Raw genomic sequence first — 53,718 nt, 5'->3', positions numbered from 1 at the left:
GAGTTCACTTTGGGGTTATAAAGACAGGTATTCTGGGTGACTTGCTACTCCAGTGAGCTATTGGGAGGAGACAGCATCTCTGAATCTTTTTCTCTCACCCCTCAGGTGTGACTTGGTATCATTTTTCAAAACTATCATGTAAGATAAACTGTGAGGATGAGGACTTCATAGGGACAACAAGGAGGACTGAACTCATCTGCTGCAATGACAGAGATAATTGCAACATCCCTAATGAGTCCTTATAAGAGCCAGGACCCTGGAAAGAACCTCCTCCAGAGCTTTGTATCCTGCTCTCTTCTTCTCCAAACTAAAGGATTCTTTATTTTGAACCTGCTTTGAATAGATATGGGAGCTGATATCTTGATATCTCCATTCCACCCAGGCTAGTAAGTGATTAAAATCACTGTTGTCTTTAACACATTCCCATTCCCTGACCTCTTAGATCCTGACCCCTTTCAAGGGTTTCTTCTTACCTGGTGGGACACATGCCACCCTCTACTGATCACTCAGGGAGACCAAGCTCACAGTTCTTTGAAAATAGAAGCAAAATTCTCTTGTAAAGGGTATAACATAGATCAACCTGCTTACCAATTTAGGAAGGAGGGAAGAATGGGAAAGAGAAGGAGAATTTTGACCTCAAACTTTTAGAAAATGAATGTTAAAATTGTTACATGTCATTGGGAAAAAACTGATTAGATATGTATACTTTTTTAAAATAAAGAATACAATGGAACTAATGATATGGGCACTGTACCACCAGAAACCCAGGAACTGTTATCAGGAAAACTCCTTTGCCCTTGTATCCTTGTGAATCTTAACCTAGAAACACCCAATGACCCCACCCAGGGTCCTAAGATGTTTACCCTCTTTTGTCCTATAGATTTAAGGTGGACAAAGAAATGAATCTTTATACCTCCAGGCAGGCCCCAGTCAGATAACCACCTCACCCCACCAAATGCCTGAGGGACCAACACTCTCCAAGTCATGTCCACACCAGGACATAGCATCTAAAGAGTATATAAACCCCAGAACTGATGTTGTCTGGGGGACAGCCTCTCCATCCATGCTGTCCTCATGGAGGAACAGCCTCTCCATTCATGCTGTCCTCCCAAGGAACTGCTCCCCATCTTGCTGTTCCACCTTGCTATCCTCCTGGCCACTCTGAACATTACTTTATAAATTAATAAATCTCTTTTTTGTTTTTAAGCTAAGTCTTGGAGTCATTGCATGCTTGCAAAAGGTATCCTTCCCAAACCCCAAGGGTATCCTTCCTGCCCATATTACTAAGATCAGATACAAATAAAAATTTACTTAGAACAAGACATCACAAAAATCACAAAATCTTAATGAGAGGAGAACTCAGAGGTCATCTAAAACCAACTTATATCTGAACAAGAGTCCCTCCTACCACACTTTTAATAAATGGTTACCTAGATTTTCTTGAAGACTTCCAATGAAGGGAGTTAATTACCTACTGAAATAGCTCATCCTACTTTTCTATGGCTCTAATCATAAAGAAATTTTTCCTCATAGAATTGTTGACTGGGAAAAAACACAGAACTATTAAATAGTCAAAATCACTCTTTAATCAAAGGAAAAGAGGCTCAATGCAATAATAGGCCTTGACACAGAGGTACACACCACATGACAGCACAGAGTCTGAGGAGTGAACTCTGGCCACTCTGGACACTGACCCCTGGGGGTGGCATGACACTTGATGATGAACTCTGAGGAGCCATTTAAGTTGGGGAGCTTAAATACCTTTTGTGAAACTTGGTGGTTTAGGATGAGAGGGACAGTTGATTGACCTTACAATGTTCAGAAAGGAAAAGGAGGAGTTCCAGACAGGAATAACAGTGAGGTGATGATGCTTTTCAATGGATACAAGAGGGAAAGATCCAGCCCAGAACTGGGCCACCTTGGTAAAGGACTTTGGCCTAAAGGGGAGAAACCATTGAGGCAAAAGAGATACTTAACTTCTTAAAGTCTATTGTTAGTCTAAGATCAGTGAAGTAGGATTTTCCCTCTGGGAGGAACTCTCATGTGACAAGGTCAAACCTAGGGTTTCTACCTCCAAACTAAATAATCTGGGGGTCACCAAATCCCTCTAAGCTACAAGTTTGGGGGCTTCTAGATTCCACATTGACAGAATCTAAACCTGTCTCTCTGCCATCTGTATCCACTGCTCTTAGAGTGTGTGTGATTATTAGGAGAAGAAGGGGAGAGTGAGCAGAATCTGATGACTACAAAAGGACATTATTTAAGAGGAAAATGGTTGTGTTAGGGTCCAGGTTGTCACCACGGAAGACCAATAGACAATGCAATCAAGCAAAGGGTTGTTTACTAGTTTGGTACATACCAGGGGACTCTATAGAGCTCCCCCTGTAGCCCGTGAGTCCAGAGGTTTATATCCCTACTGCCCACCAGCATGTCTGGCCCTTAAGTCCTTATCTGGTACACACTATTGTTGGAACCTTGACATGTTTATGTTTTCTGCCGGGGGTCTGCTTGGCCCCTAAGTTCTTATCTGGTACATACGGCTATTGGGACCTTGATATGGTTATGTCTGCTTACGGAAGTTCTGAACTTTCATGGCTGGGCAGTTTCCTGCTCAGGCCTCCCTCCGTTGTGATAGAGGGTGTCAACATGGAAATCTAGAGATCCCCAGTTTATTTAGTTTGAGGGTAGAAACCCCAGGTTTTGACCTTGTCACAGGAAAGGTTTCCCCCTGAGGGAAGGTCCCTCTTCACCAGACAATAGACATCCTGGTAGTTTTGGGTGGGAACAGCTAATCCCATCCAATGCTATGGTTTCTCCCCCTAGGCTAAGGTCCATTACCAAGGCAGCCCAGTCCTGAGCTGAGTCTTTCCCCTTTGTGTCCATTGTAGAGCATCAGCCCCTCACTGTTATTCCTGTCTGGAACTCCTGTAAAGTCAGTCAACAGTCCCTCTCACTCCAAGCTCCTAGGTCATCTAGAGTGGTATATAGGCTCCCCAAATTCTTTTGTTCCTCCAGTCCATCCTGAGTCAGTGGCACTCCCAGGGGTCAGTGACCAGGGTGTCCAGACTCTGCAGTCTTGGGGAGCAGCTCTGTTGTAGTAGCTTGGTAGCGCTGAACCCCTTTTTCCTTTGATTAAAGAGTGATTTTGACTATTTAATAGTTCTGCGTTTTTTCTATTTGACAAGGGGAATTAGAAAATCAGACCTAAATAAAGCAAAGGAAAGGTTGATGAAAAGTAAATGCTTTGAAATGTTATAGTTTAAAAGTTTTTGTACTTATTAAGAACATCTTAATGAATTTCTAGAGGGTTTTGTCCCATGAACTTTTTCAGTATATTGAGAATAGGACTGGACAGTGGGGGTCTCTCTCCCCTTTTGGGAGAATAGGAAAGATATGAGATGCTTTTATCTCCTAGAGAATACTAGAATTGCAACTAATCAAGCAATAATTCAACAGTGTTATTGTTATAAATAAATTAGTAAATTAGTTATTATAAATAAATTAGTAAAAAGGTCACCTGAATTGAAATAAACTATGCAAGTTGAGAAGTAAGTCATTGGTTTTAAATAACAACTTTTTCTGCTAAGGGAAATTCAGTTCTATAGATAGTTTGGGATATTCTTGAAACATAGATAGGAATTAAGGAAGTAAAGGAAAGTTTAGGAGAAGAATATGAAAGAAATAAGAAAGGTGTGGCTTTGAAAGTCACTGAAGGGACGTTTTTGAAAAAAGAAGGAAACACTATAGTTTAAACTTGTTTTAAAAAAGGTATTTAGGGGGGCAGGTGAATAGCTCAGTGGATTGAGAGCCAAGCCTAGAGATGGGAGGTCCTAGGTTCAAATCTGGCCTCAGCCACTTCCTAGCTGTGTGACCCTGAGCAAGTCACTTGACCCCCATTGCCTAGCCCTTACCACTCTTCTGCCTTGGAACCAATACACAGTACTGACTTCAAGACAGAAGGTAAGGGTTTAAAAAAAATTTTTTAAAAAGGTATTTAGTTTCAAAGGACTAATAAGGACATGGTAAATTTCATGTGCTTATTTTTTTTTTCCTATAGAACACTATAGTATTAAGATTCAAATAAAATTTGGTAACTGGTTCTAGAGTTGAGAATAGGAAATGGAAGCTACTGTAAGGGAGGGAAATGGGTTATTTTTTAAAGGGTTTGACTTGATTATTTAAGAGTTTGGTCACCAAGAATTTAATTAATTTCAAAGAGATTTTTATTTACAATTTATTTACAAAAATGTAGAAAGAGTGAAGCAAGAAATCAGAGAGAAGATAAGGTAAGATATCTAACCTGAGCACTAAGTAATTTATCTCTGGCCTCTGGCTCAAAAACTAGGCAGGGGAATTTAGTCCTCAACCAGATAGGTCTCAGCCCTTGTAACCAAGACCTGGGGAAGTCTCTTCAGAAAAATCTAGCAGTTAAAGGTCAGCTTTCACTCACCATGTGTCAGTCTAGTCAACAGATCCTTTTGTTGTGGGTGTAGAGGTATACCTCTGGGGTTTGGGAAGGATACCTTTTGCAAGAATGCAAGATGCCAAACTTAACTTAAAAGTAAAAAGAGAGATTTATTAGTAATATTGAATTCTCAGCCAGCAAGACAGCATGAGTGGAGCAACCTAGAAAGTTGCTCCCCAAATGTCTCAATTCTGGGAGGTTTGTATTCTTTTACATGACTCTGAGGCAAGGGGTTGGGGAAGAGTTTTCTCTGAAGGCCTGGGGTTGGTTCTCATGATTTGGAGGACAGATGGATGAGGTATGTCTCTTTGTCCATCTCAAATCAATGGGATAATCAAAGGAGGATAATCCTGTCAGGGTCAGATGTTTTGGGTTGGGAGTCAGAGGGTGTAAGGGAGCAAAGGAATTTCCCTGATAGTAGTTTGCCTGAGTTTCTAGGGGTACAGTGCCCATGCCACTTTTGCCCCTCCTCACCAGCCTCAACTTGAAAGCATGAAGGATTTCTCTGGTCTCCACTTCCAAAAAATGAAGAACTCCAGCAGAACTCTCATAGGAGGTTCCACTCCAAGTTGAACTCCGCTCCAAGGATCCCAAACTCTGTGTAGAGCTCTCTCTTTTAAAAGCATTTTCTCTTGCATCACTTCCCCTAATTCCATGTCTATCAATCACAGCTGATGCTCTGCTGTAGGACTGCCCAGAAGGCAGTTAGTCGATTCTGATTTATTACCCACTATCAGACACGTGGGTCACAGACCTCCCCACTTCATGATTAAGTGGGACATTTGTACTTTTGGTGATTAGATATAAATGGGAAGATCTTCATACTTAACTTTTAAGTAGGATGTTTACACTTATGGGGATTAAAATCTAAAAATAGGCATTAGTTACAATTTAAATCTTCACAATCAGGGAAGAGCTAAGTACCTTCATTGTTACAATGGGGGGAGAGCCAAATCTAATCTTCACACTACCTTCTATGGCCTCTCCCCTATCTCTCACCAGTAGGACCACTAAGAGAGTAGAGACAAGGATTTGATCAGGCCCATTAGGTAATAAGAAAGTTATATGGAGCTGGAAATGCCACCATGGGTCTTTCAAAATGAACTTTGATAACAATTTCTCTCTTTTTTTTTAACACATATCTTCCATCTGTGAATTTCAAAACTACTCCACCCTATTCAGACCATTCTTTAGAAGATGGGATTTAGCTATTTCCTGATCAATAACAATAGAGATACTTGGAATAACAGAATCAGGTCTTCGAATCTACATTCTTCACCCTACTCAGTGTAACAAGCTTAGGAAGGGCTGCAGCAAACACAAGATTTAATTATTTGAGAATATGGCCTTCAACAGACATGTGCAAAAAAAGGACAGGCCTCTGGGAGTTCCTAAGTCAAGCTTGAGCCAGCATTGGCACATGTGAGACACAGGAAGTGAGGTAGAGAACAGCCTCTGGAGTTCTCAGGACTTCCTGGTAGAAGGGCTAGAGGGGAGTTTAAGACTGGAGCTTGAGGTTGGAGGAGCCCCGCAGACTGATTTCCTTCAAATTGGTCACGTGAGTGATAAGGACTGACTCCTTTCCCTGCCTTGGCTCTCCAAGGCCTTAACACCCACGTTGGCTCAGCCTGAGCCAGAGTGGTTCTGAGTTAAACTCTTTTCCTTCTCTCCCTCTTTCCTTCTTTCCCTCTCTCTCTCCCTCTAATATTTTCTTCCTCCTGTTGTAATTAAATCACCATAAAAATTTGGCAGCTGATTTGGGTATTTTAGTATTTTGGTATTTACCTAGGTGACCATTTAAATTTAGATTTTTATTAGTCTCAACTATTATTTTAACTGTTACACATCTTATAATCAATACTAAGTATTGGTTCCAAGGCAGAAGCTTGGTAACAGCTAGGTAATTGGGGTTAAGTGACTTTCCCAGGGTCACATATTTAAGGAAAAAATTCTCAATCTTGAAGTGCTGCCAGAAATTTTTGAGATTTTATTTTACCATTAGTAGTTATAAAACCAAATTTTAGTTTGTTTAAATTTGGTCCTGAAAGTAAATCTGAATGTGTGTGCTTCCCTATTAGGACAATTGTAGTAGATTAGAACTTAATAGAAGACTTCCACTTATAAATTTGGGCAGAAGGACAGGTGATGACAGAAATGTCCTCAGGTGAATGTGGAGAGGGGGAAAGGAGAAGCCCCCTCCAGCACTCATGCCATAGGTTCACAAACACAGATCTAATTCAACTTCCTCATTTTGCAGATTAGATAACAAAGGCCTAGAAAAATTAACTGGGAAATGCATCCTTTCACACATGTGTATTGATTTAGAATCTTGGACCCTAAAAAAGGGAAATGGATGCGGACTCTCAGACTCCTGTTGAACTTACCATGGAGGAGTTGTGTCAGCCACCGCTTGAGGCCAAATCTGAAGTCACTAACAAGCTTCTAGATCTTCAGTGGAAAGTGAGTATGGCAGTGAGCTCAGACAATTGCAGATCTCTTAAGTCTCCTTATGCTGCATTGATGCTAAAAGTGGCAGATCAGTCAGGCCAGATAACAAACAAGTCCTTTGAAATGACAATTCCACAATTTCAGCATTTCTTCAAACAGTTTAAAGAAATGGCTGCTGTTATTGAAACTGTGTAAAAACTACTCGCCTTGTTACCTTTGTAAAATAATGTATATCATTTGATGTAAACACAATTCCATAAAGATTGAATGCTATTTCTTAAATGTAGATGTAATTTCTTTGTCATTTTCATAGGGTAAGATAGTACTGTTTTAGGCTTTATTCATGTGTTACAACATCTCAGAATCTCATATTTAAATAAGTATTGTATTGACAATTACAAATAAACTTGACAAAACAAAGATGCTTAAATAAGGTAACTTGAAAGAACATGCAATAATTTGTAGGATTAGTAAAATGGGGGTATAAGAGAGAAAAGAAAATTTTAACTTATTTGAGTTCAGGTTCAAAAAGTGGCTTGATCAAATATAAATCTATGAAACTATCAACATTAGAAACTGGACAAAGCTATCCTTGAATGCCAACACAAACAGAGAGTAGATGAATTCCTCTATCCAGATGAATCTATACAAAGCATACTAAGTTCTTCACTTTGGAGATGGAAAAAGATTTTAATGCATTATCTTACTAACTAATGTAATTAGAGCAAAGATATGGCATTGAAAAATTACATAGAAATAATTGCCAGTGAGTTTTATAGGAATGTTAGGAAGTATTTGTGCAAGAGTTCATAGTTAAGTAAAATGTATAATGTTAATGAAACAGTATTGTTTTGCAGAGGTTACCCAGCAAAGGTTATTTGTGTTCAAAATGCTCACAAATCTTTCTTTATGCTTTAATTACAGGATTATAGATTTAGAAATGGGGGGAATTTTTGAGGTCATCAAATAGTTTAATCACCATTCGAGGCCCAGAGAGTTTATAATTTGCACAGAGTCATACTGACAAAAATAAATGAAAACCAAAATTTGAATCTTTGTCTTCTGACTCTAAATCCAGGACTCTTTCCACTGGACTACCATTGTTCATATACCTCAAAGATATGTGAACTGAGACTTGGGAGACTTGAATTTTGGTCTCCATTCTGCCACTAAATTACTTCTGTACTTTGGATAAGTCATTTAACACCTCTGTTTATCTTTCTTTATTTGTAAAATGAGAGGGTTGGACCAAATCTTTAAGTTTCCTTATACCGCTAAAATTTCAGAATCAGAGGAAAATCTGAATTATTATTATGTCAAGGAATAGTTTTTCTAAACTGAAATTTTATGTAATAGATAAAGCAAAGAAAACAAATTTATTTCTAGTAACTGGAACTTCAAATCTATTAGTGTTTTCAAACAAGAAGTGTGGCTGGATCATTCTATTTTTAGGTGATAGCACAGAAAATATTTTGTGCCACAGATTTTAAAATATTTGAAATTTAGAGACCTGACCAAAAAAAAGAAAAAACTGTGTTTTTTAATGTAATTATCCTTGCCTTAATTGATAGCAAAATAATTGGCCCTTCTACCTGAAAAGTAATTTTTCTTAGAATCTAGTCAGATACCATTCTGCTCCACATTTTTCACATCCATGGGATTGGTGACATTTGAGTTAGGTCTTGAAGGGAGACAATAATTAGGTAGAAGTTTGAGGTGGGAAACACTGTATACAAGTATGCTGAGGTAGGAGAACTTTATATGACTCTGGGAATTATGAATAATTCTAGTTTAATTGGAACAAAGAGTGTGTGTACAGGGAAGTAGAGTGAAATACTACTTAGACACTGATTGATTTGAAGAAAGCCTTGAATACCAAGTCAAACTGTCTGTATTTTATTTGGTAGGTGATGAGGAGCCTTTTAGGATCTTTGAATCAGAGAATGATGTAATCAAACTTAGACATTAGAGTTATTTGAATCATCAAGCCTCTGAATCAAATATTTCTGTGGTCAAAATACAGTGGGTTGAAGATGAGACGAGACAGGGAGAGCATTTAGGAGACAAAACATTAATCCAAGCAAGAGATAATGCGATCCTGGTCTAGAGTGTTGGAATAGGAGTTGTAGAAAGTAATTAGATGCAAGAATGAACTGTAAAAAGCCACAAGAATGCAGTTTCAAAACCAACTTTGCACATCAGTCTGCATGGTACAATACTGCAGAAATTTAGCACTTGGAATTCATTAAGAAATTTTAATAAAAGATTTGACAAACATGAGATCCAAATCCAACTCTGGCCTCCAACACTTCATACCTGTGTGATCCTGCTCAAGGGCAAGGTTAAATGTTAACCCCCATTGCCTACCTTCACCGATCATCTGCCTTTTGGAACCAATACTTGGTATTAATTCTAAGGCAGAAGGTAAGGGTTTAAAAAAAAAAAAGATTTGACCAAGAAAGATATTTTTACAAATCATATCGAAGAAAAATACTGTCATTAGATAATGAGTTTTTTTGGTGTTTCATCTGTCACTCTTTAAAGCTTATATAGTTATGTACCAGTTAATGACTTTAGGCAAGATTACAGAGGCAATTAAGTCTATAAGATCAATATTTAAAAATTTTCATTTTCTGACTGTGACAAATGCCAACAAACATAAACACTGTCATATACAAAGAACAAAAATGAAAATTGTATATCAAACCATGAAAAAAAAAAAAAAGAATCTTGGACCCTAGAGACTACATTTCCCACAATTCCCTTTTCCTTTTCCTGTTTGTGCATCTCCTTAGGTGGGAGGAGTTTTGAGTTTCTGTTTCCACCCACATGGGCTCTCTGGTTCCATGGTGAAGGAGAGAGGAGCAGCTTTTTGTTTTTTGCTAGCCTTACTTCCTTATACTTCAAGATAAATATTTAATAAATATTATTAAATATAATACTTGGAATACTGGATATTAATTTTAATCTTTACACATGGAGATGCTATATAGATTGCTACTGGACCCCAGTTTCCTTGGAAGCATCATCAAAGCTGGTACCCCTCTCTTTCTACCACTTACCCTCCAGAACCAAACACCTTTATCTTCATCAGCTGGTCAAGCAAGAATTGTCTCCTGAGAGTTTTCATCCCTAGGTTCAGCACGTCATACTTCATAAACATTTTTTTAATGGGTAGATTTGGGGAAGATGTCCTCACCACTCAGGCATTTCCCTTGTCTATAAGATTACATTTGTGACAAATCATTTGTTCAGTTGAAAACTTTAAAAAAAAGAGGTGAGGTTCACTACTAGATAATCTGTGCAGACTGAGAACATGTACAGTTTAAATGAAGCTTTTCTTTTAATACCTATGGAATTTAATATAATCATAAGATTTAGAGCAGAAATGGACATTAGAGACCATTTCGTTCAATCTTCTCATTTCATAGACAAGAAAAGTGAGACCCGACCTCTCATACAAGCTCATAAACCAGAGATGACCAGTTATTCTGTCCCCTCTGAAAACCAAAAAGCTTCAGGTATTATACTTTTTCACCTTGAAAAGACTAGGAAGCCATAGTGTGCTCAGCATTGTGAAGATTGGATTTGGCTCTCCCCTGATGGTAACAATGAATGTACTTAGCTCTTCCTTAATTGTGAATATTAAATTGTAATACCCTGTCTATTTTTAGATTTAACGCCCAAAATGAAAGCACAGTACTTAAAGTTGAGTATAAAGATCTGTCTATTTTTAGATTTTAATCCCCAAAATCATAAGCACAGTACTTAAAGTTGAGCATGGAGATCTACCCATACTGGATTTAATCTAAAAGGTATGAACACCCATCTCACACACTGAGTGGGAGGTCTGTGACCCACATGTGAAAGAGTGGGTGATGAATCAGAATCAACTGACTGCCTTCTGGGCAGTCCTAGAGTGGAGCATCGGCTGTGATTGGTAGACGTAAAGATTAAGGGAAGTGATGCAAGAAAAAAGGTCTTTAAAAGAAAGTGACAAGAGCCTGTTATTCTGTTATTCTGGGAGTTCAAGACTTGGAACTCTAGAGTTCTGCTGGAGTGGAAAAATTTCTTCATTCAGAAGAGTGCTGGCTAGACCTATTTCCTGGTGACTTCTTTTTCCTTGGATTTCTGGTGGGTACAAGACTGACTCCCTTTCCCTTGGCCTTTCCAGAGGGACTAGCCTCTGGAAAGGCCCATCATCTTGAGACTCCTTTCCCTTGGCAGAGACCTCTGAACTCCTGCCTGACTCAAGAGGAGGCCAGAGCAGTTCTCTCTCTTTTTCTTTTCTTTCTTAATATCTTCCCTCTTTATTGTAAAATAAACTACTATAAAATCCATTCTGACTTTAGTAATTCATTTGGGATTTAGTAATTAAATTCCTGGTAACCAACTAAAATATTATTCAGTCCAACCATACATTTAAGAGCATGGAGTTTTTAAATTAATGTCCAACACTCCAAAAATTATATTATATTTTATAGAATTTATTAATAATCACTTGAATTAGAAGGAATAAAAAGGAAATAGAAGTAAAAAAGCCTAATTATCTACCAAAATTAAAACCACATGAGCAAATTTTCCTGCCTCTCCCTCCACAGAGTATTATCATTGAAAGAAAGAGTGAGAGGTGGGACTACACTAAATTTATATCCTCCCTATGTCAGCACATAATGTGAGAAGAAATGTAGGATGCTGGGAACTGGAGTTCTAGGGTACAAAAATTAATTACACAATCCCTCCTGTGATTCCCATGGGAAATAAGATTTACATTGCTAGTTTTCCCATGGGATCAATACACACAACCATAACTAGAGGTACATACAATATTGCACTTTCTTTTTTTTTTGAAAATTTTATTTAGTCAATTTAGAACATTATTCCTTGATTACAAGAATCATTTTCTTTCCCTCTGTCCCCTCCCCCCACCATTTCCCATAGCCAACGCATAATTCCACTGGTTTTTACATATGTCCTTGATCAGAACCTATTTCCATGTTGTTGATGTCTGCACTAGGATAATAATTTAAGAGCCTACATCCCCAATCATATCCCCCTTGACCCATGTAATCAAGCAGTTGTTTTTCTCCTGTATTTCTACTCCCATAGTTTTTCCTCTGAATGTGGATAGAGTGGAAAGGAAACTAGAACAAGTTTTGGACTTTCTGCCACTGTGTTGGAACAGGCAACAATGGGAATATTAGAGAGAGAAGAAATTGTCAAGACTGACAGTTGGTGGGGGAAGGGGAAACTGGGAGTGGCAATGAATCTTGTGACTAGCACTTCCTTCCTGGCATGGGTAGGAGGAGGAGCTTTGGCTTCCCAATCTGGTTAGGAGTGCCTCAATTTCTTCAGCCTGAAGAGACAAACCCAACCAGATCTGAAGGTCAGAACTTTTCTTGTTGCTTGCTGTCTACTGCTAAGATTTTGAAATTAAGAAAACTACCACAGATATAATGTAGACAGGAATAAGAGAAACCCTCCACCAGCCTGTGAGGCCTGGCCTCAGCTCCAAAGCTGAGAAAGACTCCAACCTTATTTTGGGACATCCCTCTTCCCTTTTTCCCTGATACCTCTCCAATCCGAACTAGTTATTAAAATTTATCATATTTGAATAATGCAATCAGATAAGTGGACTATCTTTTCTGGGGCATAGGGGGAGCTGAACCTCAGTTCAGTCATCCAACTACAAACAGTCATTATCATACCCCTGCTGGGCAGCCAAATTCTGGGGAAAGGCTTGTCCTTCAGGAAAGTCCATGTTTACCTGCTCTGGGGCATCTTTGGCATAGATCCATAGAGAAGACATCCCCAAAAGCTGTCATAAGTGGCTCATTTCTTGGACACCCCATTTTGTTCAAAAACAGCCTCTCAGCAGGGGGCATCTCTCTCCTTTGCCTCACCAGCAGCCATATTCCCTCTCTCCCTTCAACTCCTCCATTCCCTGCTACAAACTTTCCATATCCCTTGTTCTCCATATCCACTGCATTCTTTCCCTATAAATATTATAACAGTGTTCTTCCTCATAGATCCCTCTGAGTTGTTCATGATCACTTCATTGCCACTAATGGAGAAGTCCATTACATTTGATTGTACCACATTGTATCAGTCTCTGTGTATAATGTTCTCCTGGTTCTGCTCCTCTCACTCTGCATCAATTCCTGAAGGTCATTCCAGTTCACATGGAATTCCTCCAGTTTATTATTCATTTGAGCACAATAGTATTCCATCATGTAAAAATTAAATTTATATTTCTGATGAGAAAAATATTATATTTTATGAGGTTCGTTAAGGATCATTAGAAATCAAGGAATAAAGAGGATGCAAAATAAAAACCACATGCCCATGACTGATTAGCTCATTTAAAATCCCCAGACTTAGCTTACCACCATATTTGCTGCGTCAAGGCAAAGGAAGAGAGCACATGGAAGGCATTACTGCCAGTTAAATACCAATCATGATCTCAGCAATGTGGATACACAGGAGAGATTATAGGGAATTCTGGGAAATACCAAGGACTTTTGGGAAATGAAATCTAGGGTTCAAAATCTTTGTTTATACATCCCCCCCCCAGACCTGCGGAAGATTAGTCTCTCCAGTGGGTCTTGTAAACATACCAGCTATGAAATTACAATAATTTGAGGATAAGAGGAAAAAAGAACAAAACCAATGATTGCTAGGTGCATTGAAAAAATCCAATTAAGGGCCGGTCCCCTTTGGCATAAGAGTATACATACAAAACAAACACGTTCAAAGCCAAACAGTTCAAATCACCACATCCCAAAGTTCACTCTGGATCTTCTCATGTAGGGTGTTGTCTGTGGAGGCATCTTCATAGTACCTTCTCCAAACAGTTCACTTTCTGGATTGGAAGAGGTAGCATGTTTCTTAACCTAAAATTATTCTCAAAAGGAATGTAAACTTTGCAATTTAAAATAATAATAATTGTATATTCCCCCCCTGAAGAGGGTGATTGAAAAACACAGGAATAACTTAGGGATACATGACTGAGTTATGAGGTAAATGAATCAATTGGCAAGAGAAAGAAAAAATATTTTTTTTAAATCCAAATAAAATAATAACTTCTGGATGAAATATATACTATCAAAGTCTTTTGTGTAAAAATTCTAAGTAAAGGAAAAACAAATTTATAACAGGTCCTTGAATCAGGGCCCAATTAAAATGATTTAAGCAATTATTCATTTATCCAGTCAGTAACCAGGACTATAGAAAGTTTGCCACACCTTGAAAGACAAAAAAGGGACTCAATTATAGGAGCCAAATTTGAGATACTTTGTAGAATGTGGGACAAGCAAGACCTGCTTTTAACACATGTTAAGTAGCCATAACCTTGAACCTGTAAAAAATATCATCATTTAAATTGCAAAGTTTAAATTCCTTTTAAGAAGAATTCTAGGTAAAGAAAGATGCTACTTCCCTGAATCCAGAAACTGAACTGTTGGAGAAGACACCATGAAGATGCCTCCAGATCACAAGCTGCACAAAAAAATTCCAAATTGAACTTTGGGTGTAGTTGACTGAACATTTATTTGTATGTATACTTTCATGCCAAAGGGTACTGCCCCCTAACTGGCTTTTTGTCAATGCATCCAGCAATTATTGGTTTTGGATTTTTTGCTCTTATCCTCAAATTATTGTAATCTTTAAATTGATTGTTTTTATGATCCTTTGGGGAAGTCCTTCTTCCCAGAGGATCAAACGGGGGATATAAAATTGAGATTTGAACTCTGGACTCCATTCCCCAGGAGTCCTTGCTAGCTCTCAGAATGCCCTCTAATCACACTGAATTCTCACCTGGGTGAGATCACAAAACTTTATTTAAAGGAGTTCTCCTCCTACTGAGGGCCCTTTCGACTTCCGTTTTGGAGCAAACGCAGCTCTTTCATGATGTGAGGTTGTCTTGTACTGTAGGATCTTCCATAGCAAGGGAGAACATGGGTTTTAAAAATCTCAAAGTGGGCAGGCCCAAATGACAAAGAGTTGCAGGGAGATGAATTTCTCCCCTGAATCTCAGGTAAGATAAGTAAAAGGATCAGTATACTCATGAAAAAATATCCTAAAGCCGGAAGCTGTTTGAAATAGGTAATGCACTGCTCTTTCATAGAATACACCATGATTGTAATCAATTTCCTCTTTGGAAATGACTTCCTTCTCCTCATCCACCCTGAGGTAAAATGCTAGTTTCCCCAGAGGGAATTAGGAGGCTAATTGTTGTCTAAGGAAAGAACACCTCAGTTTTTACCAGTTGGGTTATGATTCCAAAGACACAGTGGCAGCTAACAGCAGCCAACAACCTGGGCCTGGAGTTGAATGAGTGATCTGGGTCAGAGGCAGGCGATAAGGAGTAGAGTTGCTGGAGCCTGAAGCTGGGGCTGGGGCCCAGGCCAGGTGAGAGATCTGGGTGAAGAAGATCAGGAGTGGATGGCTGGAGGCAAGAGCGGGCAGCAGTAGCAGGAGCAGGAGTAAGAGTAGAAGCAAGCTGCTGGGATTTAGCAGCAGGAGCAAGCTGAATCAGGAGAAGTGGCTTTGTGAGGGTGTGTGGGGCGGGTGAAAAGCCTTGTCAGGAGAAACATGGCTTAAAAAAATTATCTAGGCTATCTTTAAAAAGTTGAGAGGTTCTTCTCCAACTAGTGGTTGCCATCAACTATAAAAACTAAATTTAGATCTCTAATAATAAAAATATTATATTTTATGAAGTTTACTAAGGATCATTAGAAATCAAGGAATAAAGAAGATACAAAATAAAAACCATGTACCCATGGTTGATTAGCCCATTTAAAACTCTCCATGCTTAGCTTGCCACCATACTTGCTGCATCATTGCAAAGGAAGAGAGCACATGAGAGGCTTTACTGCCAGTTAAATACCAATCATGATCTTGCCAATGTGGATACACCAGAGAGATTATAGGGAATTCTGGGAAATACCAAGGACTTCTGGGGAATTAAGTCTAGGGTTCAAAATTTGCATTTGTACAATCACCAACAGATACCAAAATTTGTTCAGCCATTCCCCAATTGACTCCTCATTTTCCAATTTTTTGCCACCACAAAGAGGGCAGCTATGAATATTCTTGTACAATTCTTTTTCTTTGTTATCTCTTTAGGGTATAAACCCAGCAGTGCTTTAGTGCCCTTTGGGCATAGTTCCAAATTGCCCTCCAGAATGGTTGGATCAATTCACAACTCCACCAGCAATGCATTAATGTCCCAACTTTGTCACATCCCCTCCAGCATTCATTACTTTCCTTTGCTGTCATGTTTGCCAGTCTGCTAGGTATGAGGTGATACCTCAGAGTTGTTTTGATTTGCATTTCTCTGATTATTGTGAACCTTAAAAAATTCTCAGACCCTACTTAATAAGGTTTGGTTAAGACCATTCCCCATTTAAACAATGAAGGGACTTAGATCAGGAATATGAGACCTCTACTCCACCCCTACTTAAGCATACTTTAAGGGAAGAAACTCCTTGCTGAACAATGAAAAATACTTAAACCCATACTTATAGTAAGGCAAAAGTTCTTAAGCTGTGCCTATTTTTAGATCTAATACAAAAGGGTGCTAAGTACCTATAAAGGTCAGGCAACTTGTGAATTTACAAGGAGCAAAGAGGTGAGAACTTACTCAGAGGTTTTTTCAGGTGTGAATTACTCAAAAGTTTAAGCCTTCTTAGGTGTGAATTAAGAATGGTCTGTCATTTGGAAAATGTCTACTGTGATTGGTAGATGTGAGAACTTAGGGGAGGTGACATGGGAGAAAATTCCCTTTAAAAGGAGATGAAAAGCTGAGAGAAGGGACTGGCTCAGAAGTACTCTCTCTGGAGAGGCAGCTGGCCAAAGCTGAACTGGTGTCTCTCTGAACACTAGAATCTGGCTTGGACAAATGTTGTAGTGAGTTGATAAAAGATTGACTGATCCCTCTCTTAGGGTTTTCAGCCTAGGCTGGCTCATGCTGGCCTAGGCTGGTATAACCCTTTTTTTCATTATTTCATTTTTTCTCTCTCTCTCTTTCTTTAATTCCTCATTTGTATTAATTAAAATCTCTATAAAACCCAGTTGGCTTGGCTTCATATTTGGGAATTTTTCCCTGGCGACCACTTTATATTTGGATTTAAACAAGACACTGTCTTGAAAACATATTCCTGCAGTCACAATTTAAGCAAAACACTCTTTTATCTGCCACAGTTTATGACTCCACTGTTTTAAATGTAACATTATAAGAGATTTAGAACACTTTTTCATGTGCTTATTAATAGTTTTGATTTCTTTATCGGAAAATTACCTATTCATGTCCCTTTTCCATTTATCAATTGGAGAATGGCTTAATTTTTTGTATAATTGATTTAGCTCTTTATAAATTTGAGTAATTAAACCTTTGTCAGAGGTTTTTGTTATGAAGATTTTTTCCCAATTTTTTTCTTCCATCTAATTTTGGTTGCATTGGTTTTGTTCATACAAAACCTTTTTAATTTAATGAAATCAAAATTATTTATCTTATATTTTTGTGACTTTTTTCTAACTCTTGCTTGTTTTTAAAATCTTTTCTATCCCAAAGTTCTGACATGTATACTATTCTGTGTTCACCTAATTTACTTATAGTTTCCATCTTTATATTCATTATTCATCCATTTTGAGTTTATCTTGGTGTAGGGTGTGAGATGTTGATCCAAACCTAATTTCTCCCAAACTGTCTTCCAATTTTCCCAGCAGTTTTTATCAAATAGTGAATTTTGGTCTCAAAAGCTTGGATCTTTGGGATTATCATAGACAATCTTGCTAAAGTTACTTACCCCATGTCTATTCCATTGATCCTCCCGCCTGTCTCTTAGCCAGTATCATATTGTTTTGATGAACACTGCTTTATAGTATGGTTTGAGATCTGGGACTGCAAGGCCACCTTCCTTCACGTTTTTTTTTTCATTATTTCCCTGGATATCTTTGATCTTTTGTTCTTCCAAATGAACTTTGTTATGATTTTTTTTTTTCTAATTGAGTAAAAAAGTTTTTTGGTAGTTCAATGGGTATGGCACTGAATAAGTAAATTAATGTGGGTATGATTGTCATTTTTATTATGTTAGCTCATCCTACCCATGAGCAATTGATGTTTTTCCAATTGTTTAGATCTAGTTTTAATTGTGTGGAGAGTGTTTTGTATATTGCACTTTCTAAGGTGAAATTACAATAATTTGGGGAGAAAAGGGAAATGAAAGAGAACAAAATTAATGATTGCGAGGTGCATTAACAAAAAGCCAATTGGGGGAAAGTCCCCTTTGGCATAAGAATGTATGTTCAAAATAAATGTATTCAACCCACACAGTTCAATTTCACTATATCCCAAAGTTCATTCTGGACATTTTGGTGCAGTGTGAGGTTTCTGCAGGCATCTCTATGACACCTTCTCCAAATAATTCACTTTCTTAATTAGGGAAGATAGAAGGTTTCTTATCCTAAAATTACTATCAAACAAAAAAAAACATTTATTAATCTAGAATTTACGATAATTACACAATCCTCCCTGAGGAATATGTTGACAAACACATGGATCACCCTGAGATCCATGGCTGAGTTATGAGGTATGTGAATCACTTGTTAAAAGGAAGTAAAAAACATAAAGAAAAACAAATAGAATAAAATTTAAAAATCAAAATTAAATAGAATATAAAAATTCTGAGTAAGCAAGAATAAGCCCATAACATGTCCTATAATCAGGGCCAAATAAAGTGATTTATGTCCCACAAGTCTGTAGGACCTTTGCAGCAATATGCCCTTACCCAATCAGCAGCCAAGACAACAGAAAATTGCCACATTATGAAGCACAGAAGAAGGACTATATTTTTGCAGCAAATGAGAAATATCATTCCTGGTCTGATTTTACCTTCACTCTCAGGTATGGGGGGGGGGGGAGGGGAGTCAGAAATTATAGCCAAATCAAGATACTTTGTCTGAACCTGGCAAGAGGAAATCTTGTATATGATGTCAAACAGCCGCTTCCTTGAACCCCAAAACAAAGCCTCTGTCTTGGTGAAGATTCTCATCAATCCCATCGGAACTGGTTGGTCTCCTTGACCTTGTGCTTCTTGGCACTGTATAATGGCTCTTTTATGATCCCTTCTCCTGGAATCAGACACAATCATTAATCAAAGTACCGTAATATTTAGCAATAAATGGCAGAGAGGGCAGCTGGGTAGCTCAGTGGATTGAGAGCCAGGCCTAAAGACAGGAGGTCCTAGGTTAAAATCTGGCCTCAAACACTTCCCAACTGTGTGACCCTGGGCAAGTCACTTAACCCACATTGCCTAGTCCTTACCACTCTTCTGCCTTGGAACCAATACATAGTATTGATTCTAAGATAGAAGGTAAGGGTTTATAAATAATAATAATAATTTTTAAAAAACAATCAATGGCAGGTTTCCATAGTCTTAAGCTTTTTGATATGCATCAATATTAGGGCTAATGGATATTGTAAACTTATATTAGCGCAAAAATAAAAAAAAACATGAATACTAGTAACGTGCTTCAAGTGCAAAAATGAGAGAGGAAAAAAATTCAAGTATCCTATTACACATTCAAGGAAAAACAATAATAATTTTTTTTAAATAAAAAATATATAGTTCACAATCAGTGACATTATCTCCAGTCCAAGTATAGGACAGTACAAATAAAGATAGTAGGACTGTGCAAATAAAAACAGTGTAACAGAACATATAGCTAATAGCCAAAACACAGTAACTTAAAGTGACATAGTATAACAGAATATATTCGATTAGATCAATATGTAAACTTAACAAACAAAATTAAATCTTAAAACAAACAATCAGCTAACACAATAAGTATAACAGGATATAGTCACTCAGTATCAGTAGAAAGTATTCTCTTTGCATGAGAGCAATGAATCCAAGAGTCCTTTTCTCTGATTTTGATAACTGTTGGTGTAGTTAATAGGACTTGAAATGGACTTTCCCAGGCAGGCTAGGTTGCCCCAGTACACTGTAAGTTCTTTATATATACCTTGTCTCCTGGGTGTAGGTCACAGAGTGAGAAGTCTATAGGACCTGCTTGTACAGCAGCTCCGGTTTCACGGAGTTCTTACAGTTTGATTTGTAAATCCTGTATATATGAGGCAATAGAAGTGTTTCCCCCTAGCAATGATGTATATGCAGGAGAGAAAGGCTTAGCCTGCATGGGGGGATATCCAAAAACACATCTCATATGGTGAGATATATAGATCTCCTCTGGGCCTTCTTCTAAGATAAAATAGGGCCAGAGGGAGAATTTCAGGCCATTTTAAATGAATTTCAAGGCACAATTTGCCAATCATAGTTTTGAGATCTTTATTCATTCTCTCAACTTGTCCTGGGTTCTGGGGATGATACAGTACATGGAATTTGGGAGTGATCCTCAAACAAGAATATATATATGTATATATATATATATATATACATATATATGTATGTATGTATGTATACATATGTGTCTGTGTGTGTGTGTGTGTGTGTGTGTGCGCGAGAGATAAAACTGATTCAGTGAAATGAGTTTCCCCTGTCTGAATCAACACATGCAGGCAGGCCAAAGTAAGGAATAATTTCTTTTAAGAGCACCTTTGCAACAAAAGCTATTGTGGCCCAGGCAGTACACAATGCTTCCAGCTATATGGTTAGTTGATCCACTATGACTAGACAAAATTTATACTGTCCAGCCTTTGGCATAGTGATAAAATCAATTTGCAGGTATTCAAAATGTGTATAAGCCAGAAGATGCCCACCAAAAGCTTTGCCACAAAAAGAGTACTGATTGAATGCTTGGCAAGTAGGGCAAGCTGTACACATTTTAGAGGCTATGGTAGTTATGCCAAGGGTTATCCACATTCTTTTAACAGAGTCCAATGCCTTGGGAACCAAAGTGATCATTTTTATGAATTGTAAATTTCAAAACTACTCAACCCTATTCAGACCATTCTTTAGAAGATGGGATTTAGCTATTTCCTGATCAATAACAATAGAGATACTTGGAATAACAGAATCAGGTCTTGGAAACTACAATCTCCACCCTACTCAGGGTAACAAGATCAGGAAGGGCTGCAGCAAAACTCAAGATTTAATTATTTGAGAATATGGCCTTCAACATACATGTGCAAAAAGGACAGACCTCTGGGCAGTCCTAGGTCAAGCTAGAGCCACCATTGGCACATGTGAGAGATAGGAAGTGAGGTAGAGGACAGCTCAGGAGTTCTGGGGACTTCCTGTGTGGAGGGAAGAGATGGTTGGAGCCTGGTGCTTGGAGTGGAGGAGCCCACAGACTATTTCTCCATTTTGGTCACATGAGTGATAGGGACTGATCTTTTTTCTTTGCCTCGGCTATCCAGGGCCTTGAGCCTTTGGCTCAGCCTAAGCAGAGTGGGTATTTAAGCCCTATTTCCTTCTCTCCCTTTTCCCTCTCTCTCTCCCTCTAATACTTTTTCTTCCTCCTCTTTGTAAATAAAACACCATAAAAAGGTTGACCGCTGATTTGAGTTTTTATTTAGGAATTACATAGCTGAATTCCTTGGTGACCTTAAATTAATATATATCAGTCTTTTAAAGTGATTTCCATATCACAGAATAGATTGGCAAATTTGGTGATAAAATCTTCTAGGGAGCAGGGGTTTTCCTTCTAATGACATCCATACTCCATTTATCTGTTTAGCCTTAAATTTTTGCTTCCATTTTTCCACATAGTTTTCATTATAAGAAAAGGATAAATGTAAGTCATCAATAGTTGCCAATGTTAACATTAACTTGGACCCTTCTAAGGTCACTAGTTTTGTAGCGGTATCTGCCCAATCATTTCCCCTAGAGACAGGGTCAATGCCATCTGTATGAGCAGGGCAATGAACTACAGCTAGACCTTCAGGGAGCTGAAGAACAGAGATAACTTCATTAATAATTTCTGCATTTGCTATACATTTTGCATTTGATATTAAAAATACCCTTTTGAAGCCCTAGCATACCTGCTGCATGACATATTCCAAAGGCATATCTAGAGTCTGTGTACATTGTTGCCTTCTTATCTTTGGCAGTTATACAGGCATGCTTCAGCTTTATTTGAGGGCAGTGGAGTTGACCAAAAAGGGCAAATTCTGTGACTACAGCAGCTCCAGTGTAGCGTATGCCATCCCTCATGAAAGAATAATCATCTATGAATCAGCTTAAGTATGGATTATTTAAAGGAGTATCCAGGAGATTGTCTTGAGGCATTTTAGCCATGGACACTAGAGATTCACAACTGTGCAATGGTTCTCTTGAGACTGGTAAATCAGGAAGCATGGTTGCAGGATTTAGAACTGTACAGTTTTACAGTAATATTATTAACTAACAAAATTACCTCATACCTAGCAAGTCTCTGATCAGAAAATGCTTGTGTTCAATGTCTTAGCAACAATGCTTCAGCTTCATGTGGGCACATTATGGTTAATAGGCATCCCAAGACTAAATCAGCAGATTTGTTTACCAATAAAGCAGTAGCAGCTATGCCTCTAAGACATAGTGTTGCTCCAGAAGCTACTGGGTCCAGTTGGGCCAAATAATAAGCAACAGGTCCCAAAGGCTGAGTTAAAAAACCTGAAGCTACCCCTCTCTGTTTGTGTACATACAAAGTAAATGCCTTGTTGTAATCTGGGATGCCTAGAGCAGGGGCAGACAGGATAGCCTCTTTTAATTTTGAAAGAGCTGACAGGTATTCTGCCTCTAATTTAAGCAGTTCAGAGACTGAATGTTTTTGTCAGAGCAATAAGGGGCTTGGTAATTTCCCCATAACAAGGGATCCATTGCCTACAAAACCCTATTACTCCAAGAATTGCTCTTAACTATTTCTTAGTGGAGGATATTTTCTAATATCTTCAATGCACTTGGGGGAAATGGAGAAGGTACCCACAGTTAAAATGAATCCTAAAATTTCCACTTTGGGGAAACACCACTGAACCTTTGCCTTGGAGATCTTGTGGCCTCTTTTATGTAGCTCTAAAAGAAGATGTTTGCTATCTTCTTGGCATGCTGTGGCATTTGGTGAGGCCAAGAGAAAATCATCCATAAACTATATCAAATAGCTTTCCTTAAACTTAATACTTTTCAAATGTTGGCTTAAAATCTGTGAAAACAAGGTGGAACTTTCCACAAACCCCTATGATAATTGAGACCATGTCCACTGGGAACCTTTCCAGATTGTGAAGATTATATTTAGCTATCTCCTGATTTGTAACAATGAAGATGCTTATTCTAACATCAGGGATGTTTTTGGAACTTTGCATTACTCCACCCTACTTTGTATACAAAATCAGGAATGTCTCTAACCATGCTTGAAGATTGAGTGTTTAGGAGGATGGCCTTTGATAGAGAAATTGATAAATCAGAAACAGCTGACAGACCCCTGGGCTGTCCTAAGTCAAGTTTAGGCTACAACTGGTGTGGAGGAGATGCAGGAAAGGGAGGTAGAGTCATCTAGTGTTTTTTTTTTTTCATGGAGCTTCCTGTCGGCTGTCTCTTTTCCCCCGAGAGGAGGCTCTGGCTGGCAGCGTGCTAAGCGTTCTGATATCTTGGCGTGGTGGAAGCTATTTATCTGGGTTTTGGTGGTGAGTTTGTCCTTGAGCTGATTCAGGTTCAGGCATCTTGGCTGAGCCCTCTTATTGTGATGAAAAAATCACCTTTAAAGATTATTATAATATTAATTTATGGTCGCCAAGGAATTTACTTATGAAATTCCTAAAATGAAACACTCAAGTCAGAATGGAGTTTACGGTGGTTTAATCACAATGGGGGTAAGAAAATAAAGAGGGAGAGAAGGAGAAAGGAGAAAAGGGAAAAGGTTAACTCAACCTTCTGGCTCAGCAAACTGAGAGCCAGAGGGAGTTTAGGCCCAAGGGCCAAGGTAGAAGGGAGAATCAGTCCATGACTCATGTGACTGATCTGAAGGAAAGCTGTCTGCGGGCCTCCTCTCTGCTCAAATTCCTAGCACGAACTGCCGCCTCCCTCTCTCCACAGGAAGTCCGCGAATTCCAGAGGCTGTTCCCTACCTCACTTCCTGTGCCTCATAAGTGCCAATGGTGGCCCAAGCTTGGCTTAGGACAGCCCAGGTGGGCAGTCCTTTTTTGCACATGTCTGTTGAGGGCCATATTCTCAAATAATTAAATCTTGAGTTTTGCTGAAGGCCTTCCTAATCTCTACCTAAGTAGGGTGGAGATTGTAGTTTCCAAGACCTGATTCTGTTATTCCAAGTATCTCTATTGTTATTGACCAGGAAATAGCTAAATCCTATCTTCTAAAGAATGGTCTGAATAGGGTTGAGTAGTTTTGAAATTCATACTCTTGGAGTTCAAGCTGATTCCTTCCTTCTTCCCTTTCCAAACCCTTACCTTCCCAAAGCCTCTGGTCTTCCGCCTGGCACAAGCCAGGTGGGAGAAATCCTACACCCTTTCCTTCTTCCTTCTTCTTAATTTATTTCCACTATATTAATTAAATCACCATAAATTTCCAGCTGACTTGGATATTTTTTTATATTTGGAATATCCATGGTGACCAAATAATTAACATAGTTTAGGTCACAACACAAAAACTATTTACAAGGTGAAGGCAAATATATGCCTTGAATTCTTATAAATAAGGATTGAGAAGAAAGCCGAACACAGGTCTACCACAGTAAAATATTTTGCTGTGCTTAGAATAGAGAAGATAATTGTGGCTGGGATGGGAACCACTACATGTCTCTTAATAACATGGTTATTTACAGCCCTTAAATCCTGGACAAATTGATAAATAATTTTCCCATCAGGGCCTAATTTGGGCTTTTTTATAGGTAGGATGGGTGTATTATATTCAGATTTGCATGGAATTATCATTTTCTGTTCAATTAAAGAATCTATCACTGGGGTAATTCCCTCAATTGCCTCTTTTGATAGAAGATACTGAGGAATGGAAGGAGGTAGACCTCCTTTTGTCCTAATTTGAACAGGAAAAGCTGATTTAAGAAGGTTGATGATGTGGCCCAGACTCAGGTACATCAGCTGGGATTTCAAAGGTGGGAGGCTCCTTCATCACTTGACTATCTGAAAGAAGTACAGGGAGTAAAGTTAAGGATTCCTCAGGCAATTCTAGTAACATAGAGACATCTGGAGAGCAAGTTATTGTGGCTCAAAGCTTGCATAAAAGATCTCTTCCTAGCAAATTTATAGGAGAGTTAAGCATTAAGAGGAAAAAATGTCCTACTGTTAGGGATCTTTAAATTTTAGATTTACTCCACCCTGCTTAGTCTAGCAATCAGGAATGTATACACCCCTACTTAAGGAGTAAGTGTTGAGAATGGCCTATGACGGATATGTGCTAGCAAAGTGACAAATAAGAAACAACTGACAGACCCTCTGGGCTGTCCTAAGTCAAGCTTAAGCTACCATTGGTACATGTGAGATGCAGGAAGTGATGTAAAAAATGGTCTATATATTTCACATCACTTCCTCTCTCCAACCTCTTTTCACGGAGAGGTGGCTCTGGCTCTCTTTGGGCAGTGGAGGCATTGAGCTCTGGGTCTCTCTCTCTCTTGGAGACCTTGGGTTCAGCAGTGGTGTGGCTCATAGCAGCTCTTGTCCAGGTTTGGTGGTGAGAGTCCTTGGTGTGGTGACTAGGGGAAGCTCAGTAGTGGGAGTCAGATGAGGTATCTTCCCTGAGCTCTCTCAGAGTTTAGGCTGATTCCTTTTTCCTTTACTTTTCCTAAAACACCATCCACATAGGAGGCCCCTCATCTCGGAGGAGGCCTCGTGACTGGAAGGTCTCTGAACTCTCCTTAGCTCAGGCTAGGCCAGATAAATCTTATACCCTTTTCCCTCTCTCTTCTTCTTAATTCCTTCCCTCTATATTAATTAAACCACCATATAATTCCAAAACTGACTTGAGTATTTTTATTGGGACTTAGAAATTAAATCCCTGGCGACCAACTAAATTTATATTCTGTCTCAACCCTAAATTTACCCCTTACAGGTCCTACAGACACCATTGGAGGGGAAAGCTTTGATACCTTTAGAGGTGGCCCTGATAACCCCCACTACATTTATCAAGCCAATAGAATCACATTCAGAATCAGGTTTACTCATTAATACTCCAATATCTAAGAAGCAATCATAATTCATATTTCCAACTTTTTGAGTTACATGAGATTTGTCACTATGGAGGTGGGGGAAGGGGAATGGATAGGGATAATCGGCATTAAAAGATCAGGGTCTGGGAAATCAAAGGTTTCACTCTTTGACTCCAGGGCCCTTACACTCCTGCACACTTTCACAAAGATACTTGTGTATTCCTCTGAAGTCCCCCACACTGAGGGGCATTTTCACCCTGAGTATAGCATGGACAAGCTTCACTTTGGATATATTGCTGTTGGGTATTTTGTTGTGTATTATCATTTGCCTCATTTGTAGTATTATTTCTATAATTATTATTTCTAAAGTTGTTATTATTTCCAGTTTCCTGATTCCACTTCTTACAGATCATCATTACATGACCCCTTTTCCCACAGAATTAACACATTATTGATTGATTTGTGGATTCCTGCAAAGGGGCTATGGCCACTCCATGATTTTTTTTCTTTTTTAATTTCCTCCTTTAAAGGTTATATTTCTTTCTTTAAGTCCTCCACTAAGTCATTTTTCTCCTCTTCTTTCTGTTTATGGCCCTTAAAAACCTAGATTGCTACGCTTCTCAATTCCTCGAGATCCATGGAGTCCCAATTCGGGTAGCTAGTCTTAAAGTAGTCTCTAAACACTTTAGAGCAATTTTTAACAAATTACCTACATATTTGTGTAACATCCCTTTCTCTGGACAGATCTACCTCCCAGTTCAATAAGTCTATCCATAAACTGGGAGGGAGGGATCTTCCTCTTATTTTTGCCTAATATGTTTTAATTTTACCATGTACCAGGCCTATCAAAGCAAGCTTTCATTGCTGTTTCATTGTCACTGGCTTGGTATAGTTTTAAGTAACCTTTCTCTGTGTTCAAATTCCATTTCTGATCCTCCTGTGGCCAATGAGATGCTCTCCTTCCTTGTCTCATTAGCAAGAGAGATGGTTTTATTTTTCTCTTTCTGTCAAGAAATCTTAGAGTAATTATCAAAATCTTGCCAAATTGGATCATACATTTTACAGCTATTTTTGATCTTTTTAATCACTACAATAGGATCATCTTCAAAGGAATGGGTATTTTGCTTGAATCTCTCAAAATGGGGGAGGGGGGTGATGGGTGTATAGTGTCTTAAGGGCACCACCTCTCCAGTTTTATTGGAGGTGGGTACTTCTTTTAAAGGGAATAGGCCTTTAACTGAATTATTTGAGATCTCTGCCTCTTGGCTGCATGTTTGGGTTGCTATGGAGCAGGTGAGGGAAGGGGGAGGAATAGGTGAGCTAAACCACAGTCAGATTTGTAAAGTTCCTTGATTTGTGCTTGAGGAGGTTTCTGAATTAAGATCAACTGAGAGCCATCAAGACCATCCCCTGCTGAGGCAAAACCTCCACTGAGGCTTGTCTCTGGATCCTCTCTGTGCTGAGGAATCTGGGGTTACCTTCAAGTTTGTTTGGTAGGGGAGACCTGTCTTCAACTCTCCACCACCCTTTTTTCCTCAAGGAACCTCAATATACCTATGTAGTAACTGTCAACAGCCTCTCTCAGGGAGGGTGAGTAGTTGCTAGCTCATTCAAGCTCCTACTCTCTCCCATATTCAGATCCTTATCCAAAAACTCCTTGTGAACTCCACTGAAAGACCATCTAAGATAGAATTCTATCTTACCCTACAGGGTGTAATTTTATTGTATGTATTATATTATATTTATTGGGAAAGAAGGGGTGATTGAAAAAACAGGGGATATGGAAGGTTTGTAGCAGGGAATGGAGGAGTTGAAAGGAGAGAGGGAACACGGCTGCCAGAGAGGTAAAGGAGAGAGATGCCCCCTGCCGAGAGGCTGTTTTTGACCAAATGGGGTATGCTAGCCTGTGGGGATGTCTTCTCCTTGGATTGCTATCGAAGTTGCCCCAGAGCAGGTAAACACAGACCCTCCTGAGGGACAAGCCTTTCCCCAGAATTTGGTTGCCCAGAAGGGGTCCAATAAGGACCATTTGTAGTTGGATGACTGAACTGAGGTTTAGCAACCTCTATGCCCCAGAAAAGATAGTCCACTTATCTGGAGAGGTATTGGCGAAAAAGGGAAGGGGGAGGTCCCTAAATAAGGTTGGAGTCTTTCTCAGCTTTGGAGCTGAGGCCAGGCCTCACAGGCTGGTGGAGGGTTTCTCCTGTTCCTGTCTACGCTATATCTGTGCTAGTTTTCTTATTTTTGGAATCTTCGCAGTAGACAGCAAGCAACAAGAACAGCTCTGACCTTCAGAGGTGGTTGGGCCAGTATCTTTGGGCTGAACAAAATATTGGCACCACTCTCCAGAGACTGTGAAGAACAAACTCCTCACACTCCCCACACCAGGAAGGAAGGAAGTTCTCTAGTTACAAGACCCACTGCCACTCCTAGTTGCCCCTTCCCCCACCATCAGTCTTGACAATTTCTTTTCTTTGGATATTCCCACTGTTGCTTGTTCCAACACAGTGGCAGAAAGTTCAGAACATGTTCTTGTTTCCTTTCCAATATGGAAATAGGTATGAAATGATAACGTGTACAACCCAGTGGAATTGCTTGTCAGCTCTGGAAGAGGGGAGGGAAAGAAAATGAATCAAGTAAACACAGAAAAATATTTTGAAAAAATTACCTTGAAAGCCTTTCCCTCTATAGGTGACATTTCATTTCTTGCTTCCCTGTCTTTCTACCAGCAGTTCTCTAGGTCTGGAACACCTCTTTACTTACCTTCATTTAAAGACTCTAGCTATCTTCAAAAATAGTTCAAATGTCCTAGAGGAACCTTTTCAGATCCTGAGTTATTATTTGGGTTTTATACTTCATGAAATTACTTCATAATTTGTATTTACTAATCTATGTATATGCTATGCTTCCCTATTTAGAATGGAAGTTATTTCAAGGAATCATTTCATTTTTCATCTTCGTAATTCCATCACTTAGCACAGTGTCTCATACATATAGGCATTTAATAAATAGAAATAAATAGCAATCAAAATTTCTAAAAGAAATATCTGCAAATACAAAGAATGAATACAACAAATTTAACTTAAAATGAAGGATGTCTGTAGATGGAAGACATTACAAAAACCTACGAATTATCACAGGGAAAGAATCCAATAAATAGTTCAAAGAATTTATATTAAGTTTATACTTTATTAAATTTACAAAGTAGTACAAATTACTCCTAATATTTTATTCACAACTGGATGGCTAGCCAGAAATAAACAATAATAACTGCAAATAAACTTTTTTTCTTCAAATATAGAGAAAGCAAGTCCAAAAAAAAACCTGTGCTATGGGAACAAATTCATAAAAGTCAGAGTTGTAGGAAAAGTTCATTTCTATCAGTTCCAACCCTATGTTTTCCCAGTTTTTATTCCTCCTCACTTACAAGGGTTGGTCATCAGTGTTCTTCAGAGTACCTGAAAATTTGGCTTTTTGAAGATATTTTATAATTGTAATGATAGATTAAAAAATATATATCTATGTGTTAAATTAACCCAGAGTATTTAGGATGTGCAAGAGCAAAATGAAATTGAAAGCTGCACTAGAGTAGAGGCTTATTCTCAACCTTTATATGAAAACACCAACCAATACTTTCCAGATTATAAATTATAATGCTGAAAAACAAAAATCCCATGCTATTTAACTTTATCAAATAATCCCAACCATCACATTTTAATTGGCAGCATTAAGTAGGTTTAAAGAGACAACCAAGTTTACATATTCAGAGAGGCACTTTTGAAAAGTTAAGTGTAAGAATATGAATATATTTCACCAAATAAAGATTGCTTTACATATTGATGAATTTATTTCCCTAGCCAAAAATATAGAAGTTCTTACTAATACATTCAGGAATTATGGTGTCCAGAAAAATCTCAAATTTTCTGACAACCAAATACATGCACATACTAGTGTGATAAATGGACTTATTTATTCTCAAAATTTGGTTTGTGTACAGTCAATCTCTAATTCAACAAATGTTTTGTTGAAGAACCTCTTGTCCAATCCCTTCCCCAAAGTTTTCTTTACAAATCAAATATACATGCTTATTCTTTGATAGTCTGAAAAATGTGTTTTGATATGGTTCTATATAAAAAAGAACTTTTTTAAACAATAAGAATTAGAAGAACTTGGTTGGGAAAGGAAAGAGACAACTCCTCAGGAATTGTTACTTGAGATTTGAGGTCTGTAAAACAGTGTAAGCTTCGCTTGGAAGAATAGTGTCAACATAGCAGCACTGCATTCACTGGGCCTACCCAGCATGTATGGATCATGTGGCAGGTAGCCATATTTTCTGGCTGCTCACCACATCACTCAGCTTCCCTTTAATCTTCAGGAAATGCCTCTTGAACTCCAAACCATCACCCTATATAGAAAGGAGATAAAAGAACTGAATTGTTTTTAATTGCAGTAAGTTATATCACAGTCTAATGTCCTTTAGTTGTAACAAGAAGCAAGCTGACTTAATCTGTGCCCTTTTTTAGTTTACATTAGAAAGACAAAAAGTGCCCATAGATGGAGGAGGCAACTACACAGTTAAACCTGATATGGTCTCCAACTTCCTCATTTAGAAATACTGTGTCTCTTACATTGTGAGTATATTGTCAATTAAAAAACACTGGCCTGGTAAAACACCCAAGAGTAGAAGTCTATCTAATTTTCTTCTATTTAATCCAAAGGGAATTAATTCCTTGATATGCCAAAAAGATCCCATGTTTGGTTTTATGAGTGATTTTGTCTTCCAACATAGACCTGAAGTATAGAATTAAAGTGAGACTAAACACCATAATGTGACCAATGTTTTCCTTCCACCTTCTTTGAAACTGAATATATTCTTCTAACAGATCAAAAATTGCAGCTGTTAATTGACGTACCTTAGATAGCCGGAAGTCCACTAAGATCTTCTCGTCCATTTCTACCAAGTTCACTTTGAAAATCAGTTTATTGTTTCTTCTATCAGTGGTTGATACTGTGACCTAAGATAATAAAGTTGTCAACTTAGCTGTAAGTAGAACAATTCAAACAAAAACTTTTCAAGTATGCTTTTGTTAAGTCTTTAGATAAGGTCAGATTAACAAGGGAAGAAGTAATGGCAAGAATAGTTTGAGACTTCTCTTCACTTAAACTTTTTTTAACTTCAGGATAAAATGCAAGAGGGATTGAGACCATACCTGATTCATACAACTCTTCTTCCAGTGATACCCTAATTTCTCACAAGTTTCCTTCAGACAATGATAGGACTTATCAGCATCCAATTTGGTAAAGAATCGTGTCATCCTTTTGACCAAACGCTGCCAAGGATTCTACATATAGGACAAAAGACATCTGAGCAAATGCAGGTTGACAAAACATTCTTCTCATAATTACTGTCTCTAAGCTTACAATCAATATTTTTCTTTCATGATTGTATTAAACCTATCTATATCAACACTTCCTCCTCTTAACTTCTCTAAACCTGCTGCCAAATCAAGAGAAGTGAAAGCTGAAACTTGAAATAGCTCAACACAAACTATGAATTAGAAAACACAATTAGTTTTCAATGCAATGAAAAGGGGAGAGCTATGAAAAAATAGTTGAAAAAATAAATCTCTACCTGTGAAGAACCTGGGGTGCCAAGTAACTGACTGTTCAGCAGCATGTGGTCAGGACACGCAGGTTGGGAGAAACTGATTCCTTGTACCAATTTATCAATATAAGAGGGACTACTGTCCCACAAAGAAAGACCAGTTCGTGGCTCTGGTTGAGAGCTAGAGTACTTCACTTTTTCTTCACTAAAGTATTAAGAGAGAAAAAATTATATTCATAAAAGCATCAATTCTTTCTTATACAACACCACCCTATCCTGACTCATTCATTAATGATATGACTAAGTAGTAGAAAAAAAAATTTAACTCTTTTTCTGGAACAAAGTCATTTTCACATGTAATATAACATTCAACAGAGTTTATAATTCTTACCTGTGAGCACTATTAACAGGTGAGAAGTCCAAATTTGATTGTATGTGCTTAGAAAATCCACCTGGGGAATCTGATACTCCTCCTGAAGAAACTCGAGGTCTTTTTGCACCTATAAAAGAACAGTCAAGAAAAATCAAAATTTTTAAAGGTCCTCAAGCAATCACCACTGTAGAAAAAATTTTAAATGCCCTTTTATCTTTTGATTTTGTTTTATCCACTTCTTAAATGGGTTTAAGGTAGAAATAACAAAAATCTTAAGACCTGAGGTAACAAATTGATACTCATATTTTAAAATTGTACATGTAAATTGAACATAATGGACTTCTCTACTAGCAACAATGCAATGGTCCAGGATAATTCTGAGAGACCTATAAGAAAGAACACCATCCACATTCAGAAAAATTGTGGGACTAGAAACAAAGAAGAAAAACAACTCCATGATCACATGAATTGATGGGGATATGATTGGGGATATACACTCTAAATGATCATGCTAGTACAAATATCAATAATATGGAAATAGTTCTAATTGACACATGTAAAACCCAGTGGAATTGCATGTTGGCTATGGGAGGGAGATGGGGGTAAGGGAGGGAAAGAACAAGAATCTTGTAACCATGGAAAAATATTCTAAATTAATTAAATAAAATTTTCTAAGACAAAAACAAAGGAATGTGCCAGATACTAAATAAACCATCAAATGATGATTCTTCTAGGAACAAGTTCTTCAGTGCTGAGAGGTTTAATTTGTGTGTCCACATATCTTTACATCTATAGTTCTGTTCTATTATGGAAATTTGACTCTAATAGTACACAGCATGTGATTTCAGAATAAATAGATCATCCTCTTAGTTTTCCCTACTACACTCAAAAAAGTACTATGCATATAACCTAGTGCAAGACTTAGATAAAACATCCAAGTAAATATACTGTATTACAAATTAGAGCATGTAAACCTAAGACAAATAGAGTCCTCAATTATTTTTCTCTGAAAATTTAAGCTCATAATTATGAGAGAACATATTATAGTGGATAGAGGGCTAGAAGTTAGGAAGTTGCCACTGTACATCAATAGAGTAAGGTTTCACACAGATAAACTCACAAGTCCACAACCACTCAAAAAAATAAAATACAATAAAATTGTACATGTAGAAAATCGACATTTGACAGTGGTTCTTCCTATATAATTTTACTGAGAAATATGTTAGTCTTCAACTCACTTGAACTTTTTAACCTAGGCATTTCTGCTTCAAATTTTATTTACATATACAGCACTATATATACATATATATATATATATATATATATATATATACATATACATATATATATATGTACACACACATATATGATCATGTATAATATATTGACAAATATTAATTTTATGTAATCTGCATTGTGTGTTAATATAAATTATGTTGTATAATAATAATAAACACATAACATACATAATCAGGACAATGTGATTTATATGAATACAAAGTTTTTTAATATCAAATACTGCCATCTCTGATAATAGCAAAATAATACTCTGAAGATAACAATATATCTCAGGACTTGGAACTTAAAATTAAGAAATTAGTTTATGCTATAAATATTTTGCAATAAAAGTAAAAATCTGCCTTATCCAATTTTCTTTGGTAGACATGACAACAGCCCTAAGAAAACTCAAGCAAAAATAACTGCTTTTGCAGAAAAAAAATTGAAAATCTAATTAGCTACATTAAAGAATTTAATATTCATAAAAATAAGTTGAGAATAATACCCAGAGGTAGATATTGTAAGTGCCTGTTAAGCCAGCGAGCCTTTTTTTCTACCAGTCTGGTTTTCTAAAACAATAGGCATTAATTTAAGAAATTTACCAAAATTTACATTCTCTCCTAAAATTAAATATATTTCATAACAACTATGACATAATAAAAATGAAAAAAGTGTTATTTTATAACTCTGTCAAGGGCTTTACCTTTCTTAAGTACCTTAGTATACCATCTGTCTTTTTTAATATCTGATATTGTAATTCTTGATCCTGGATTCTCAATTAGAATTTTATGCAGCAAGGCTGGGGAAGAGAAAGTTAAAATATCAGACATGTAGATCAAAGAAATCCACTTACTTGTAGCAGCAGGTACCTTCCCTATTTCACTTCCTTCTTTTTTAGAAGATTAGTTCTAGAAAAGAACCAAATCTACTATATTACTGCAACTTTTTTATGCTGCCTTCTACCTTTAGGGCACTGACTCCAGGTTCTCAATGTTTAGCAAATAAGATGAGTAAATACTAAATAGAAATCTTTAAAAATTACCTACAGACATTAACAAAGGTATAAGGCTCACAAATCTATTTCCTATTCAAAACTCATCTAGTATTTTTTTTTCCTTTTAAAAATCCTTATGTTCCATCTTAGCATCAATACTGTATATTGGCTCTGAGTGAGATAGACTTAAGTGTATTATTCTCAGAATGACATTCAGCTTGCACTCCAGTTGAGAAGGGAATATAAAGGGCTAGCTTGTTGCCTTTTGTTGACTATCTAAAGGGCGTACGGAAAAGGGAAAGGAACTGATAAGACACAGGGGACCCAATTCAAGGACAATAAATCATTCAGTTACTTCTTTATCTCTTAGGATGTTTGATGTCTTTTCACTGTTCTTTGAACCTAGCTCATAAGTTTAAGATTATATATCACAGCTTTCCCCCAACTGGAGATGTAACAGGACAAAAGGAAGTGAGGAGGAGACAGAAAGGGGGTTGCGTAATTAGGGACCCCATATATTGATTCTCTGAATTTAACCAATTTGCATTCTGGGCACAAAGCCCTTTCATGAAAAAAAACTGCTACTTCTTTACTCTTGTTTCTGACTCCAGTTTATCTAAGTAAGTGGGGCATTCTTCACTAGTTTTTTTTAACCCACACAGTTCCAAGGCAAAAGAGAAGTAAGGGTTAGGCAATGAGGGTTAAGTGACTTGCCCAAAGACACATAGCTAGAAAGTGTCTGAGTCATATTTTATTCCAGGATCGCCTGTTTCCAGGCCTGGCTCTCAATCCACTGAGCCACCTAGCTGCCCGTCATCTAGTATTTCTCTATTTTAAATTCATGCAGTTATAAAAGCAAAATGAGTCTTCATATAGCTTTTTACAGAATAGCAAAAAGGCCTATATTTTAATTAAAAATTATTTTCATGAGAATTCACATAGAACAAGACTTTATTCCTTAAAAATTCAATCATTTAAACATGATAGTTCAATTACCTAATGGGGCAGAATCAATTTTCTTCCAAGGTGTGAGATATGTTTTTTTTTCTTTCCAGTCACAATACTCCTGACAACTGTCACTGGGTTGATCCCATGGCAATTCTAAAACCAAAAGAAGTTACGCTCTTTAAAGTGGTCATGTTAGGTAAATGTTACAGATATTAAGGGAGGAATGAACAATTCTTAAAACGAATAGAAAATTTCAACTTAAAAAAACTATAATAACAAAGTATCACTTTCAAGGATATCTATAACAGAATACTGCCCTCTTCATTTGGGTAACTTTATTATGATTTACCCAGACATGGTTTCTGTGACTTTTGAGAAAAGAAAAAAAAACTATCACATTGTTGCCATCTTTAGCATTAAAAGTTCCAAATACTGTTATAGGTGAAAGAGTAGCACAGTAGAAACCAGACAAGTAGCTTTTAACTCTGCTATTTCTGACCTTGCACAAGTTACATGTATCTCCAGGATTCATTTATAAAACAGGAAAGAACCCTTTATTTTCTCTACAGCCTTGAGTAAATATTTATTACTACATAATAACCAATATAATAACTCAATATAAATGCACTGGCTTAGTTGAAATGATTCAATATATGGTTTATAGTTTAATCACAAACTGCATAGCACTTACCTCCAGCCAGCATTGCAGTAAGTACTATTCCACACGACCACACATCAACTGGTTCTGCATGGAATTCTTTCCTCTTAAGCAGTTCTGGGGCAACATATGGCAAAGTGCCACACATTTTATTTAATAAACGTTCACGATTATTATGCCGAAATACAGTTGCTAAGCCAAAGTCTGAGATTTTAAGGTTATCTAAAAGAGAATGAAAAAAAGGTCAATTCTGGGCAAGGCCTTGTCTTATGAGAAGATTAACATTTTTTCCCTTATAATCAAACAGCAAGCCAAAAAAGGTACATAAGTCGTTAAAACCTTTATCCTTTTTGAAAAAAAAAATTTTTAAACCCTTACCTTCCATCTTAGAATCAATACTATGGACTGGTTCCAAGATAGAAGAGTGGCAAGGGCTAGGCAATTGGGGTTAAGTGACTTGCCCAGGGTCACAAAGCTAGGAAGTATGGAAGAGGCCAGATTTGAACCTAGGATCTCCTATCTCTAGGCTTGGCTCTCAATCCACTGAGCCACCCAGCTGCCTTCAAACCTTTATTCTTTAACAAAGCAAAACCAAAATTAATAAGAAAGAAAATACTCTGGCCCTGTGTCTCCCATTTCTAGTCAAAAGTTTTACTAAATTTGGTTATTTTCTTTTTAAAAATATAATAGTAGTTAGTACCTTCTGTTTTGCTGATTATACTCTGCATCACTTCATACAGATCTTTCTACATTTTCTCATTCCAACAGAATAAAACCTTGAGCAGAGGTTATCTCATTTTTGTTTCTTGTATTCACCAGCACCTAACATAGTGTCTGGTAAAAAGTAAATGCTTAATAAATGCTTATTGAGAAATTCCTTGTATGTTCTATTTTTTATAGCATTATATAATATCCCATTGCACTAATATATCAAAATTTACTAAAATATTTTCCAGCTGTGGCTTATTTAAGCTTTCTCTAATTTTTTATTATCATAGAGTAGCTATTAATATTTCTACAAAGATCCTTTTTTAATAATATTTTAGTGATTTCAGAAAATAAATTAAAACTTCATATTTTTCTCTGTTATAAAACATTCTAAGAAAAATTATTTTTTCTTAAGTTTGAGTGAATTTACTTCTGGGTTCAGCATCTTTTTTTGATAAGATATGTTTTAAAAGTATTACATTATTCCAGATTATCATGTTTCATCATTATTAAATAAGTGATTTTCCTAATTCAACTTCTGTATGATCTAAGAGTTCTTAACTATAGGAGAAGTACAGTTAAGAGAGTAGTTAGAATATATTTACTAAAGATATAGTTTGTCATTTGTTAGATGAAAATATCAATATTTATCCCTTACTTAGTCCTACTGTTTTCATGGTTGAAAAAGAATATCATAATGAAGAGACAAAATTTGATGTAATAATCAGCTTACCTCTTTCATCTAGTAAAAGATTTTCAGGCTTAATATCTCTATGGGTTATTCCAATACCATGAAGATATACCTTGGAGGAAAAAATATTAAAGCTCATTTATTATTTATTCTTCATTTGTACTAAAAAATGAATTCAAATAAAAAAAGTGGACTTGACCTACCACCCCTGCCATAAGCTGATGGAAGAACTTCTGAGCATCTTGTTCAGGCATACCCACGTCAGGCTCTGAAAGTGTTTATTTTGAAAATTTAATAACCAGACATCAATTTTAGAAACAAGCATCACTTTTAAGATTGAACCAGTTAGCTACCTCTTGCCTCATGGCAAAGAACTGGGGAACTAATAGAAAGGAACATGGCATACACTATCAGACATGGTCTTTGTGTCATGTTTTTGCTTCCACAAGACAGTTCAATCAGCACTTTGCAAATTTTTAAATCCTGGTTTGAGTTGGGAATTAACAAAGTATAAGTTCCTAATTTTTAATACGGTAGCTTTAGATTTTACATTTACATCTACAGAATGGATTTCATTAAATAATGTTTAATCACAGAATAAGTGAATCTTAAGTGTTAAAATGGGATTATTCTAGGAGGCAGCTAGGTGACTCAGTGGATTGAGAGCCAGGCCTAGAGACAGGAGGTCCTGGGTTAAAATCTGGCCTCAGACACTTCCTAGCTGTGTGACCCTGGGCAAGTCACTTAACCCCCATTTGCCTAGTCTTACAACTCTTCTGCCTTGGAACCATTACACAGTATTGATTCTAAAACAGAATACAAGGGTTTAAAAAAAAAAGAAAGGGATGATTCTGTTCTAACCTCTAACCTAAAGCAGGAATATTCTCTATGATTGTTTTCAAGGGTAGCTATCCAGACTCCATCTGAATACTTCTAGAAACAGAAACACCAATTCTCCTAAAAGTAATCCATTTCATTTTTAGGTAGCTGTAATTGTTATCCTACTTCCATTTTCCATCAGCATTTATGTTTGGTTTGACTTCAGTGAGTACTGTAGCCCATCCAGGATGGGATAATCACCTGAAATCTAATCATCATTTCAGCTGACTCAATATTTAACACTCAACACTTTCCCAACTACTTCAGTTGCCTTTCCTCTCTGACTGGAGGGTAGAACACTAAACTCCTCCCCAAGTTTTCCTGTATTAAGACCTAGGAAATGAATTCTCCAGGTTACTCTCCATTTTCTTCAGTAGCTCTGCTTGGTTGATTCCATGGAGTATCATTCCCCTAGCCTGCTTTCCTATGGTACTCACGCCTTCTCTCCTTCCTTTTGAATGTGATCTTCCTGTAATTCCTTGAGGACAGGAATTATCTTTCTTTTTCTTACTTGTATCCCCAGTACTTAGCACAATGCTTAGTACCTAATAAGTGCTTAATAAATGTTTCCTGAATTGAACAATTAAAAAGTTTTTTGTCATACCAAACAAAAATATTTTTCCTATAGATCTTGATCAATGACACATGTAAAACCCAGTGGAATTGCACATAGGCTATAGGAGGGGGTAGGGGGAAGGGAAGGAAAGAATATGATTCTTGTAACCATGGAAAAATATTCTAAATTGACTAATTTAATAAAATTTTCAAAAAACAAAAAATAAATATTTTTCCTTATTAAGTTCCATCTACTAGTCTTAATCCTATCCTATAAATCTAAAAAAGCATATTTAAGTCTAAAATACACAACTGACTAAAGTCCTCAAAAAACTTTTTTGGGAATCATGAACAACTTACATAAAAATTCAAAAGACTACAAAATCAATTTAGAAATAATTACACAAAGCTAGAATATTTCTACAACACAATGATCCATTGAGGCAATCAGGATATCTGACAGTTACTAAAGTGATATAGTAATTTCCCATAACAATTATTTGTCACAAACTAAACAAAATGACATTAAGCTTAATTAAGATCACATACGATTTGGAACAGTATATTTTGGGGTATAACTTTCTAGTAGTAAACATAAATTATTATGAAAATACAAAGCAAATATTAATGCTTATTTAAATATTTCATGGCTGGAAGCCACATTCTATGGATAAAGATGGGTCAAAAACTAAATTAAATATAGGCTCAGAGACAAAAAAAAACACTTTTTATTAATTCATTTAGTAGTTCCATTATCTTAATCTTTAGAACTTAAATTTGTCACCATTTTCCATACCTATTCGGTCAAAGAGTTCTCCCCCACTGCAGTACTCCAGAAACAGATACTGAATATTGCCTTCTCGCCGATGACCATAGAATTTCACTATGTTCTCATGATTTAACATTTTATTGATGCAAATCTCTTTCTTAATGTTTTCTGGACAATCTATGGCACGTTTCATGTCCACAATCTTTACTGCAACTGCTTCTTCTGTTCGCCTATTCACAGCAAGCTGAACTCTATAAATTAAGTAGAAAAGAATCAGCTTTATCTTTTTATAAATGTTTAAACTTTTAAATCATTTATTGCTTTCACTGCTTTGGCACAGTGCTTGACACAGGGTAGACATTAATAAATGTTGACAGTGATTTGGGATGATAATTTTCTAATTATTGGTAAATTAATATGCTTTCTGTGATAACTATCTCTTTTAAATTTTCAAATTAAAAACCTACCATAATGACTAGTATATAGTAGGCATTTGAGAAATGGTTGCCAATTTGAAAAAAATTAGTTCAAAAACTGCTTTAATCCAGACTAATTTCTTCCCCCCCCCCCCAAAAAAAAAGTAAAAAAGGTTTTTCTTTTCCCAGGACATTCACTTTTCTTTTTCACTTCTTATTATGTGCACAGGATACTTAAATTGTCCACAAAGATAGCCATGTTAGGCACACAATAGGTACCAAAAGCTTGTTAAATTAGGATAGCAGGATTCCTAGGCCTTACTACCAATATTCATATATTTCAGAGGTTTAAAAGAAAAAGCTAAATGAAAGAAACCATGATGGTTGAAGTTACCTTCCAACTCTTTGCAAGTAGAATGTTAAAACAAAAAGGATAAAAAAAAGGAAAGGCATACATAAAAGAAGAAAGGAATCACCATTTTGGCTTACTTTTAGTTGAGGAAATGATTTTCTTTTTTTACTCTTAATCTCCAAATCCTTCACCTAGAGAGAATGCCTTGGTGCATGAAGGTGCTTAATAATGTGTACTGATTGACTGACCTGGAACCTTTAGTTTCCCTAGGCTACCTCTGACAAAATAGCACCATCCTCGTGGTGGTGGTGTTATAATGAAAGTGTTTAATCACTATTATACTTTATAATCCATACTGGATGGTATAACATATTTAAAACAAGAGATTACAATGTTCCTTCCAACTTTAGTATTCTACAACAGAATCCAGAGACATATTGGAACGTGCAAGAAAGTGGCCATGCTGCTAAAAGAAAACATCACATATAGAAAACATACTATGTCTAGGTAAACAACTGAGAGTTTCTACAGCAGGAAATGTTTTTGTGATAATTGGAGAAGGGAAGAAGTCATAATTAAATTTATTCCAAATTAAACCAAACCTAAAATTCAGTCATCTAAACCATTAGTCATACATAGAAATGGATCCCTGAAAGCAACATATTGACAGGAACCACAGTTTAGCATTATCTATGTTGTACTGTATTTTTTTTATTTTGTTAAACATTTCTCAATTACTTTTTAATCTGGTATAGGACATATTCAGTAGTTGCTTCCCAGAGTTTGACCTCTCTAATCTAAACTACTAGGCTAGAATCCATTGTAACAAGCACCTGAGAAAGTCACAAACAGTTGCTGTGACAAGAACTCTAGTCTCAAGGGTCATTAAATTTGAGATTATTACATCAGGTTCTGTTATTTCTAATAAGTCTGAATTTCTATTACCTACCACTTTAAGTGGGGCAGTTTGGTGGCAGTGTTTAGAGTCCCAGGCCTAGAGTCAGGAAAAAAAAAACCTGGGTTCAAATCAGGCCTCAGACACATACTAGCTGTGTGTCCATGGGTAAGTCACATAACCCTGTTGGCCTCAGTTCCTCATCTATAAAATGAATTGAAGAAGAAAGAAAATGGCAAATCACTTCAGTACTTTTGCCAAGAAAATCCCAAATAGGGTCACAAACAGTCCTACAGATCTAAACAACCCAAGTAAATTGTATCACATAAAAGATTAAATACATTGAGCACTATGTAAACTGGCAAGAACTTAGGTCAGCTCTCTTAAAATATGGAAATCTTAGACGGTATTATCTACAGTAGCAAGATGTGCCTATTAAAAGTTTTAGGACAAGAGAGCTCATACTCACTCTCCATAAGCACCTTCTCCCAGGGTTTGCACCAAATCCCAGTCTTCCACAAAGGGCACAGCCATGGCTCTACCAGCACCTTTTATTAGACATCCGTGGAATAAACATGATTCAAAATGTAAGTGATGTGCTACCAGCTTCTCTACCCCCTCATCCCTACCACCTTGGCATCAGTGCCATCTTAAACTAACATAGTCTCTATTAATGTAAACTCTGACCTCTGCAGTAATTCACCCAATTAGATATATCCTTCCTAGGATTTGTATTTATTCACCGAGGAACTCTGGGATGTCTTAGTGAATACAATGCCAGCCTCCAGTGAAGGAAAGACTTGGGTTCAAGTCTGGCTAAGCAGGCATTTAAAAACTCTCGAGCTACGAGTTTAAAAGAGTGTAAATTGCAGAACGTGCAGATTCCTGATAGCATGAAATCACGGGTCACTCCTCCCCTCTCAAAACTCATAAAGGGCCCGGTGGGGGAGGGGAGATTAAGAGTCAAGGGTTTCAGGGTCTAATCCTAGATTCTGGTCCGGTTTACCAACTGTGTGGCCTAAAGCAAGACCCTCCCCGTCTCCCGACCTCGGTTTCCCGATTCATAAAAAAGAGGGGTGGGCTTAGATGAGCTATAAGGTCCCTGCCAGCCAGGTCACACCCAAGGATCTACGAGACCGATCGGGGTGGGAGGTAGGGGGGCGAGGGCGGGGTTTGGGGGAGGGGAGAAGAGGGGTGAATCTGCTCCTCCTCCTTCTCCGGCCCTCGCAGCACTACCCCCAGTTAGACTTAAGTCTGTTCCCCGCCCGCCCGCCCGCCGAGGCCTCCAGCCCGGCCCAGACGAGTGGGCGGGCGTCCCCGGCCCAGGGGCCGGCTCCAAGCGCTCCTCCGCAGGCTCCTCTCACTGCTTGCCAACCTCTCTACCTGCGCCTCACAACCTGAGCCAGAGCCCGCTGAGCCCGCTGAGCCCGCCGCTGCCCCTCCCCACGGAACCAGCTCCGGCCCGAACCCCAGGGACTCCGCCCCGCTTCACTCCTCCCAGCTCACCAAGAAGCAGCCGCCGCTGCCGCTGCTGCCCTAGCCGGAGGAATCCAAAAAACGGAGCTTTTCCCGCCAAAATCCACCAGTCGCCTTACGATTGCTAACGTGCGCGCTCCACCGCCGTAAAGCGAGGAGACCGTGCGCGCTCCCGCAGTCTGAAAGGCTTCTGGGCTGGTGGCCGACTTGGGACCCCCTGGCCATGACTGGCGACCTGGCGGGACTTCCGGAGGTATGCAACCTGAGCTTGGGGCCCTGGGGCAGAGGACGCCCACGCAGAGGGACTATCCGGGGCCATTAACCAAGAGTCTTTTTCTACCTAGACAGACTCTGTCTATCCTCTATATTTGATTGTTTGGGCTTTTTTTTTTTTTTAATGACATCAAACCCAAGTTTGATTGTTTGTAATTTCCAACCGTTTCCTCCGGAAGTTGGGAAGGAAGGAAAAAAAGGCGAGAAGGGAGAGAAGAAAAGAAATGAAGAGGGAAAGGAAGGTCGAAGGAAGGAGGAAAGGGGAAAAAAAAGAAAAGACAGAAAGTGGGGGAAGGAACAAAGAGGTTGAAGGGTGAGCATTTATTAAGTGCCTATTATGGAGTAGTATAGAGCGCTGGGGGTACAATTAGAAAAGGCAGTCCCTTGTTCATGCTTTAATTGGGAGAGAAACACATAAGAGGTTTCAGCTGCAAGTCAGATGCAAAAGCCCCCTGGACCCTAGGAAACATGGACATAGTTGATGGCGAGTCCTCATCTTTAATTAATTTCCAATATAAAATCATATCATTTTCTGTTGTTGAACCATTGAACAATGCCAAGGATTTGGGTGGCAAGAATATTCTTTTCTCAGTAGATGTGACAGCAGCAACGGGGAAAAAAAGTTGCCAGGCTAAATCTCCAAGGAAGATCTTGGTTGTCTCCATCCTTTAACCAACCTTTTCCTCCCAACCTGGATGCCCCTTTCTCCTAAGGGGTGAGCTTCCTTGTCAGGCCTGGGTCAATAACCACTAAACGTCTTGATAATATTTTATTTTGTCACCTTCGTGTAATACTGTATTTATTCTTGTACTTGATAATGTAGTGTAGTGCATCCACTAGTGTAACTAGAATAGTGTATAGTATCAATACAAGTGTAGTTATTCTTATACAAGATTAAGTTCTATGAGGGCAAGGATCGATATCTACACCAGAGCCCAACAGATTGCTCTGCCTATTTATCCTAGTTAAATAATTAGGTGGTTTTTTACTGGTAAGAATGAAAGATTTGGAGTAAGAGGAATTTAATTTAGGTATCTAATCTTTATGTGACTTGTGGGGAACTCACATCACTCTGAGTGGTCTCAAAATTCCCCATCTTTAAAATGAAGGGGTTGAACTAGATCCTTTCCAATACTAAATCCTCTTTGTCACCATCAGTAAACACTATTCCAAGTTCTGCTATTCCAGAAGCCTTGGACTGCCTAGAAGATGGTGGCTAGAAATCAGAATCCAAGAGTTGAAAAGACATTGGTTAAACTTGTGTCTTACCATTCCCATCTCAGCTAATAGCTGTCCAAAGGAATAGATTGTTACATATGTACAGGACCTTAATAATTTAGCCCCAACTACCTCATTTCATAGCATAGGAAACTGAAGCAAAGCTATGAAATGTCTTCCCTAAGGTCACATAAGAGTAAGTGACAAAATTGAGTGAAATAAAAAGCATTTATTATTAAACATATACTATGTGCACTACGCTAAGCACTGGGAATACAAAAGTAAGGCAATTCCTGCCCCCATGAAACTGACACTTTAATGGGGGGGGGTGGGGGGGAGAGACCACACAAAAAAAGGAATAGTAGCCAGGGAAAGAAAATTGCTGTAGGTGGTCACAGAATTAATAACCGAACTTTAATTTTTTTTTGATTAATTGAATTGAGTTACTGTTCCAAGTGCAAAAAATATAAAATTGATATTTTTGTGTTTAGGAGTTGGGTGAAGAAATGGAATACCCTTTGTGGCAGCAGAGCAGGTGAAGAGATGGGCTGGATGAGATGTGGAATATGATCTAGTCTGGGTGTCTATAGTCTAGTGCACCATGGTCTAGATGAATTGTCCCTTACACATAATTTCAATTCCATACCAAGATGGGAGTTCCAAAACCCAGTAGATTAAAACCTAAGTTTTTTGGACTTCAAAAGCAAGTATTTTTCCTACTAAGTCACAGTGTTTTCCAACACAAGTTCCCTGAGTCAATTTTCTGACCTAAAATAAAGTGGGGACAAATAACATGTGCATTGTCTTCCTGAAGCATAGATCTGGCAATGGCAACTCCATCAGTGCCCCATTACCTCCATAATCAAATATGAAGTTTTCTCATTTTTTGTACCTTTCTCCTTTGATTATTTCTAATTTAATCCTGTATTAATTTTGTTTGTACATAATTGTTTGAATTAAATTGCAATCTTAAGAACAGAAACTGTTTTATGCCTTTCTTTGTATCCCTAGCATTTTACATTACTACCTTGAATGTAGCAGATGCTTCCTAATGCCTGTTGATTTTCTGTTAGTCAATCAATAAACATTTATTAGGAGAAAGGAAAGGAATAAGTATTTAGGTAGCGCCTACTACTTGCTAGGCACTATACTAAATGCTTTACAAATATCTCATTTGATCCTCACTACAACCCTGTGAAACCAAGGCAAACAGAATCTACTAAGTGCCTGAAGCCAGATATGAAGTCCAGGTCCAACATTTTATCCACTTGCCAACTGCCTTTAAGCATATACTGTGTGTCACACACTGTGCTTAATCACCAGGAATGATAAAAAAAAAAAGCAAAAGGCAGTCCCAGCCTTCAAAGAACTCAGAGTTAAAAGGGGGAGGCCGCATGAAAACAATTAGGTACAACTAAGATATGTACAAGATAAACTGGAGATAATCACCAGATGAAAGACACTAGAATTAAGGAGCATAAGGAGAATCTTCCAGTAAAAGATAGGATTTTTGGATGAAATTTAGAGAGGAAGCTAGGGAAGCTAGAAGATGGAAAGGAGGGAGAGAATTCTAAGCATACGAGACAGTGGAAATGCATGAAAGCAAAGTAAATGACTTATTTGAGGAACAGCAAGGAAACCAGTGTTACTAAATTGAAAAGTACATGATAAATGAAAAGGTATAAGAAAGCCTGGGAAACTGGAGTGAGATATCAGTTATAATGCCAAAAAGGTGTTATATTTGATATTGGAAGTGATATGAAGCCTGGCATGTATTGAGTAGGAGGTGTGACATTGTTAATCTGCACTTTAGAGAGACCATTTTGGCAGCAGAGTGAAAGTTGGCCCGAAATAAAGAGGGATTGCAGTAAGGAGATCAACTTGTAGGCTACTGTAATAGTCAAGACTTGAGCTGATGTGGGCCAGCACCAGGATGGTAACAGTGATGTCCCATTGATACCTCAAATTCAAGATGTCCACAACTAAACTCATCATTCCCCTCTCCAAAACCTCCCTCTCTCTCTCTCTCTGTCTTCCTTATTATTGTCAAGGGCAATATTATCCTTTCAGTTAAGCTTCACTCTAATGCTTTTATCCAATCTATTGCAAAGTGCTATCAACTATCTTTGCAAAATCTCTCATATTCACCCTGTCAGTATGTCACTGTCATCATCCTGGTGCTGGCCCTCAGCAAGTCAAGTCAAGTCATCAAAAAGGATGAGGATTAAGAAATGTTCCTTAGAAAAAGGCAAAGAGTACATTGAGGGGCAGTTAAGTGGCTCAGTGTATAGAAAGCCAGGCCTACAGTCAGGAGTACCCAAGTTCAAATCTGGTCTCAGATACGTTCTGGATGTGTAACCTTGGGCAAATCATTTAATCCCAATTGCCTAGCTTTTACAGTTCTACCTTGGAACTAATACTTAGGATTGATTCTGAGACAAAAGGTAAGGGTTTTAAGAAAAAGTAAAATTTCACTGGTATCTTTGGAAGACAGTTTCAATTAAAAAATAAGATTAGAAACCAGACCATGGTTAAGAGAGAGAATGGAAAAGAAGCAGAGGCACCTGGTTTAGATGGTTTTCTCAAGGAGTTTAGCCACAAAAGGGAGGAAGAAATTGATACAATAGCTGTGAGAACTAGATGAGAAATGGCATATGTTGGGCACTTTCTGAGAAGGGGAGAGAAGTGGGTATGTTTATAGGCAGTGGGGAAGTAGAGAGATAAATTATAAATTAAAGTTAAGTGAGAAAAGGGAAATGATAAAGGAAATCTGCTAGAGAAGCTGGGATAGAATAAGATCACATGTATGTGTAAAAGGGTTGCCTTCGAAAGAAGGTCCACCTCAATTATGTGAGCTGGATGGAGGAGATAGTGACAGAAGGCTTCTGGGAGCTGTGAGTTATTAAAGACAGGAGAAGACCAAGTATTCAGTAAATGGCCACAATTTTTTCAGTAAAATATGAGGCAGGGTTTTCAGCTGAGAAGATAAGAGAAAGGGGAATGATGGAAAATTTGCAAAGGGATAAACAAGTTTGAGAAAGTCACTATTGAGTGGGAGAATGAGTTAATTAGGGAGTTACAAAAAGAATTGCCTTGCAGCAGTGAAGGCCTAATTGAGATTATATAACTTAACTTTGTAATGGAATCTGCCAGCATAGCTTTGTGGTGCTTAATATTTATTGATCAATTGATTTTCTCCAGCTTCATTTGATAATACATGAATAAGAGTGAAGACAGCTTATGGTGTGAGTAATCCAGGCCTGAGGGTTGGTAGGACTACATTGGTGGCAGATAAACAGGCAAGGGACTCAAGAGAAGAGAATAATGTAGAGTTAAGTCAAGATGGGAAAGGGAGGAGAATGTCTCCTCTCTACATATAATCAATGAATCTTTACTGTCTTTCAGACACCATGCTCCATGTTGGAGATGTCAAGTCTTATCAAACCGGTCCTTGACTGTAATAGATTAAAAGTCTAGTTGATAAGATAAGAAATACAGATTTTTTAAAGTATCTAAAAGGATTGGATGATTCTCTTCACTTCTCTGAACCTTGGTTTCCTCATCTTGGAAAAGAGGGATTTACCCGAACAAGTTGGAGGAATTTACGAGAAAAAACATTATCCACATTCAGAGGAAAAACTGTGGGAGTAGAAACACAGAAGAAAAACAACTGCTTGAATACATCAAGGGGATCAAGGAGATACGGCTGGGGATGTAGACTCTAAATGAACATCCTAATGCAAACACCAGCAACATGGAAATAGGTTCTGATCAAGGACACATGTAATACCCAATGAAATTGCATGTTGGCTATGGGAAGGGTGGAGGGAGGGGAGGGAGGGAAATAATGTGATTCTTGTAACCAAGGAATAATGTTCTGAATTGACTAAATTAATTTTTAAAAAAAGAAGAAAAGAGGGATTTAAACTAGATAATATTCAGGTTAAATGCTGTCATTCCCTAATTAACATATGCCAAGTGCCAAGTAACAGGCACAAAATGCTACCAGAGTTCTGGGACTCCTAGAGAAGACCCTCCAGTTATTAATGCCCTCACCACCAGCAGCAACAATATCAATCAATATTGATTTATATTTATTTTTTTTTCAATATTTTAAAAAATTTATCTGTATCATGTTTTCCCCCAACTTAATGTAAATTCATTAAGGGCAAAAATTCTCATCTTTGTGTTTGTATCCATAGCAGAATGCCTGACATATACTAGGTGCTTAGTAAATGCTTGATTAAGTAAATTAAATTGGGAAGCAACCAACAGTGAGAGCTGAAAATTTCAGGTCTCAAGGAGTAAAACATGAAAATAGGACACTACCAGATTTAGAGGACCTGAACTAAACTTTTTTAAAATTCTTAAACTCCACCTTATAATCAATACCATGTATTGATTCCAAGGCAGAAGAGTGATAAGGGCTAGGCAATGGGGGTTAAGTGACTTGCCCAGAGTCACACAGCTAGGAAGTGTCCAAGTCCAAATTTAAACTTAGCTGCCCACCTAAAAATTTTTTGAATGAAATTATATGAAAAATAGCACCAAAGAATGAAGATAATTTGAACCTAAAGAACTATTTTTAAGACTTTTTCTCTGCAAATGTGCTAATTATTGGTCAACAATCTAACTTTTAAGCAAGGCAAGTTGAAATTAATCATGGGAAGGCCACCATAGAAAACCCCCTCATGTCGGAATCATCTTCTGAATTATATCTTACTCTGATGATGATTTGGAAAGTAGTAACTGACTGCCCTTTTACCTTCACTGGAAGTCAATTATATAATCTTATAATGAACAAGGCATGATAAGATAGAGGGACACAAAATCTATATGATAACATCCAAGACTGGTCACCTCTGCTTCCTTCTGCCTGTCTCAAGATTCAACTTCCCAATCATAATGAAGCATCTGGGTCTTGGCCAGCTGCCATTATTTGGAAAGTTTACATGAGGTAATCCAAAATGACCAAGATTATAACTATAGCAATCTGAGATTCTATTGGCTGATGACTAAGACTGCCAAAGAACAGCATTGTGGGGAAATTCTGAGCCTGAAGTATACATGTAGGTGAAAATCATAACAAGAGATATCTCAATTGCTGAATCTGCCAATGATAATGAATCCAGCTGGACTACTGATAGGGGAAAGGGAGATTGATTTCCAAACCTTTACTTTTTTCCTCTTTCTTTCCCCTTCTATATTATAGGATCTAGAGACAAGTTGTAGATATCCATACCATTCCCTTACTATTTTCCATGCATCATGGGTATAGGTAAGCAGGGAAAATTTTATAAGCTGGCCAGAGGAGAATGGCTCCATATAGGAAAGCACGGTTGATTTCTTTTCTTTTTTTTTTACTTTGTTCAATAAATGTGAAACAGTGGAAAGAGTATTGACTCTAGTCAGAGGACCTAGGTTTAAATTTCTTCTCTGGTATATTACTATCTGTATGACCTTGAGCAAGTCATTTGACCAATTTGGGACTCAGTTTTCTAATCTCTAAAATGAAGCAATTAGAGTAGATGGTCTCTGAAGTCCCTTCTAGCTCTAGGTCTATTATCCTATGATTTGATAGGATCACAGTACGTTGAGTATCCAAGTCCTCTGGATAGGGGTAGGGTAAGTCAGTGCTCAAAGAAAAGAGAATATAGAACTATGAAGAAGGCTCTGGAGTTATGTACAGACCATAAACTATAATTTTATGATTTAAGTAATAATTATATTTCATACCCTACCTGAATTCCAAATGTAGCCTTTTGATGTCCTGGGTTTAGTAAATGGAGTGAAGAAAGAGGGATGTAGAGTGCCATATGGGAGATGGAGAGAGGGTAATCACAACATTAGTGGACTAAATTCCTTCTGGTGGCCAATAGAGGATACTACAACTTTTTAAAAAGGTTCTACCATACTTGCACCAGAGGTTCAGCTAAGACTATTATCTAGTGATGCGAGTAGAGCTCTATCTTGTGGACAATTCATATATTGCACTCTTTCACTGGATAATTAGCTGAATTTCTGTAGGCTTAAAGAAGGCAGCACTCAAGCCACATAAGCCTGTTTTAACTGTTTAAATTGCCAGAAGTATCACAATAATTTTAAAGACATTCTCTTTTTCCCTCACCAAAATACATCTGGATCTGCTATGATCATAGAGTTCCCTGAAAGAGAAAAGGAATTACTCTCTAAAACCAGAATCTAACAATATGTTGTTTATAAAAGACATTTGAAGCAGAAACACACAGAGCATGAAAATAAGGGGCTGGGACAGAATCTATGATTATGTTTCAACCAATGTGGAAAAAAAAAGTGAGGGTAGCAATTGTGGCTTCACATAAAGTAAATGTGAAAATAGATCTAATTAAAAGAGATAACCTGGGAAGCTACTGGTATTGGGAGTACTATGGACAATGAAGTAATAGCATTACTGATCATTTATGTACCAAATGGTATTGCATTCCAATTCTAAAAAGAAATGAGTTACAGGCAGAAATAGGCAATGAAACCATAGCAGTAAGAGAGCTCAACTTTCCCCTCAGAACTGGATAAATCTAGCCATAAAATAAATAAGAAAGAAGTTAAGAGGTATAGATAGGAAAAAAAAAGAGAGAGAGGTATAGAGTTTTAAAAATGTTAGATATGACAGACCTCTGGAGAAAACTGAATGGGAACAAAAAGGGGTATTTTTCTCATCTGTACATGGCACCTTCACAAAAATTGGCCATGTGTTAGGGCATTAAAAACCTCACAACCAAATACAGAAAAGCAGAAATATTAAGTGTGTTCTTTTCAGACTATAATGCAATAAAAATTATATTCAATAAAGGGGTATGGAAATAGATTAAAAATTAGTTAGAAACTAACTAACCAAATCCTAAAGAATGAGTGGGTCTTTTAGAACAAATCATAGAAACAACCAATAATTTCATTAAAGAGAATAACAACAATGAGGCAATACACCAAAATTTATGGGATATGGCCAAAGCGGTACTTAAAATGAAATTTATGACTAAATGCTTATATCAATAAAATAGATAGAACAGATCAATAAATTAGATATGCAACTAAAAAAAACTAGAGAAAGAACAAATTTAAAACCCCCAATTAAAACACTAAATAAAAAAAACAAAGTCAAAGGAGAGATTAATAAAATTGAAAGTAAGGAAACCATCGAACTAATAAATAAACGTAGGAGCTGGCTTTATGGGACAAATAAATAAATAGATAGATAAATAAATGAGCAAATAAATAAATGATCGGTTAAACTCATTTAAAAAAAGAAAACCAAATTACCAATATCAAATATGAAAAGGGTGAATTTACCACCAATGAACAGGAAATTAAAGGCCAGGAGTAGGACTGCTGGATCAAAGGGTATAAACAATTTAGTCATTTTTCTTGTATAACTTGAAATTATCTAAAATAGCTGAAACAATCCTAAACTTGTAGAATTCTTAATTTTCATTTCCATCAGAACTCTGTTTAGACTCCAGGGAATATCAAATCTGACACAGGATGTGTTGATCACCTGAAATCTCACTAACATGCCAACTGACTCAGTTTTTTGATATTCAATGTCTTTCCTCATATCCCTCAGTTGCCTCTCCCTTCTAATTGGACAGCTAGAGGGTAGAACAGTAAACTCCTCCAAAAGTCTTCCTTTATAGGACTCTAAACTTCCCAAGTAACTCCCCATTTTCCATTAGCAGCTCTGCTTGGTTTTGACTCTACAGTAACATCATACATGTACCCTCTAGTCCCCCTTCCCCTTTCAGGCTCCTTTTGTGTCTTGTTCTCCCCTCATTAGATTGTAAGATCCTTGAGAATAAGGACTGCCTTTCTTTTTCTTATTTGTATTCCCAGTGTGAAGCGCAATGCCTTCAGAACATAGCAGATGCTTAATAAATGTTTACTGAATTGAATTGAATTAAAAGTAAACCAACTCCCAGTTGTGTAACCCTGGGCAAGTCACTTGACCCCCATTGCCTAGCCCTTACCACTCTTCTTCCTTGGAGTCAATACACAGTATTGACTCCAAGACAGAAGGTAAAGGTTTAAAAAAAAAAAAGTAAACCAACACTTGAATCATTTCCAGCTTGGTAAGATCAACTGTTTGTTTTGTTGTTATTGTTCAGTCACGTGGAATTTTCTTGGCAAAGATAATAGAGTGATTTGTCATTTCCTTCTCTAGCTCATTTTATGGATGAGAAAACTGAGGCAAACAGGGTTAAGTGACTTATTCAAGGTCACACAGCTAGTAAGTCTAAGGCCAGATTTTAACTCATAGAGAGGAATCTTCCTGATTCCAAGCCTAGCGCTCTTATCCAGCCTAGTGCTCTATCCAGTTGTTTAGCTAGGTGGCACAATAAAATAAGGTGTTGGGCCTGCAGTCAGGAAGACACTAGTTGTGTGACCCTGAGCAACTCACTTAGACTTCTTTGACTCAATTGCCTTATCTGTAAAATGAGTTGGAGAAGGAAATGGCAAACCACTCCATTATCTTTGCCAAGAAAACCCCAAATGAAGTTACCAAGAGTCAGACACAACTGAACAATAACAACAACAAAGATGAACTAGAGTTTATACTCACTGCCAAAATCTTTGATAGCACAAAGTTGTCTCCATACTATAATGTGACATCAAAATAAAACTTTTGCTACTAGTTGCAATGCAATAATCCAGGACAATCCCAAGGGATTTATGAGAAAGAATACTATCCACATCTAGAGAAAGAACTGTAGGAGTAGAAGAAAAACATGATTTATCACTTTTGTTTTTTAAATGCTTACCTTCCATCTTAGAATCAATACTATTGGTTCCAAGGCAGAAGAGTGATAAGGGCTAGACAATGGAGGTAAAATGACTTGCCTGGGGTCACACAGCTAGGACGTGTCTGAGGCCGAATTTGAACCTAGGGCCTGAGTCTCTGAGTCTGACTCTCAATCCCTTGAGCCACCCAGCTGCCCCTTTATTACTTGTTTATATGGGTGTATGATTTGGGTTTTGGTTTTAAAAGATTATTCTATTACAAAAATGAATAATATGGAATAGGTATCAAGTGATAACACATGTATAACTCAATAGACTTGCTTGTCAGCTTCAGGAGTGAGGAGGGAAGAGGGGAGGGAAAGAACATGAATTTGGAACCATAGGAAAAATATATTAAAATAAATAAATTTTTTAAAAAAGAAGAAAACTTTACTGGAGCAGTAGAGTCCAAGGACCAGCTTACCGGGTTCAAGAAAATCATCACTAGGGTTATGAATATTTTGGCCATAATAAAAAAGACTATTTGATGAATTTGTAGAAAGGTTATAAGCAATCAATGGAAGGGAAATCCCTTAAAGAAAATCACAAATACTTAAGTATTTAAATAAATATTCTTTCTACTAAATGCATCATTTCCTATTATTCATTAACATAGATGTAATTTTTTATTATCAGGTCCTAGTCCTTAAATGAAGAATATAATCTTAAGCATGCTAAAATAATGAAAAAGAAAAAACAAAGAGACAGAGTAACTCAAAATCTAAAAGAGAATGCACCCCTCTCTTAATGAAAGTAATTTCAGATGACTTGCCTAAGAGTAGTAAAAAATAAC

General features: G+C 37.5%; 2 protein-coding genes and 1 long non-coding RNA gene across 3 annotated transcripts; 2 read left to right on the top strand and 1 right to left on the bottom strand.

Annotated features, from left to right (window-relative positions):
• The first annotated feature begins 6,781 nt into the window (after positions 1-6,781).
• On the top strand, positions 6,782-7,333 carry LOC100018827 (COMM domain-containing protein 6-like). The gene has a single exon (XM_056825886.1). It carries the CDS (start codon positions 6,815-6,817, stop codon positions 7,106-7,108), a length of 294 nt encoding a protein of 97 aa, XP_056681864.1. The 5' UTR covers positions 6,782-6,814; the 3' UTR covers positions 7,109-7,333.
• Positions 7,334-29,011: 21,678 nt separating this feature from the next.
• On the bottom strand, positions 29,012-42,782 carry CHEK1 (checkpoint kinase 1). Its single transcript, XM_001365236.4, has 13 exons — positions 42,654-42,782; positions 41,617-41,695; positions 39,512-39,735; positions 37,485-37,549; positions 37,324-37,393; positions 35,916-36,104; positions 35,273-35,377; positions 33,986-34,081; positions 32,023-32,131; positions 31,659-31,836; positions 31,237-31,368; positions 30,940-31,041; positions 29,012-30,431 (listed from the first exon to the last, which is right to left on the bottom strand). The coding sequence occupies exons 2-13, from the start codon at positions 41,679-41,681 to the stop codon at positions 30,336-30,338; spliced, it is 1,431 nt and encodes a 476-aa protein (XP_001365273.1). The 5' UTR covers positions 41,682-41,695; positions 42,654-42,782; the 3' UTR covers positions 29,012-30,335.
• A 3-nt stretch (positions 42,783-42,785) lies between these two features.
• LOC130453792 (uncharacterized) lies at positions 42,786-53,511 on the top strand. The gene is made up of 2 exons (XR_008911346.1): positions 42,786-42,876; positions 47,520-53,511. It is a non-coding gene; the product is annotated as an uncharacterized LOC130453792 (long non-coding RNA).
• The last annotated feature ends 207 nt before the right edge of the window (positions 53,512-53,718 follow it).

This window comes from Monodelphis domestica, chromosome 4 (assembly GCF_027887165.1).
Source record: "Monodelphis domestica isolate mMonDom1 chromosome 4, mMonDom1.pri, whole genome shotgun sequence".
Taxonomy (NCBI): Eukaryota; Metazoa; Chordata; class Mammalia; order Didelphimorphia; family Didelphidae; genus Monodelphis; species Monodelphis domestica.
This window is presented reverse-complemented; position numbering and strand designations above follow the sequence as displayed.

What these genes read in the sequence shown, in the direction of transcription:
- CHEK1 (XM_001365236.4), bottom strand. Translation starts at nt 41,681, where the DNA reads ATGGCTGTGCCCTTTGTGGAAGACTGGGATTTGGTGCAAACCCTGGGA. An exon ending in ATCAGCTTATGGCAGGGGTG is followed by an intron (nt 37,394 to 37,484) that starts GTAGGTCAAGTC and finishes TTTTCCTCCAAG; the next exon opens with GTATATCTTCATGGTATTGG. An exon ending in CCTGTTAATAGTGCTCACAG is followed by an intron (nt 31,837 to 32,022) that starts GTAAGAATTATA and finishes TTAATACTTTAG; the next exon opens with TGAAGAAAAAGTGAAGTACT.
- LOC100018827 (XM_056825886.1), top strand. Translation starts at nt 6,815, where the DNA reads ATGGATGCGGACTCTCAGACTCCTGTTGAACTTACCATGGAGGAGTTG.